The sequence below is a fragment of the Arvicola amphibius genome, chromosome 9, assembly GCF_903992535.2.
Source record: "Arvicola amphibius chromosome 9, mArvAmp1.2, whole genome shotgun sequence".
In the NCBI taxonomy this organism is placed as follows: domain Eukaryota; kingdom Metazoa; phylum Chordata; class Mammalia; order Rodentia; family Cricetidae; genus Arvicola; species Arvicola amphibius.
In genome coordinates, this window is record NC_052055.2 from 115167243 (window position 1) to 115236078 (window position 68836).

Here is a 68836-nt window from a genome sequence, read left to right on the forward strand (position 1 = left end):
ACATACATACATACATACATACATATATACATACATACAAACAAAAATGTCATAGGCCCTACTCTTTATAAAGAATTTCTATTTGAATAAACATAAATTGGTTTCTATTAATTTTCTATAATACACTGACTTCCCAATTCTCTCCCCCTTTAAAATATAGGATTTATTTTAAGAGTGTGTTTGTGACTCATTGTAGTATTGTGTGGAGTAGTTTCACTACTCTGGGAATCCTGTCTCTCCCGTTTATCCTTTCCTCTCCTCTAAAACCCCTGCCTATCGCTGATGTCTTTCTGAATATTTTCTGAAAGACATCTGAAAGACATCTGAATATTTTCCCAACTATCTATCATGGGGTGCACAGTCTGTGCCTTTTCTTTTTTTGGATTGGCTTTCTTGCACTGTACTAAGTATGTAAGGTCCTTCTGTGTCTTACCATAGATGGAGAGCTCATGTCTTTCCAGGACTGAATATACTATACAATACCAGTTTATTCGTTCATTTTACCTCCTAAAGGGCATCTTGATTGCCTTCGAGCTTGGTTTTTTTTTTTTTTTTTTTTTTTTTTTTTTGCAGATGATGTCGCCATAAACACGTATGTACAAATGTCTATGTAAACGTGAGATTTCTTCTCCTCTAGGTCAACGCTAAGGGCCACAACTACTGGAACACCATTCAAGATTAATCTCACAAAAACCCTGCCGAACGCTCTCCCAAGGTGCCTGTACTCTGCTTCTCTAGTGCTACAATGAATGGGAGCTCCTAGTGCCCACCTCCTCACCAGCGTTTCATACTGATGAGGACTCAGTGTGAATCTCATCACTGGATTTCAGCCAGTGTTCTGGATTTTAGCCGGTCCACAAGGTATGTTGTGGTATATAGTTATGTTTAATTTCCAGTTCTCTAATGATACTCAGCGTCAGCCGTTTCCGTGTGCCTACCTGCTGTCTGTCGGCATGCTGTGTGGTGAAGTATGTTTTGATACCGTGCTGGCTTTTCTGATGTTATTTTTGTTGACTTGTTTGACCGTGGGTTTCTCAATATTACTCAGGCTGGTGTGAAACTTGTAGTTTACAATGTTCCTTCTGCCTCGGCCTCTGAGAAGCCGGGACTCCAGCTGCATGCCACCATGGCTGCTTTACTTTGTCTGTTTTTTTGATGTAATATTTTTATTGATCTTTAAGAATTTCATGCAAGGTATTTTGATTATAGTCATCCTTATTCCTCTCCCTCACTCTCCCTTTCTCGCTCTCTCCAAACTTTGTGTCTTCATGTTTTAAAGCAGGACTGTTCCCTACTACTTGTAAAAATGGCCCAGGGATAGAGAGACAGCTTAGCAGTTATGAGTCTCCGCAGGACTGAGCTCACTTACCAGAACCCATTTCACATGGGCCAGGACTACTTGTACCTCCATCTCTAGAGGACCTGGTACCGTCTTCTAGACGGAGTGCACACTCATGTGTGAGTGTGTGTGTACACACACAAACACACACACACACACACACACCAGTTTTTAATAATGAGAAGTTTGGGACTGGAACGGTGGTTCAGCAGGTATGAGCACTGGGTGCTCTTCAGGGGGCCTGGGTTTGACTTCCAGCACCTACATGGCAGCTCACAGATGTATTTTACTCCAGTTCCAGGGATCCTCTCTGGCCTCCTTGGGTCCTGGGCATGCACATGGTGCACAGACATGCACATGCAGGCAAAACACACACACAAGAAATAAAAATATTTTTTTTACAACTGGACTGTTATTTTTTTTTTCAAATAAAGAGGTTCATTTTTTCTTTCAATCCTCTGAAAGCTAAAGAAATTTCAAGTAGTATAAAAACTGTTTTAACCAACTTTTCCTCCATTTATCAAATACCGACTTCCAGCTGTGGTTTCTAATTATTAATCATCTAGCAAGTGTTTCCTGATGTCTTCATGACGCCCACTCCTACTTTCCCTCGGAAGAGATGGCCAGCCAAAGTTTGGTGTGCCCACTCAGCTCCTATGTTTCCATTTCCTGGCCTTACTGTGTGCAGGTTTGTGCTTTCATATCCTGCCTGCTGTCGAGGACAATGTCCCTATTCTTCCTAGGTAGTTTTCCCACGGTGACACTGGCCCCACTAGCGTTCCTTTTCCCTTCCATATCTAGACCAACAAATTATTCATTCTCATTCTCTCTCTCTCTCTCTCTCTCTCTCTCTCTCTCTCTCTCTTTCCCCCGTCTCTCCCTCCCTCCCTCTCTCTCTCTCCTTCTCTCCCTCGCTCCCTCCCTCCCTCTCTTCCTTGTCCCCCCTTCCTCTCTTCCTCTTTTGCCCTCCCTCCTGACCATTCTCTCTCCCTTCTTTGGTCCTTCCTTCCTTTGATTTTCCAGCAGGGTCTCACCCTAGCTTGGAACTCACAATGTAGCCCAGGCTAGCCTCACACTCACAGCAGTCAATCCTCCTACCTCATCCTCCTGAATGCTGGGATTATAGGTGTGAGCCACCACTTCTGGTTTTCCCTTTCTTTTGTGTGGCATTGGAGATGGGTAATGGGCTGGAAACAGCTACATGGGGTGGAAAGATTGTTACTGCAATCAAATAAATCTTAGCTATCCACACTGAGCCCTGAGCCTCAAGTGAAGTACATAAGAGACTATTGGGGATTATAAAGTATGGAATGTGGAAAGGGATAACTCTATAGCCTAGAATGCAATACATACCAGTTTGCCCCTCTTTCATCTCCCCGTACCAATGTTTTCAAATATGGCTCAAGGGCTTCATTTTAAAAAACATAATTCTCATCTTCAGTCAGTGACCCAGGCTTTCTCCTTCCTGCTATTACCAGCTTTTTGAGAAATTATTCTCACCGCAGATCCCTTTAATGAATTTTGCTGACCAGTTATCGCACTCCAACTAGGAAATACGTTGGCCATTTTCAATACCCTCTCAAGTGCTAAATTTAGTAGATAACTGGAAATCAGTCCCACCTAGGCATTAACTAGTGGCTGGCACACAGACCTCAGGCGCCTGCTTGTTTCTGCAGCTAACCTCTCTGAATGTTTGTTTCGGGCATGGAGTCATTAAATAACTGGCTCTGAGTCACATAGCTTCTTACGAGGCCCTGCATTAAGCATCACCGGCATCGATAAAACTGTGTCCGGCTTTTAAAATGCTAAAATTTTAATCAAAGAGACAGATACACAAGCCGTTGTGGGTAGAGTAGGATGGTATGGGAATTGAAGTGCAGGATCTTTCATGGGGCAAGTATTCTGGCACTGGGCTCCATCTCTAGTTTATTCTTGGCATCTTTGTCATAACCAGGTGACTGTAACTGTGTAGGATTATATCTAGGTCCTATGTTCTATCTCACTGGTCATCTGGGTGTTTCCCTGTCAGTGCCATGCTGCTTGTGTTACTGTGATTCTGGTAGAACTTCCAGCATCGTTTATATGGGAATGTACCTTAGTTCAAACACTAAAGACAACCCTGGCTGGGTGGTGGTGGCGCACGCCTTTAATCCCAGCACTCGGGAGGCGGAGGCAGGTGGATCTCTGTGAGTTCGAGACTAGCCTGGTCTACCAGAGCTAGTTCCAGGATAGGCTCCAAAGCTACAGAGAAACCCTGCCTCGAAAAAAAAAAAAAAGACATCTATAGAGAGAGTCTTCAAACAAAACACTGAGTAGGGGCTGGGGAGAAAGCACAGTCAGAAAAGCTTTGTCGCATAAGCATGGGTTAGATCTGTAGCACTCACATAAAAGCCAGTCATGGCGGCATACACTTTGTAATCTCAACATAGGGAGGAAGACAGGAGGCTACCTGGGGCTTTCTGGACAGCTGACCTGATTAATCTGCATGTCCTAGGTCCCAGTGAGCCCCTGCCTAGAAAAAATTAAGAAGAATGATTCCTAATCAATGACACAGGAGGTGTATATCTGGCCTCCACACACACATGCAAATTATACATGTATACCTGACACAGATTTTTCTGTACACACATGAACATACACATGCACACACATGCACACACAGAAACACACACACCCTCCCTCTGCAAAAAATAAATAAATAACTCCTAAAAGTAGAACTACCTTATGACCCAGTTCTACCACTTCCAGGTATCTCCACAAGTGTGATGGCTACTCTTGATTGTCAGCTAGACTGTATCTGGAATGGACTACAATCCAGCACACCTATGAGAAATTTTCTGCTTGGTTTGAAGTGGGTGAATCCACTTTTAGTCCAGACTGTTGAAGTAGGAAGACACACACCTTTGATCCAGATCTTAAGACTGGAAAACACAGGCCTTGAATTCAAATCTTAAAGTACAAAGACACACCTTTAATGTGGACCATACCTTCTGCTGGAAGTCTACATTAAGGAATAGAAGAAGGAAGGTTCACTCCTTGCCTGCTTGCCCCTTATCTTGCTAGCACATCCATTCCTTCCCTGTCCTTGGAGCCTACTTCTGGATTCCACCATATACAGAAGACCAGGTGAGACACCCAGCCTTGTGGGACTGAGCAGCTACTAGATTCATGGATTTTCCACTCACAGCTAGCCATTGTCGAACTGAAGCCTGCAAGCCATTCCAATAAATCCTGTGTGTGTGTGTGGTGTGTGTGTGTGTGTGTGTGTGTGTGTGTGTGTGTGTGTGTGTGTAGAAAGAGAGAGAGAGGGAAAGATTCGTTCCATAAGTTCTGTGACTCTAGAGGATCATGACTAATACACCCGAGTAACCCCAAGTCAAAGTCAATGTATCATAAAGATGTATGTGAGGGGGCAGAGTAAAGACAATGCCAACATGACTGTTCCATTATTAAGAAAGGTTTGTATTGTACGTAAGAAAGAGAGAGAGCAGCCAGAGGCATCTGGGAGAGTTCAGAGCAGAAAGGAAGGAAGGCAGACTGGTCAGGTCAGGGTTATCTTCAAGAGGAAACTAGCAGGAAAGAAGAGAACACGGGAGAGAGGAGGGAGGGAAGAAAGGATGGAGGGAGAGAGGAAGGGAGAGAGAGAGAGAATAGTGGCAGCAGAGGAGTAGCTGTGGGTTAGGAGGTGTGAAAAGAACAGGGGACCTGAGAATGGTCAAGATAGAGTCCTTGAAATATATAACAAGTACTTGTGACTAGGGACTGAGGGAGCCTAGAGGTTACAGGACCACAGATAGGTGTCAATGGAACTATATGTCCCTTCTGTCAGAGGTAAGGGAATGACTCCTTGTGACAGAGGGGAACTGGTTCCACAAGTTCCCGAGGAACTGGCTTTTATCTAGCTGCCAGAAATCCTCCTATAGTCCAGGTTGAGCTAGGCCTAGACTCAGTTTTGGACGAGTCAGTGGACCTGCCCTTTTGTGTGCACAGAGGTTGCAGGGGGTACCCTTTGGACCTTACAAGAGATATTTGGCCATAGATATTTACTGTAGCTTTTCACACAATACATAAGTTAGGGGACTGAACTAGGTGTCCCTTAACTGAGGAATGGATTTTTTTAATGTGTTATAATTACACAATGGAAAGTTTTCAGCCAGAAAGAACGAAATCATGCCATTTGCAGGAAAATGGATGCTACTGGAGATAATCACATTAAACAAATTAAGTCAGTCTGAGAAAGACAAATATTGCAGGTTTTTCTCCTTTGTGAAGCCTGGATTTTTCCCCCTACACTTTGACCAGTTGTGAGTCTCTGGGTTAATCTCCGTCTGTGGCAAAAATAAGCTTCTCCAAGCTTCTCCAGTAACAGCTGAGAGCGACACCAGTCTATGGCTATAAAGATATGTATTTAGGGGGAAGTTTAATAGAGTCCACTTAGCAAAATACAAGCTGTAGGTCTCCCCCTAGGGTAATGACACACCCAGCCTTGAGTTCTTGGCCCAGTTAACAGTGCTGTGCATCAGTTCTGTAGAGCAGGCCATAGGTACTATCAGAATGCAGGTATCACTCCTGGAACTCTTGTGGCATTATTGTACCAATAGGCATAACTTTCCAGGACAATTGTTATTGTAGCTCAGAGGGGTCACAACACAATGGTATTTAGTGTTAGTTGCCCCTCCATGTACCCTCTCCTTTGCCTCGCCCTCTTATTCCCCCACTTCACTTAACCCTTTCTGCTCCATTATTTCCATTCCTCATACCATCTGTGTTTCATATGTGGTTCATACCTAACTTCTTTTGAGGTCCTAAATTTTTAAACAGATATATAAAGTCATGTATGATGTGAAAGTAGTAAGTATGAGATAGCAGAACTGTCCATAGGAACAAACAGGACTTAACAGGAGGGGGGCTGGAAAGGGGGAAGATGGGAGTAAGATAGAGGGGGGGGTACTCAAAGTACATTGCTTACTAGAATGAAAATGTGCATATGTAACCCAGTACCATGTACATTGAACATACCACAACACACACATATAAACTCAGGAGACTGGGTACAATGGAGCACCTCAGTACTCAGGAGTCTGAGGCAGGAGCATAGCTAGCTTTAGGCAAGTCTGTGCTACAAAACAAGGCCCTGTAATCCTTAATATGAATAAGCACGATCATCTTATATTGAAGAAACACAGGGTAGTCATACTGAAGCAGCCTGCAGTCCTGGCTTCTCTGGGAGCAATCTCAGACACGACAAACAAAACTCAAAACCAAGCAGACAGACACACCATAAAGGGATTCCATGAGTTCCATAATTTGCTCAATTAGCAAAGTAAGTTGGAAATGGAAAACTTCATGGCTTTGAGCCAGGCAGAGTGGGGCAGACCTCTCTTTTCAGTGCTGGTGGTGGAGGAAGGAGGATCAAGAGTTCAAGGCCAGTCTTAGTTGAGACCCAACTTGACTACATGAGACCCACATTGCTTCTGCCAAAATAAAAATCTACTTTCAGTGTCTAGAAAAGTGATTAGTTAAGTACCCTTTACTTTATGAATATAACTTGAGCCACTGTGTAGGTGCTGGGAATCAAACCTAGGTCCTCTGGAAGAGCAGCCATAGGCTTAGGTTTGACCTTCCTCTAATAATAGTGTAATTCTCTGCTGGTCAGATTTTGTCAACTCGACTCAAGCTCAAGTCCCCTGGAAAGAGGAAACCTCAATTGAGAAATTGCCTCCATCAGATTGGCCTGTAAGCCTATCTATGGAGCATTTTCTTGCTTAATGACTAATATGGGCAGGCCCAAGTCACAGTGGGTGGTGCCTCCCTGAACTGGTGGTCCTGGATTGTATAAGAAAGCAGGCTGAGGAAGCCATGGGGAGCGAGCCATGAGCAGCATTCCTCCATGGCCTCTGTTTCAGCTCCTGCTTCCAAATTCCTGTCTTGAGTACCTGCCTTAGCGTCCTTCCATGATAGACCATGACCTGGAAGCCAAATAAATGCTTTCCTTTCGAAGTTCTTTTGGTCAGAGTTTTCACACAGTTAAGTGTGGTATAGTTCAGGTCAATAAACCAATAGCGTTTCCTTCCATTCATACCAAGGCTGAGAATGAAGGCTTTTGTGTAGTTGCCACAGGGGACTTTGTTTACTCATTGATTCTTGTACAATAAGTTTTACTTATCCTTCCTTTGAATTCTTCTCACCCACCACTCAAACACTCCACACATTTACATATAACTGACTCTCACACCAAACTAACAGCTTTGGAAGCCTGCAGACTTGAGTTACCAAAAAGAAAGAGCTCAGCTGGCCTACCAAGTGCTTCAATCGATGCACACTTAGGCGACAGGATCATCTTTCATTTTGTAAGATCTCCTCTCTCCAAAGGTCACTGAGCATGGCAATAGTGTCACCTTCCTTTAATGAGACAACTTCAGAGATGGGCCTTATTCTTCTGGTGTTTACAAACTCATGCAGTCCTTTTCCTCTGAGGAATATAGTAGGGTTTCGACGGGTTCCTTGACTCCAGAACAGTGTGGGTCTGCTTGTGATCCAGATGCACTGGCTACTTTCCAGTGGTCATCTTCTGATAACAGCCTTGCCTTTCTTTCCTGGGCTAGCCTTAATATGTTCCACACACATCCTTCTGGCTCACAATTGTTCTCCCACTTGTGGACGTTTGTGGTGATTTGGTAACGCTATTTCATAACACCATGAACACTGATGTCTTTAATAAACACTAACCATATGCTGCATCCATAGTTCTCATCCTCTATGAAGGCTGTCATTTATAGACCTAAGTGACACACCTCTAGTCCTCTGTAAGCCTGCCACTATAGGTCTTTCACACTTGGCATATAGAAGGAACACAAGAAGTAGAGATTACTATTATCATAAAATTGGACCAAACACTAGTTATAGTATTAATATTTGACACGATGCCTGGCTCACCAAGTGAGTGTTTATACAACAAATGCTGAATGATTGATTGTGAGACTCTTGTGATTCAATCTGATCAGCTTGCTACAGGCTGATGAAACCATCGTCACAGGATTTGTAGGGAAAGTGCACAACTACCAGAGATTCGCTGTGTTTCCCAGAGGCCCGGTACATGTATGGTACGGGCTGCAGCTGGAAGAATTTCTTTTTGGTTAGAGACTCTGGAGGCTGAGTTTGGAAGAGGGCACGGCTCTGGATACAGGCCAAAAATCAACAACCCTCTTAAATCAGAGGAACTTAGAATTACCACAGAGACTCCTAGGCTGGTTTCTGCAGATGGTGAAGTACTGAGCATAATTCTGATTCATGATAAAAATCTCATCGCTTGGTCGTTCACATTTCTGGACTTCTGTGTCTTCAGATACCAGCTGTCTGTTATTGTTTTATAATTTGTCTGTGGTTATTTGGATTAAATTTTCCATAAAGGAATTTTGTTTGTTGTTTGCTTGTTTTGTGGTTTATGTTACAACAGTAACATAAATCACGGTCTTTTCTTAGTTCAAGGAACCATCTCCTAGTTGGCTTTCTTCTACAATACCCCCACCAAGTGGCCATCTGGACTGTACCTGAACATAGTGAAGGACCGATAAGTCATCTCCGGCTGACATCCTAACTCAGCTTTTGACACAGTCTATTAGAAATAATTATCCTAGTTTCTATCCATTAACTTCACTCCTATTCTTGGGGTAGACGGAACAAATTAAGGCCTTTTATATATGACCTTCCCTTTAGGAGTCAAGGTCAAGTGGTACTTACTATCCTTTCCTGGCTCATTGCTTGTTTTTCTATACTCATGTTCCCACAGTTTTCAACCCTTGTTGTCAGATAGCCCTGTCAACAGGTTCTTCCTTTCTTTTCCACATAGTTAAGACAATCTATATACAATATGTCTTACCTAGAGATAGATGCGTGCTGTGCAAGCCCAGAACAGAGTGAGACAATCACATCTTTTGTATCCTAGACACTATAACACAATCTAAGACTATATTAGCTCTTTGGACAGTCAAATGTCTTCACTTGTGTTAAGCTTATAGCCAAGTGGATATCCCTAAGTGCCACATATAGTACTTTTAAGCCAGTTATGTATTTATGCAATTATTTGAGAAGGAGGCAGAAAGAATAGCTTGTTTACCATATTGCTATGCCCTGAATTTGAGATCTAAATATTCTAGGGTTTTGGATCCCTGATAATACCTAAGCTTTCATTCTCTAGGTCAAATTATAGGCAAATGAATGATGGGTCATTGGCTGGATTTCAGCATAGGCTAGTCAAGTTTTGCTTTATTTCATGATTTCAGTCTTGTAGCCTTCTTCAAAATTATCCATCTTTCAATTAACTTACTTTATCACCAGAAAAAAAAAGTCATAAAGACTACAAATGAGTCGGTTTAAAGCTATCTATCATCTCTAGGAAAAATAAGTGTAAATATCTACTACATTTAAGATAGATTGTTTATAAGTACCTGTGGACAGATTCCATTCTGATGCTTTTCTGTTAATTAAAATGGCAGCTATGACACTACATAGATTATGAAATACCTCTAGATGTAGTGTTTTTGATTCTTTCGAATCAAAGGAGGTGGAGTAAGTCTTAGTACTCTTATTTTTCCAAGAGAAGAAGTTAAAACAGAGACATCCAGTGACTTCTCTACAGCTGCACAGCAAGAAAGAGATCCACGAGGGCTGGCCCCTCAGATGTTATGTGATCCTTCTACCCAGGTTTTTCCAATAAAACAAGAAGCAGTTCTTGATCCGTGACACTAATAGCCAAAGTTATCCTCCTGGTGGTGGGTAACATGATACAGTTGCTCTTGCTAACCACATTTTTTTTAAAAGGTCCCCACTTCATACTCCCCAATCACAGAATTTACATTATTATGATGCTTTTAACTTAGAATTTATAACATATCAAATAATTTCCCCAAATATAGAAGTTAGATCTAATAGTAAAACTCAGTTTAAAACCTGTCTATGTACCCAGCCCAGTTTTCTTTCTCTTCAACTACTTTTCAAGATACAAACAAGTATTTTAGATTCTCGTTTCTTAAAACACAAGCAGAGAGTTGTGTTACCTGTAATAAGAGGTCAGATGTAACTTCTCTATAACTCAGAAGCAGCATTGGATGAGGAGCCTTCCAAATTCATAATCTAAGGAAATGTGACCCAGGAGGCTAATCAGAGAGAGAGAGAGATGATCTATGTTTACTTCTGAGTAAAGCATCGGTCATATGAAGCAGCATAAGGGTGTGGACCATCTCATCACTCCCAATGCCTACAGTCGCTGGAGCTACTTAAGGACTCAGACCACTTCCGTATCAAATATCAAGTGTACAAAGATGGTGGAGAGCCTTGTTGAAGTGAAACAATTATAAATCCTCCAGAGCTAAACGTAGTCTTTTGTTAAAGTAGAGCAGATCAAAAGCGATTGAGTTAATATGTATAAAGGAGCCTTAAGCCAGTACATGTACTGATAGCGGTGTTCAGTGTGACTCAACAATAATTTCTGGGGTACCAGTTATATACAAAGCACTGTAGATGCAAAGACAAGCTCTATCTCTGGATGTGGGTGGCAGCATTTCATGGATGGGGCCACAGACTGAATGGAAAGAAGAGAATGAGAGAAAGAAGAGAGCGAGGCTCTCAGGGCCATTGAAACTTCATGGATCCATTGTTTCCCTAGTCTGATAATCAAAGGTAGGGAGACAAGGCAGGCGTGTTACAGTCGTGGCTTGTGGGAGCATGAGACCGTGCAGATCTCTTTGCCTCCACAGACAGAGAGGGCTGTGTGCTCACACTCATCTGGCTTCCTGCTTTTCATGTAGCCCACACCCAGGCCTGGGGATGATGCTGTCTTCCTTTTAGGGTGAACCCCCCACGTCAACCTAACCTAGATGATCCCTCGTGGATACGCCCAAAGGCTTCTAGGTGATTCTAAGATCCTATCAAGTTGGCTGTCATTCTTAGTCATCGTCACAGCAGGCCAGAGAAAGGTTCAGCTTCATTGGAGCCATTCTGACTTGGCGATGAAGCCTCTTCTAGCGTACACATTCCAAGATCTCCCTTTCTGGGGTGGGAATCATGGCCTCCGTTTACCAATCAATATGCGGTTACTTTCCTCAGTTCAGGGAAGTACCATTTAAATGAGGCTTTAGTGGGGTTTGTGCTCCGGTGTCAAGGAAATAATAGCACACCCAACAGAGTTCTTGGTCTGGCTAACTCCCTGAAGTGAAGAGGAATGCTTGCATTTGAGGTGCTCACTATTGTCACCCCAGGAATGGGCAGAGCAGGCATCCTGGGATGCAAGCTTCAGAGGGGGCATCAAGTATAAGTGATGGAGGAGGATATCCTGGGATACGCATCCTACAAAATCCTGCTTTTCCTCAAAGACAGAGAAACCCATGCTCTCATTACCCCTATGAGAGGTTTTTGTTTTTCCTCCTTAAACTTAAAAGGTCACAGGCAAAGGTTGTTCTGCTCTGTAGCTATTTGGTGCAGTCAGGAGACTGTTGATATGGTTCCTTGGAATTGTATATATATATACTCACTAAGTGCTATGTGTGGGCCCAGTTCCTCCCTCAAAATTCCATAGAAAAGCAGGAGTCAACCTACGTAGAGAAGGCCTGACCATCCCTCCAATGTATCTGAAGTTGTGAGCTGCTTTGCTTGGTTGCCAGGACCAAGTTACGCCCTACTCTACATCGTTCCAGATTGCATAAAGCAGTGTTGCTTTTGAGAATGTGATTAATTCATTGTTCTAGACAGTGGTTCTCAACCTATAGATCGAGACCCCTTTGGGAAGTCGAACAACTCTTTCAGTGGGGTTGCTTATCTGATATCCTGCATATCAGATATTTGCAGTGCAATTCATAAAAGTAGCAAAATTTCAGTTATGAAGTAGCAACGAAGATGATTTTATGGTTGGGGTCATCACAACGTGAGGAGCTGTATTAAAGGGTCTCAGCGTTAGGAAGGCTGAGAGGAAATTCTTTAGGAAGTTCTATTTTAAAGCAAGTTTTTATTTCACTTTGAGAAGGAAGACTGCAGCCCCTGTATAGAACCAGACACTGAACCATCTGTTAGGCAGCCCCATCCAGCAAAGGCTGATCAATGACCTATTCCTCCGACTAGGAAGGGAGCCACCCTGTAAGCTTATTGGGGAGAGTTAAAATTGTGGGGATACATGAACATATTAAAATCATAGCTGAGAAACCAGACCCAAGAACTTAATGGACACACCAGATTGAAGAAAAGGTCTAAGTTCATTTTCTGGACTCCTTAAAGTGATGGACACTTAACGCTACAATAGCATGGCCCTGTGACAATTTATCACCTGATACCGCGTATTTGAGGCAAGACCCGGGGCTCCTCCCAGACTTGATTCAGCCCCTGCTACTGATACAGCCTACTTGACTGCCTGTGTATCCACCTGTTGGCCCAGCTGGACCTGGGCCTGACCACGGTTTCCTGCTCTTGACTCATTTCCTGCTCCGGACCCAGTGTGGCCTTTCACCTCCCAGCTGAGTTCTGCAGCTTTGTTCTCTCTCCTGACTTGCCCTCCTATCTCCCTCCTGGTGTGGGTCTGGCTTGTTATCTTATCTATACAGAGTCTTTCTGGGCCCCCTTCTGAAACCGCTGGAGTGCTGTCGTGGCCTCTTTGGTCTGTATTTTATTCTGTAACCCGGCTATATGTATAGAGATGTATTTATTGTGTGCTATGCGCTTTGGGAGTTAGTGATGAAGATCGGAATAAAGAACTTGTATTTGCTTCTGCCGAGACACAGAAGTAGATATTTTTGTGACAAATTGCTGTTATTGGAACTGCTGAATTCTGTGAATTTATTGTTCGATAAATTCTGACTCTGTGGAAAGAGACAAACGTGTTGGTCTACGTCTCTGGCAAATTCTTATACACCGATGCGGTGAAGACCTGGGTTCCTTGTCCTGAGAGTTTTCTGATGCAAAGCCTTGGTACACAGAGGAGAAAGAGGTCTTTCTCTTAGTGACACCTCGCTAAAGTGAAGATGAGGCAAGGAAAGGCAGGGGAATGGAACTGACTTCATGAACACAGAAGGAGGAAGACGACCGAGCCGCAAGAGTGGGGACAGGAAGTCTGGTAGCACAAGCTCACTCATCCACCCCTGAAACCTCCTGCTGTGAGGCAAGAAGCCTCCTCTGCCACCAGTTCCTACAGCCATCCCGGTGGGGGTGCGGGGAGATGGGATCATCCTCCTTCCCTTCATTCACCTCCCGCTGTGGCATTCCTGCTTACCTCTTCCTTCCGAGAGACCCTAGTTTAAGCTGCTTTAGAAGTTCACTGACTGCCAGCTGCCTCTGCTCTTTCCTTTCCTGTCACCCGCTGCCAGTCTCTCTCTTCCTTGACCAGCTCTTTCAGATTGCTCTCTGAATACACGTTGTTAGCCAGAATCTGACCCTAGCCTGCTTTGAATCCCATTTGAGTTAGTTTGTCCATTCCTCTGACAAATGCCTGAGCTGGGGGTGGGGTTGTAGAAAACACCTAACCAAATAACAACAAAAACAACTCAAAGTGGGAGAGGCTGTTTCGTTTCGGTTTCAGACGTTTTAAATTGTGATGTCTGGGCGCATTGCTTTAGGTCTCAGGCGAGCGCGGCTGTCTAGTTCCTTCTGGGTTAAATGTAGGTTCCATGCATGCGACAGCTGTTCTTGGTTGTCATCTTGACTCCGTGTGGAATCAACTAACGCTGAGTGGCTAAGCACACCTGTGAGGGACCTTTTCTTATTCAATCATTTGAAGTGGAAGACCCACTTCTAATCCAGATCTTTTTGAGGTGGGAAATCCCACCTTGAATCTGTACCACACCTTCGGTTGACAGCCTATATAAAGGATGTGGAAGAAGGAAGCTTGCTCACTCTCTCTGCCTGTACACTCTCGCTAGGAAATCCATTGCTTCACTGACATTAGTGCCGACTTCTTCAGCATATAATGTAGACCAGCTGAGACATCCAGCCGCCTGGACTGAGCAACAACTGGATTCTTGGACCCACCACTGGGAGACAGCCATTGCTGGAGTAGCTAGACCACATGTAAGCCATTTTAATAAATCACACACACACACACACACACACACACACACACACACACATAAAATCATGCTATCAGTTCTGTTCCTCTAGAGAACCCTGACTAATATAACACATGACGGAAAGCATGCAGTCTATGTCTTACTGAGTCTAACTAACTTCACAGCATAATTTCCATTGCCATCCCTTTTCCAGAGAGCGCTATTTTTCTTTACCACGGTTGAATAAAATCCCACTTTCTTTATCCATGTATCTGCTGATGGACATCTAGGCTGGTTCCACTTCTTAGCTGTGAAGAGAGTAGTAATGAGTGCATTTGCACCCATATCTTTGTGGTATATCGACCCACAGTCCTTTGGTATATATCCAGGAATAGTGTAGTTGGGTCCTATGTCAGTTCTATTTAAGTATTTGGGAGAGCTCGATACTGATTTCTATAGTGGCTGCCCAAGTTTCCAGTCCTATTAGCAATGAGTGAGTGTTCCTTCCCACCCCTTATCTTCACCAGCATTTGCTGCTCTTTGTTTTCTTTCCTTCTTTAACTGAACACAATCTTTTTCACACAACATATTCTGATTACGGTTTCCCTTCCAAGATTCTCCCTACCTCCCCACCCACACAACGCCACATTCTTTCTTTCTCTCTTAAAAACATAAACAAAAAATAAATAACAAAAAATAAACACAAACATATAAGCAAAAGACCAATAAGACTTTTTTAAATGCCCAAACAAAGCAATAGGGGACAAAACATCTACAAAAAACACCACTGGGTTCTCTTTGCTTGGCTAAACTACTCAGAAGCCTGTCCTGGAGTATGGTGGATATACCCAGTCAGACTCCACTGGAGAACACTTGACCCTGCTTTGTATAGTCGCTGACCACCTCTGCTTTCTACAATATTTCCACATGGCTCCCTAAGCCCTTAGAAGAGAAGTCTGATGAAGACATCCCCTTTAAAACTGAGTACTCCAAAGTCTCTCACTCTTTGCATTCTGCCCATTTGTGGGTCTCTGTGACAGCTTCCATATACGGCAAGAAGAAGCTTCTCAGATGATGGTTAAGCAAGGCACTGATCCATGGGTATAGCAGAATGTCATTAGGATTCATTTTATTGCTATGTTCCTTTAGCAGAGCAATAGTATTTGGTTTTCCCTTAGGCCCACAGTCTATGTAATCTCAGAATCTTAGCCACCCTAGCAGTGTCAGGCTTGGGTTCCGTCTCATGGGGTGAGCCTTAAATCTAATCAGAGAGTGGTTGGTGATTTCCACAATCTCTGTGCCACTATTAGACCAGCAGAGACAGGTCACTCTTGTAGATCACAGGGTTTATAGCTGGGTTGGTGGTCACCTTTCCCCTCTGGTAGTGAGCAGAGTACCTTCTCATACCACAAACACTAGTGAGTAGGGATGAAAACTCTAGGTAGGCACCAGCTTGACTTCTCTGTGTTAGATGGGAAATGTAAGTGTTGTCATCAGCAATAGGTCCTTACTGTCAGGTTGTGGAGAGCAATCAATAGCCTGAGGTTTTTCAGGGTTTTCGTGGCGCCCCTTTGGCCAGTGACTCAACCAGATATAATCCATTCCTGGCACAAGAGTCTTCACTTGGTGGTGTGAGAATGTCTAGGTAGAGCATTGTCTCCTCCATTGTTTGGTGACTCCATTTAGATTCCTTTCATATCATATATGATAAATTTTAGTAGACTTCTACAGTAGCAGGTTTCATATGCCTCTTCAAATAGCCTTTAGTATTACCGGATCCTCCCAGACTTAAAAGCTAATATGCACATTTAGGAGAAAACATGATATTTGTCTTCTTGGTCTGAGTTACCTGAGGATGATTTTTTTTCTAGCTCCATCCATTTACAGGCTGCATTAGTCCAGGTTCTTTAGAGAAACAAAAATGATAGGATGAATGAATACATTATACGCGTGCATGCACACGCGCACACACACAGAGGATTTATTCAAGTAGCTTACAGGCTGTGGTCCGACTATTCCAACAATGGTCGTCCCCCATGGAAAATCTAAGAATCCAGTGATTGTTCAGTCCATATAGTTGGATGTCTCAGCTGGTCTTCAGTAGGCTGGAATCCAGAAGAAGTAGACCCAATATCAGTGAAGGGATGCTCTTGCCAGTGAGAGTGAGTGAAAGCAAGTAGGCAAAGAGCAAGAGCTTCTTCTTCCATGTCCTTTATATAGCCTGCCACCAGAAGGTATGGCCCAGATTTTAATGTGGGTCTTCCCGCCTCAAATGATCCACTCAAAAAAAATCTCTCACAGGTGTACCCAATAGCTTGGGGTTTAATTGATTCCAGATGTCATGAGGCTGGCAACCAAGAATAGTCATCACATCTGTGAATTTCATAATTTTATTTTTTAAGAGCTGAGTAGTATTCCATTGTGTAAATGTACTACAGTTTCCTTACCCATTCACCCACAGATAGATATCTAGGCTGTTTCCAGTTTCTGACTAATATGAAAAGAACAGCAATGAACATGCTCGAGAAAGTATCTCCGTAGTGGGATGAAGAGTCCTTTGGGTATATGCCCAAGGGCGATATAGCTGGATCATGAGGTAGATCTACTCCCAGCTTCCCAAGGAGCTACCACACTGATTTCCACAGTGGCTTTAAAAATTTGCAGTTCTACCAGCAATAAATAAGTGTTCTATTTTCCCCGCATCCTTGCCAGCCTGTGCTATCATTTGTTATATTGATCTTGGCCAACCTGACTGGTGTAAGAAGAAATCTCAAAGCAGTTATAATGTTGATTTCCCTTATGGCTAAGGATATTGAATATTTCTTTAAATGTTTCTCAGTCATTTGCGTTCTATCTTTTTAGAGCTCTCTGCTTATTCTATAAACCATTTTTAAATTGGGTTATATGATTTCTTGATGTTCAGTCTCTTCATTCTTTTTAATTTTAGATATTAACCATCTATCTATTGTGTTCGTAAATCTTTCCCTGTTTTCTAGGTTGTCATTTTGCCCAAATGATGGTGTCCTTTGAAATATAGAAAACTTTTTTACCTTCATGAAGTTTTGTTTATTAATTGCTGGTCTTAGTGTTTGTGTAATTGGTGCACTGTTCAGAAAACCCCTTCCTGTGCCAATGAGTTCAAGCCTACTCCCCATTGTATCTTCTATCAGATTCAGGGTATCTTATTTTGAGGTTCTTGGTCCATTGAAGTTGGGTTTTAAATATACAGGGTGATACATATGGATCTATTTGCATTCTTTTACATGCAGCTGCCAAGTTTGACCAGCACTGTTTTTGTTGTTGTTGTTTGGTTGGTTGGTGTTTTGTTTTGTTTTGTTTTGTTTTGTTTGATGCTGTCTTGTTTTCTGTGTGAGTTTTCAGATTCTTTGAAAAAAAATTTATGTCTGGGTCTTCAGTTTAATTGTCTTGATCAATGTTTGTGTCTTCGTACCAGTTCTATGGAGTATAGTTTATTACTATAGAGCTCTGTAGCACAGCTTGAGATCTGGGATGCGACACCTCCAGCATTTCATTTGTTATTCAGGACTGCGGTATATCTATCCTAGGTTTCTGTGTTTCCATACGAAGCTGAAAGTTGTTTCTTTTCTTTTTCGGTTTCCATGAATTGTGTTGGAATATTGATGGTGATTGCATTGGATCTGTGGATTGCTTTTGGCAGGATGGCCATTTCTAAAATATCAATTCTACTAATTCATGAGCATTGGGGATCTTTCCATCTTCTACTGTCTTCAGTTTCTTTCTTCAATGTCTAAAGTTTTTGTCCTACAAGCTTCTCACTTGCTGGGTTAGAACTACCACACAATATTTCTGAGGCTATTGTGAAGAATACTGACTGCCTGATTTCTTTCTCTTGCATTTATATATAGGAAGGCTACTGAATTTTGTGTGTTAATTTTGTATTCTGCTACTTTGTTGAAATTGTTTATGAACTCTGGAAAATTTCTGGTCGAGCTTTTAGGGTCTTCTATGTTTAAAACCGCCTCATCTATAAATAAGGATACTTTGACTTCTTTCTTTCCTATTTGTATCCCTTTGATCTCCTTAAGCTGTCTTATTGCTCTAGTTAAGACTTAAACATTATATTGAACAGGTATGAAGAATGGGACATTCTTGTCTTGTTCCTGATTTTAGTGCAAATGCTTGAGTTTCTTTCTGTTTAGATTGATTGGCTGTGGGCTTGCTGTAGATTGCCTTTATTTGTCGATCTATATCTCTTGTATGACTAGCCTTGCCAGGACTTTTTTTTATCATGACAGGATGTTAGATTTTGTAAAGTATCCTTTCTGCATCTCATGAGATGTGATTTTGTCTTTAGCCTATTTATAGGGTGGATTATATTTATTGATTTAGGTATGTTGAACAATCCTTGTATCTCTGGCATGGACGAGCTTGATAATGGTCTTTTTCATATGTTCTTGGATCCAGATTGCAAGTATTTTATTGAGAATTTTGCATCTCCATTCATAAGGAATATTGGTCTATAATTTTCTTTTTTGTTTTGTCTGTGTAGTTTTGTTGTCAGGGCAAGTGTGGTTTTATATAAGGAATTAGGAAATCTTCCTTCAGTTTCTATTTTGCAGAATTATCTGAAGCTATAACCATTAATTCTTCTTTGAAGGTCTGATAGAGTTCTGGACTGAATCCATCTAGCCCTGCATTTTTGTTTTGGTTTGTTTGTGGTGAATTTTTTTTCTTTCATGAGGGTATAGTGTTCTTCCCTATCTCTTCTGATTAGTTGATAGTCCATTTTGTCAGATATTAAAACAGCTGCACCTGCTTGCTTCTTGGGTCCATTAGCTCGGAATATCTTTTTCTGTCCTTTTACCCAGAGGAAATGTCTATACTTTACGATTAGGTGTGTTTCTTGGATGCAGCAGGGAGATGGATCCTGTTTTCTAATCCAGTGTGTTAGTCTGTGTTTTTTTATTGGAGGAATTGAGACCACTAACACTGAGTTTTCAATGAGCTGTTTTTATGGATTCCTGTTATTTTATTATTATGTTGTGGCATTTTCCTCCCTCTTTCAATGAGCTATTCTGGGATTCTTTATTGCTTGTGTCTTCTTGGGTGTGGTTAACCTCCTCAGACTAAACGTTTCCTTAGAGAGCCTTCTGAAGGGCTGATTGGCAGAGAGATATTGCTTAAATTTGGTTTTATCCTGGAATGCTGTTCGTTCCCCACCAACTGGGATGGATGGCTTTGGGGGTTAGAGTAGTCTAGGCTGGCATCTGTAGTCTCTTAGATTTTGCAGAGCATCTATTCAAACCTTTCTGGCTTTTAGAATCTCCATTGAGAAGTCAGGTGTGAACTGTTTCTGTGTTTGTTTTCCCTGGCAGCTTTTAATATTCCTTCTTCTGGATATTTAGTGTTTGGCTCATGCTGTGTCACGGGGAATTTCTTTTCTAGTCCTATTTGGTTCTACATGCTTCCTGCACTTTGATAGGCCCCTCCTTTTACAGGTTGGTTTATTTATTTCCTATGGTTTTGTTAACAGTATTTTCTAAGCCTTTGACCCGGGTTTCTTCTGTTTCCTCTATGCCCATTATTCACATATTTGTGCTTTTCACAGTGCCCCAGACTTCCGGGATGTTTTGTGTGTGTGTGTGTGTGTGTGTGTGTGTTTGGAGTTTTTTAGATTTGATATTTTCTTTGGCTGAAGTATCCATTTCCTCTACTTTGTCTTCAGCACCTGCAGTCCTCTCTTCTGAGTCTTGTATTTCGTTGGCAGGGCTTACCTCTGAGGTTTGACATCCTAAAATTTTCATTTCCAGTTTTATTTCAGTTTGTGTTTCCTTCAGTGATTCTATTTGTTAACCCCTACTTTCATGTTTGGAATGATTTTCATTATTTTATCGAACCATTTGTGTTTTCGCAGACTTCATTAAGGCATTTATTCCTATCCTCTGTAAGGTCCTTGAACATATTCATAATTGCTGTTTGAAGTCCTTGCCTTGTGCTTAGCTCTAGTGCATTTCTGGGTGCCTTCTGCTATTGCAGAAGGCTTACTGACATCTGGTGGAGGCATATATATTGTCTTGGCTGGTCATGTTTGCAGTTTTGTTTTGGGGTCTAGGTGTCCGTAGTCATGATGTCTTGTGGATGTTCTACTCCTCAGCTGTTGCTGTGTCTGGATTCTAGGCAAGTGTGGTGGCTGCGGTGGCCCTGATTAGAGGGTGCTTCTGTGGGTAGGCGGGTGGCAGAAAGGAGTGGAGATAGTGGAGGGGAAAGGCCTGAGAGGGTCTGTAGGAAAGAAACTAGAGGGACTGAGTTAGCGCCAACAGGGTGTCCCCAGGGAGTGGAAGTGTTGGGAGGAGGGGCTCCTGAAAGCAGTCAGACAAAGAATAAGTCTGGAGAGACAGGGATGTAGGCGGAAGGGGACTCTGGGGCACACCAGGAGATGGAGTTCCCAGTGAATGGAGTTGGGGAAGGGACTCCTCCTACAAGCAAGCTTTTGTTTTCTTGATGGTGGCCATTCTGCCCAGTGTGAGACAGAATCTCAAAGCAGCTTTAATTTGCATTTTCCTAATGACTGAGCATATAGAACACCTTTTCAGTATGAATCACCAGTTGTATTCTTTTGAAAACTGCCTATCATCTTATTTGCCCATTAATTGAAAGAATGATTTGGTTTTGGTGTTTAGTTTCTGCACTTCTTTATATATGCTAGATAGTAGGTTCCTGTGTGATATATGTAATTGGCAACATTTTTCTCCCATTCTGAGGGTTGTTTCATTCTCTGATTATTCTTTTCCTTGGTATGCAGGAGCTTTTAAACTTCATCTAATCCAGTTTGTCAATTCTTGGGATTACTTCCTGTGATGGTGGAGTTTCTTTTCAGAAAGTTCTCGGTTATACTTGTACCTTGAATGTTTTGCCTGTTTTCCTCTAAAACTGTCAAGAAGACTTCTAGCATTACAATAAAGTTTTGATCCATTTTGAGTTGGTTTTTGTGTAGGGTGAGGGGGAATTTTTTCACCCTTGTACATATTGAACGTTCAGTTTTCCCAGCACCATCATTTGAAGAGACCGTCTTTCTCTGATGTATATTTTTGACACGTTGGTAAAATTTTAGGTGGCTATAGCTGTGTGGGTTTATTTCTAGGTTTTCTATTCTACTCCATTGGCCAATGTGCCTGTTTTTGTGTTAGTACAACTCAGTTTTTAATCATTACGGCTCTGTAGCATAATTTAAGGTCAGGTATTTATACTAACAGTAATGCTTTTTCTTCTTGGAATTGCCTTAGTATCCCTTTGTGCTTCCACATGAAATTTTCAACTGTTTTTTTTTTCTCTACTTCTGTGAAAAATGTCATCGGAATTTGTGTGCAACTGTATAATATATGTGTACACATGTGTGGCACCCATGAATGTGCAGAGGCCAGAGAAGGTTTCGGCTTCATCATTCGCCACCTGACCACCACACATTTGCTTGTGGCATGCACGTATGTGCCCATATGTATAAGCACACACAAAACAATAAGAACGAATAATAAATGTATTAATAAACTGTCAGAAGACAATTTGTGGAAGCTGGTTCTCATCTTCCACAGTGTGGGTCATCAGGATTGGTGGCAAGTGTCTTTACCACTAAGCCATCTCTCTGGCTTTGTCATTGGAGTTCTGATGGGGGGAGACTGTGCTGAATCTGTGGATCACTTTCAGTGACATGGCTATTTCAAAAATATTAATTCTTTGCACGGGGGGGGGGTGTTACCTTTTCGAACCTTCTTCAATTTCTTTCTTCAATGCTTTAAAGTTTTCAATTAAATATTTCACCTCCTTGACTAAATTTATTTATAGGTATTTTCTTATTTGGGGAATAGCTTTTTGGTGTTTTTAGCATTACAGTATTTAAGCAAGAAATCCATAAAGGATATGCGTATTTTGTTCACCAAGAAACGCAGCTGCTTGTAGTGGGGTGTATTTGTGACCACCACAGCCAGCAGAATAAAGAACCATGTGAGATAAGAAGGTAGTCTACTTCAACGAGGTGTTGGTTCAAAGAGAGTCTGACGCTGAACAGTTTATTTTAGGTGCATTTAAGCACAGCACAGTTGTTGGGGGGGTGAGGAGTTTCTTGGTATAACCAATGCAATCCCATGTGCACAATAGAACTTAAGACATGACTGCATCAAACCTCTTTGTCAAGTCTATGTGATCGTCCATAAAGATGGGTTTGATAAATTAAGCACATGTGACATCTTCCATAAAGACAGGCTCTATAAACTGACTGAGAAAAATGAGCTCATGATAAGGGTCTGGGGAGGATATGGTGTGGCTGATCACACAGCTAGCACAAAGGTCACCAGGGCTGTTAACTAGCTCTGCTCCCAGCTGTCTGCGCATCTCTCTCTCTGAGGAGACAACCCTGTGTGTTTGACATTCCTGGTTTCCCTAGTGCTTCTCTGTGAGCACAAGGACCTAGTGCCTCCTGCAGCTTTTATTAAACTAATATAATTCCATGGTTAATTCCGGGGACAGACTTAACCATAACGGCACTAATGAGGCTGAGGCAGGAGGATTGCTAGTTTGAAGCTGACCTGGCCTCCATAGGAAGCTCCAAACCAATTCCGGTGAGCATACCTCTGAAAACAAACAAACAAACAAATATGAACAAGTTCTTTCTACTTAATTTTTTCTGAGTCATTTAAACCTTGCAAAGTATTTGGGCTCATGTCTTTTTTTAATTTCTGAAGTCTCACTTATTTCTCAGGTGGCTTTATTCATCACATTAATGACTTTTAAATATGAATGTATTTGTTGACATATAACACATATACATAAAATAAATTTTAGATTTGTTTCTTTGCTTTTTTCAAGACAGGGTTTCTAGCTGTAGCCCTGGCTGTCTTGGAACTTGCTCCATAGACCAGGCTGGCCTCGAACTCACAGAGCTCCACCTGCTTCTGCCTCCCAAATGCTAGGATTAAAGGTGTGCACAACCACTGCCAGGCAAAATTTTCATATTATATCATTTGCTAGTTTTTCAGAAAGTGTTTCTTTCTTTGAATTATCAACCTAATCATTTTCTCCATAACATAAGCAATCTTAAGTCCAACATTTGCATTTCTGAATACTGGTTGCAAGCAAGAAACACCTGTCTCAAAAACACAAAGCTTAGCCCAAAGACTGTAGAAGGGTGTAAAGGCCTAGTGACAGCAAACACGTGGAAGTGACCCTTGTTATAAATTGGGTTCCTGATTTTAAGAAGTACTCAGCAGGAGCAAGAGAGATGGCTCAGTGGCTAAGAGCACTCACTGGCTTAGAGGACCAGAGTTCAGTTTCAAGCACTCCCAAGGCAGCTCACAACTGCCTGTAACTCCAGTTCCAAGGAAATCTGACGCCCTCTTCTGGCCTCTGCAAACACTGCACACACATGATGCCTAGCCATACATGCAGTGTGTACCCAGAAGTACCCAAAGGCATAAAATGAAAACCAATAAAAATAAAGAAATAAGCATCAGATAAAACAAGAACGGGCTACTTGATTACTCTTCCTATCCTGTGTGTGTGTGTGTGTGTGTGTGTGTGTGTGTGTGTGTGTGTGTGTTTATATTTTTGAAACAGCGTATGTCTGTGTAACCCAGGCTAACCCCAAGTATCAGTCATCTCTCCTTAGCCTCCCACTGCTGGGGTTACAAACCTGGGCCACCACCACTTCACCTGACTTTAATCTGTTTTCTATACAGACATAGCCCTTCAACAAGTAGGGTAAGGAGAATTTTCTATGCCTATCCAACTTGGGAAAGCCTCTTTTGACCTTTCTAAGGTTTTCCTGTTGTGTTTTAATTTCTTTCAGGTGTCATTTATTTTAGAAAGAGTTTGGGAAAGCCTCCTTTGACCTTTCTAAGGTTTTCCTTTTATTTTTTTTTTTTTTCGAGACAGGGTTTTCCTGTAGTTTCTAGAGCCTGTCCTGGAACTAGCTCTTGTAGACCAGGCTGGCCTCGAACTCAGAGATCCGCCTGCCTCTGCCTCCCGAGTGCTGGGATTAAAGGCGTGCGCCACCACCGCCCGGCTCTCCTTTTATGTTTTAATTTCTTTCAGGTGTCGTTCATTTTAGAAAGAGTTTGTGCTTAAACCCATCCCAGCTAGCTAGCAGTCAGGGTCCCTAAGGATGCATCCTGTCAGGTCCTGGGAGGTTCCCCATGGAGCAGTGTTCCTCAGCCTGCAGGTCATAGCATTAGGAAGGCTGAGGACGACTGCTCTAGAGATAACAACTAAACATGTCATGAACACACCTGTCACATAGAATGGCCTTGAGTAGCTTGTCTTTCGCGTGGAATTGGATTCCTCAACGAGACAAACAGTAGGGCACTGAAACCATACAGAGTAATTCACAGGTGAATGCGAAACTACTCAGTGCAATCAACAATTGCATCTCCACCGGACAGAAGTGATTTGCATCTGCAAGTCATCTTCTTCACCAGTGTTTCCTACAAGCTACACTTACAAAAAAAATATCTAAAGGCAATGGAAGGTGCAGATGACAAGGTAGCATGCTCTGGATAACACATCTACTAGCCCCTCCTCCCCTTCAAAGTCTTAACTGTCAGAAGACAAACCTGGCTTTGTCATTTCCAACAAGCCCAATGCGTCATGATGCCACTGCTTATCGGACTCTCCGAAACACAAAGACTTCTAACCATTCCCTAGCAAACAGTGAGTAGGGAAATGACAGGCAATTCCAAAATGAGATAAGAACATTTAAGAGTCCTCGGGTGGGAAATAAGGAGCACCTAGTGTTCCGTCATTTTCTGTCATTGCTCTAGACGGTTATTTCTCCTTAACAAGACAGTTTCGCTTTGCAAGTGAGGCTGGAAGAAAACCCATTAAAAACTGGTCCTGAAGATACAGAAGGCTGCTGACCTTGAGGGATGCTATGCCCAATTCCTCGCTGTGAGTGACCACTTACTTTTAAGAGAGTGCCCGCTATGGGTGGTGCTATTTCTGGGCAGGTGGTCCTGGGATCTATAAGAAAACAGGCTGAGGGCTATAGAGATGGCTCAGAGGTTAAGAGCATTGCCTGTTCTTCCAAAGGTCCCGAGTTCAACTCCCAGCAACCACATGGTGGCTCATAACCATCTGCAATGGGGTCTAGTGCCCTCTTCTGGCCTGCAGAAATACACACAGACAGAATATTGTATACATAATAAATAAATATTAAAAAAAAAAAAAACAGGCTGAGCAAGCCATGAGGAGCAGGCCAGTAAGCAGCACTCCTCTCTGGCCTCTGCATCAGCTCCTGCCTCCAGGCTCCTGCCCTGTGTGAGGTCCTGCCTTCACTGCTCATGACATGGACTGGTCTGTGGACCCAGGAGTGAAATAAACCCTTTCCTCCTCAACTTGTTTCTGGTCATGGTGTTTTATCACAGCAATAGGACCCCTGACTAAGACTAACACTAAACCAATGGAAAGGCTATTATTTAGGGAATAGCGTGAAGAAAACCGTCTTTGAAAATGGGCACAACTTGAAGGAATTTTTTTTTGATGAAGGTTGCTTGAATATGCAGCTGTGGGGCCTCTGGGTGAACGGACAGCTGTCTTTATCTCTCTCTCCTTCAAACCACGGTACCTCTCACCTGTCTTTGTCTTACGCTTTGTGAAGTCTTACACACAAGAGCCCCGAGTTTCTGGCAAAGGAAGAGACTGGAAACTGTCAGATAATATCAAAGCAGTGGTAAACCAAGTATTTTAAGCCCCACCCTCTCTCTTCAGGGCCTGTAGCAAGGAGGCAGCGGGTGCTCTCCCACGGAGCTGAACTCCAGCAAGGCTGTGAAGTGGTCACAGCCTTGCAGGTTCACGGATAAAGCAACAGATGACCCCCGTGAAACAGGATAACTGCACAGGCCCCAGAATTAAATTAGCGTCTTGGGACTGCTTCCCTCACTATTCGTTCTGGAGCAAAGCTGGCCGGGCTTTCATAATTCACAGGAGGTTTGTAAGCGTTACAGGGAACAGCAGGAGGGGCCTTCACCACTACCACCTGGGAGAAAAGTCTAATGCAGCGGGCAAAGCGCCCACGAGGGCACGTGTACTGCAGAAGGCAGAGATCCTGAAGCCGCATCGGAGTACAGGAGAGTCCCCTGCTCAGGATCCGGGATTCTGCAGCACTGACTCCAGGGAAGTACCGGATACCAGCCTCACCTTGCCTGACTCCCGGGACCTGTGGCTCAAAGGAAACTGTACTGTTCTGCGGGATAAGACCCAAGTCAAATGACCTCAGCCCAGGTCCCCGTAACCGACTATAAAGATCTCTAGCTATACCTGGGGCAGGAGAGGGTGAGTTCCAGGGATGAGGGAGAGCAAGAGAGAGAACCGAGGGGACAGCAGGGCTAGGGAAAGCCTCCAGCTGTGATCAACACTGGTCCAGAAGGCAAGTCTGGCCAAGTCTGGCACTCGCCCCATGGTGAGCCAATGGGGCGGTTTCACTATGAAGGCCCTGAGCACGGATTGGCTGCTGTCAGCAGAGGCCTGAGAAGAGTGTTGTCTGCTCATGGGCCCTCCTCCCCGCTGAGAATCCAATACACTGCTGTTGAAGAGCTGCCAGAAGTCCACGGTCGTCTCCTCCCAATCCTGGGGCCCATAGGCAGAACATTCCTGTGGACACAGAACCTGCAGCCTCTGGCCATGGCGGGACCTGAGTGGCAGTCCCTGGAGCAGTGCCTGGAAAAGCATCTGCCGCCTGATGATTTGGGCGAGGTGAAGCGAATTCTTTATGGCAAGCAGACTAGGTCAGGGATCCAGAGGCTGAGTTTGGGGGTGGGACGGGGGTGGGATTGTAGCCACTATGTGTGGATTTGGGGAGGGCTTCTGGGCTGAGAATGGCTCTGTGGGGGCTGGGATGAGAATCATGTAGGCTGGCAGAGGCCATAGACCAAACTATGAGGGTGACCCTTATAAACCGCTTTACCGCCCCCCATTGCCGCAGCCACCTGACACACACCTTGTGTGAAACAAAATAGGAAAAAGGGGAATTTGTCTCTTTGAGCTCTCTCTGTAAGTTCCTAGCTCTGACCTGGCTCCCAGCTTCCTCTCTGGGGTTCTGTCCAGTGCCACCCACTAGGGTTCTCTGATCCCTCCTTCCTGCTGTGGCCCAGTATCTTGGAGGAAGAGGACCTGCTCAGCCAAACTAGCTAAGAAACTAATGAACGGTCAAGCCAAGAGAATTGGCAGCACAACTTTTCCCACAATGGGCGAGCTGGCAGTGGATTCCCAGACTTCTATTTTAGAGTAGTGTGCTATTTGGCATCTGGTAAAACAGAGCTGGGCAGAGTACCCCCTCCTGGATGTTCTTTTCAATCCGTTTTGCTGGAGCAACCAGAAAGTTGTCTTTAAATGGACTATGTCCTTGTCCTGGGCTTCAACCCTGTACCCTGTACGGGGTTTTCTTGGCTGTTAGAATGAAACGTAGACTCTGACCTTGCTAAACCTCTTTCCACCCCATTGCTCACAGCGGACTATTCAATCCAGCCTGTTTGCTCCACGACCTCTCCAAGGGTCCATGACCTTGTATTAGGACCTTGATCAGCCAAAGAGAATTAATGAAATCAAGTGGTTCCCAGCAACCTTAGAGTCCCTGCAGGGAGGCCTCATCCACGAAATCTAACATAGCAAGTGGGTGGAAGAACAACTTCTTTGGCATTTTGGAAAAAAAAAACAAAAACAAAAAACCTCCAACCCTCCCCCACAACCAAAGAACAACTCTCCATAAGCTATGAGGGGCTAGGTGACCCCAAAATGCTCTACTTCCTGTGGTATTTGCAAGACCAGTCATCATGTGGTGGATAGCGTAGTTCAGTGGCCTGCCAGGCATGTCAGAGCTGGCTTTCTACAGCCCCATACAACAGCAGCAAATTAGTCACACAAGAAGTGACAGAATCAAGACTTCCAAAGAAGGTTTTTGTTGTTGTTGTTGTTGTTGTTTTTAAACAAAACAAGGAGTATTCCTACCCCAATTCCTAGGGATGGCCCAATTGCTTTGCTTTAAGGGTAAAGTGAGTAACCATGGGATTGGCACTGTTGGCATCGGAGGTAAAATTGAGGGGCACTATGAAGATAGACATGTCTCCCCCAGAAGTGACTGGTATACATCCTGGATAGGGGGAGGCCAGGCCACGGACCACCAGGTGAGAGGGATTGTATCAGTGTCTGGAGAACCACAGAGTGGGGTAAAATAGTAACAAGGCTAAAATGCTAACCAGGGCTAGCCTGTGACTGCCAGGCCCTAACCCTGGGGCCTGACCCCCCAGTAACTGAGCAAGGCCCTTCTCTTGGTTTCCATTCTTCCCTTGGGTTCTGTTTCCCTGACAGCCTTTTCACACTTTATCTCTTAAGGTGTGAATGGGCATGCTTAGTTCTTGTGTTTGGGTGAGGTTTGGCTGTGAGTAGACTCCCCCCCCCCCAGACAGAAAATTTTTCTATCTTTAAAATATGTAAAAACTCTTCCTACTTAAACCCTTGTTGGTTCTTCAGAGGCCGGTTTGTACCCGGCTACTTCCCTGCATCGCTGTATCTCCAGATTTGTTGCTGTACCCGGTACACTGACAAAGCTTATTAAATATTTGCCAAGTGAGAAAGCCTACACCAAACAGATGAGATCCTCAGAGAACAGAGCTGAGGAGCGTTCACTAATCCCTTCAGCATTTGCTGCTCGCTTATTTTTGCCTAGGACGTTGAAGAGACGATTAAGTAACATGCAGTTTCTGCCCTTGATGGGGTGTTCTTTTGTTGTTTGTTTTTGATGGCACCGAGACCCAAACTCAGGATTTCTTGCATGCTAGGAATTCCTGGGAATGTGCTTGTTCAGAAACCCACATTCTTGTCTGTATCAAAGACTTCCCAGGAGACGTGAAACCTGAATGTTCAGAATGTCGCTTTCAGAAATATTAAAGAACGACATGAAGGGTATGCATGAGGTTCCAGGAATATAATATTGAGCAGAATGAAGCCTTGGCAGCCAAAGCAGGACTCTTTGGTCAGCCATGATAGGGACTGCATTAGAAGACTGCCAACAGCCTCGCCTGGTAGAATCCTCTGGGTGCAGTAGCAACTGTGGTAAAGCATCTGTCGTGACTGCTTGGTGAATAGAAACTGTTGGAGAAACCAGACTCACTGTTCCTCAGAAGTCATCAAAACGGGAATCTTACTCAGTGAAAATGGTAGGATGTGCCAGGCGGTGGTGGTGCACACCTTTAATCCCAGCACTCGGGAGGCAGAGGCAGATTGACCTCTGTGAGTTTGAGGTCAACCTGGTCTACAAGAACTAGGTCCAGGACAGGCTCGATAGCTGCAGTGAAACCCTGTCTCAAAACACCAAAAAAAAGAAAAAGTAGGATGCAACATTATTGAGGCTTTACTCAATCGCTTGATCACTTTGACTAGAAAAATACGCAGTTTCTTCATCTGTGACAGGTAATTTTAAAAGCCAAGTATGTGTCCAATAATGCATGCCATAGAAAAACTAGATTTATAAAAACATACAAAGAGATAGGAATGTGTTCAGTCTCCTATAGGCATGCGTGAGGTCTCGGGTGGAAAAGTCAGTGGTCATTTGCTGTACAGCAGTGTGTCTCACAGGGAGCGCTGGGAACTTGGGAACTGTGCTTGGATGGTCATTCCAGGGGAAGAAAGAGCAAGAGCAACATGGCGGGGGGGGGGACCGGAAGAAATATTCAAGACCTACGTGTTTAAGAGGTCAGAGGAAGCAGAGCATTTTGGGAAAGGCTAAGTGGGTGGGAGGACTCCAGGTTGGACAAGGAAGTGGCTTCAGAAGGCAAAGAGATGTCGGTAGATGCAAAAGTTGTGACTCAAATGATGGAAAGGCGGGGTGGTTCCTAAGATGTGGAGTGGGAGCCAGAGAATGGGACTGAAGAGATAAAGGGCCAAGGTGAGAGCACGTGTGGAAGCTCCCTGATGAGGGCAAGCCGTTGCGCAAGCGCTCACACACTCGCCTTTTTCTGTTCCTTAAATGGAAGAGACCAATCGCCATCAATGGTGAAGGTGACGGGTCTGTGCATCTGGGAGGAATGGCCAAGCTTGGATCGTATGTTCTTCAGCAATAGGAGCAAGGTCATCCTTAGGTGATTGTGTGGTTCTGTGAACTTGGCAAAGGGTACTTACACTAACCTAGATGGTGTAAACTAATCCTTTGCCATGGTACTTCTTCCTTCCTCCCTCCATTCCCTTTCTCCCCTCCCCTCCTCTCCCATCCCCTTCCCATCTGTTTCCTCCCCTTAAGATTTTTCTCATGTGATGCTAGGAATGGAATTTAGGAGGCTTGGCACCTGCTAGATGTCTCAGTTTTCTTTCTATTGCTGTGATAAAAATAATGACCAAAAGCAACGGAGGGAGGAAAGGGTTTAATTCAGCTCATGCCGCACAGTCAACCCTGGAAGTCAGGACAGGAGCTAAAGGCAGGAACATGGAGGCAGGAACTGAAGCAGGGGCCATGGAGGGGAGCTGCTTACTGGCTTGCTCATCACAGCCTGCTCAGCCTGCTTTCTTTTAGAACCTATGAGTGGCACCACCCACAGTGAGCTGGGCCCTCCCACATCAATCATCAATTAAGAAATTACCCCCATAGATTTGCCTACAGGCTAATCTGATGGAGGCACTCCATCAATAGAGATTGGAATCTCCTTCCTAGACATGTCTAGATTTTGCATCAAGATAATAAGAAGCAGCCAGCACAGTAAGTAGGGACCACTGACCTAAGCTGTAACCCTTTACCATAGACACTTGATGCCATCAGGAAGGATTATGAATATGAGATATTATGCTGGGGCAATACAGTGTCCTGCTTTATATTAACTGTTATGGTCTATTCTAATTTAAAACAAGCATTTACAGAAGCCAGTAACACAGTTATTGGTTATTATGATCAAGTATGATGTTCTGTGCATAACTGTATATGCTGGACTTTTAAAGACTGGTTCTACTGTGTATACTGATATCAGGATCATGACAAGCCCAGTAATATAATGTACTATAATGTCATGACAACTAGGATGTCACAAGGTGATGGGACTTTTTCAGGTCCACTACAGTCACAGGGAACTGAAGTAATCCATGATAGAAAAATCATTATGCCCGCGTGCTTCTGTGTTACCAAGCGAAACAGGCAAGATGAAGAGCCAATTTTGCCATTACATCTGCTGTTTCTGTACCTCTCTGGAAGGATGCACAAAGATTAAGAGGGCTGGCTGCCGTTGAGGTTTGGAACCAACACTTGGAGAAGACTTATTTTTCCTTTTCTTCCCCCTGGGCTGCGATTTGCCCCCTCCGCAAACATGTTTCCTTTGCGCCAAGGTTCTAGTTGAATAACTGAAAGAACGAACGGCGAAGAGCCAGACCAGGAAGAGAGATGAAGTTCCCAATGCGAGAAAGCAGAAGCCTAGAGCCCTGAAGGCAGGTCTGCCTCGGCCATAGTAAGGAAAGAGGGACCCAGGAGTGTGGGTTGGAGCCAGAATGAGAACTAACAGGCCTTCTTCCTTGAAGTGGGGGTAAGGGGAGGGGAATTGAGGCTCTTCATAGCAAGAAGAGGCAGAGGAACGGAAGTGGTTCTCAACCTGTGGGTCGCGGTCCCTTTGGGGGTCACATATCAGATGTTTACATTGTGATTTATAAGAATAGCAAAATTACAGTTAGGAAGTAGCAACAAAATTATTTTATGGTTGGGGGGGTCACCACAACATGAACTGTATTAAAGGGTCGCCGCATTAGGAAGGTTGAGGACCATTGAACTACAGGGACAGACAGCTGTATGCAGCCTGAGACCCCCGAGTAAACTGGGGGTTTACTCATTTTTTGGGTTCCCTTCCTTTGCGGGCTATGGCTGATCAGAGCCCATCATAGTTTTTCTGAGCTTTGACATCATTGAGCGGGTGGCTCTTTCAGGAAAATATATTGATTATAACACTGGAGACTCATTGGTAGGTTTAGAGTCTGGAGAGGGCCCGTTTCTGGATATGTAAATGGTGACTTCTTGTTCTGTGGATGTGAGGTCAAGAAGCAAGCCACATTATCCTGGACTTTAATAGCAGTGTTAATGCCATTTGTAGGGGATCTACTTTAATTGCCTCGTCATATTCTCGGCCCTCCAAGAGGCTAGGGTTTCAGTATTTCAAATGACGGTGGGGACACGATTTCAGTTGTTCACAGTGTCCACGGAGTGTCCCACAGACTCCTCCAAATCAAGCCCTTGTCCTTGTAGACTCGAAACTCTTGAATGCAAGCGCAGGGTGGGTCGTGGGGATTTCCAGCTTTGAAGAGCAGGATGGAAGAGAGAGCCTCCAGATGGTAACCAGAAAAATAGAAGGGGTCATCAAGATGCAGAACCCACCAAAAGGCAGCTGATCTGCAGGATGGAGCAGCCTGGCCTGCCCTCCCCTCAGGCCCAGGGGGATAAGTGTCTGCTGGGAGGGAGCTGGGAATGATCTAGGGCACAGTCTCAGGAAGGCAGAGGTGGGGACAGCAATGGACTCACAGGGAACTCAGGACAGAAGGGGAGATTAGCACAGCAGGACAGTGGTGCTCAGAAGGCAGACGCTGTGGGGTGCGGTAGAGACAGATGTCCACCCGCAAGCTGGGCTTGCTGCACCTGCCATCTTCCTGGACTGAGACCACAGGACGCTCTGGAAGGGCAGCCTGGCTCCTGAGCCCATAGCCTTTGGGAAAACCACACACACAGCCTCCCCCACTTTCCTCCCTGTGACACGGGTGTCTACATGTCCTCAGCGTGTAGCTCCCGGGAAGCTGTGGGACTGTTTCCACCCTTCCCAGGGACTGAGACCCACAAGAGGGGCCCCTCCACCCGAGGGTGGGAGGACTCTCTGAGGCAGTCACAGTGAGGGGAGGCCAGGTGTGGGCACCGCAGCTATTTCTAACCTGCAGAGGAAAGGGAGCCTTGCCTGTTTGAAAAGCAGGCTGATTGTCAGGGGCGGAGCCCAGCTCACAGCTGTCAGGGAGAGCTCCTGGCAGGGGGTGGAGACAGGGGGCTTGGGCTGACAGGGCTGTGATTTTGAAAGAAATGTCTTTAAGAGAGCGGCTTCAAGTAGGAGAGAAATATCATTATTAGGTAACGCCTGTCAGGTTATTTTTGATATGTTCTTGGTATTTCATAATCGTTTTGCCTTTAGATGGTAAGGCCTTCCTGGCCCTCGGCCATGAACTGTGCCCCTGGGGTTTTACCCCAGGCCTGGGCATGCAGCAGGCCCCAGGAGGTAGCTGCTGCCTGACCTGTGGTCTCTGTGGTAGAAGGGAAATAGTCCTCTAGCGGCTGATGATGAAGCACAAATTTGGGTAAATGTTTACACTTGCACCCATCAAGCCAGTGCCCACCCAGCACCCACCCAGCACCCACCCAGCGCCCACCCAGCACCCACCCAGCGCCCACCCAGCACCTACCCGTACCAGGCATGGAACTAGCTGAAGGAGTGTCAGAGAACAAGGTTCCAGGCTGACTTCCCGAAACTCAGCTTCCCGAGGGGGCCAATGAGTGCAGGGCCTCTTTTTCTTTTAGCCGTTCCTGGCCCCCATCCAGCCTTCCCCCTGAGCCCCATCGCCCCTCTCTGGTAGCACAGATGGCCCAAAACCCTAGGATACACACAGCCCTCTGATCCTGGTTCAAACACTTTTTTTTTTTGGAGCCAATTCCTTCCTATCTGGGTTGGCCGCTGGGGCTGTCGTCTTGGCCCTGATCCTCTGTAGTTCCAAACACCAGCCTGTTGATGGATAGCACTTCCTCCCTTTGCCAGCCCTAGACAGGCCTCCTCCGTGCTAGAGTCCCCCAGTTCACATCAGCATAGTAGTGTTCATTCATACCCCAGCCTGACCATTCTACAGGTCTCTTGGCCCTGTTGAAGGCTTTCCAAAAGAGACACTCCACAGCTCCTCTTTGTCTGAGAAACAACTACAGAGAGGTGGCGGGATGGGCATGGGTTTTTGTCAGTGCTGGATGTGACTCAGGGCTTCATACATGCTAAGCCCACACTCTGATCCCCCAAGGGTCGGGGTGGGGGGGAGGGATGTGTTAATATATCAGACGCTTCAAAATCCTCTCTCTCTTCTCTCTTGCCTTTTCAGAAATCTTGATCTGCCCAGAAAAGCTTTAGAAACTGCCTCAGAGAGAAACTTTGAACTGAAGGGATATGCCTTCGGGGCGGCCAAGGAGCAGCAGAGATGCCCCCAGATCGTGCGTGTGGGGCTCGTTCAGAACAGGATCCCACTCCCCACATCTGCCCCTGTGGCGGAACAGGTGCGGTCTTTGTTTTAACAATGCACATATAACGGGGGCTCTGGCTCTGGCTTGTCCCATGCTGCAGTCACTGGCAGGCTGTCCTGGGGTTCCGTAGCTCGAGCACTGGAAGGGCATCCGAGTCACCTCTCTCTGTCTTTTCTTCTTCTTTCCCGTCTTGCGCCCAGCTCTTCTCTTCTCGTTCTTCCTTCTCTCCTCCTCATCTCCATCACCCTTCCGTCACTTCTACCACCCCTGACCTGAAATTCCTTTCCTTCACCAACTGGGAAAGTGCCCCTCTGGCTGCTCGAGCTCACTCCCCAGGATGCTTGTTTCCCCCCCACCCCACCCCACCCCCGAGGCTGCCTCTGCCAGGATGCACTGACCAGTCATACCTGTATCTTTTCCTGCTTATCATAAAGCCAGGAGCTCACTATGCCGAGATGTCTGTTTACCCAAAGCCCCACAGGTTATGAAAGTATTGTAGACATCCCTTTATGGTTATGGTAATATTTTACAGTTCTCTTAAATATCATGTCACAGATGCAAGTGGTTTATTTATACAGCTTGTCATAGCTGAAATCAAAAGAAAAGGTTTTGCTGGAACTTTGGCTTTGTCTGTCGTGGTAATCTCCAGACACTTTGATAATTCTTAAGTATTCTGCAGGAAACATCAGGTTGCTTGAATTCCAGGATGTGTGTGTGTGTGTGTGTGTGTGTGTGTGTGTGTGTAGGTGTCCTTCTACACAGACACACCCCTGCTCTGCGTACTGGAAGTTACAGCTATACTCATTCACATTGTTCAGGAACACCATGAGAAAGATGCTGTTTCTCCATCACAAGGGGTAGGGTAAGGTGGGATGGGGGATGGTAAGAGAGATGAAGGGCGGAGAGGGGCTGAGTCCATATCTGGGGGAGCCTAGAGGTGCTTTCGTTCCTTCTATCTTGCAGGTTTGGGTTTGATGAAAATAGCAGACACAAACTCCCGCCCCCTTCTTTCTTCTTCTCTGGTGGTCACATGGGGAGTTTTACTGTTCTAGCTGCATCCGGATAAATTCTTTTGCTTCAACAACAGTACTGGCTATATTCTAATCCTTGCTTTTTGACTTGCCAGGTCTCTGCTCTCCACAAACGCATAGAGGCTATTGTGGAGGTGGCTGCCATGTGTGGGGTCAATATCATTTGTTTCCAGGAAGCATGGAGTAAGTCTCTTGTCATTATTCTTTCTCAACCACCTTTAAACCAACGTGCGTTATCTCAAGACTATCTGCTGCCTGGGGTTTTGTTTTGTTTTGTTTTTGTTTTTGATCTCCTTTTTTTTTTCCTTCTGTCTGGTGGTGGTGGTGGTGGTGGTTGTTTTTTGTTTGATTGTTTTGTTTTCTTTTAAAGACAGTTTCTCTGTGTAGCCCTGGCTGCCCTGGAACTCATTCTGTAGACCAGGCTGGCCTCGAACTCAGAGATCTGCTGCCCGCCTCTGCCTCCCGAGTGCTGAGATTTCAAGCATGTGCCAGGATGGCTGCCCTAGACAATGTATTTAACAATACTAGAAACCAAGAAGCCGCTGTCCCTTCCCTTTCTCTCTCATCGTGGATCCAGGTGAAATCACCAGGTGCCAAGTGTCAGACTCTTCCCTTTTAGCCCCAGGGAATCAAAGCTTGGCTCTGCATAGGCTAGGTACACCCTTCCTGAGTGTCATCCACACCCTGCAACTTGGCTTTTGTGAATTCCTTCAGCTAGTCTCGCTCATCTCCTGTGGCAGCTCAGGGCCCTCTTTATGTAAAACAGAGACTTCTGTTGTTCATAGTTTAGTACTATGTACCTTTTCTTCATGTTATTCGTTATGTCTTAATTGTCAGGGAAATAAAATGAGTCCATAATCTGTTATCAAAAATAAAAATAAGTGTTCTCCCAGACAATGCTTTCAACACTCAGTGGGTTTAGGGAGAATTTCCTCTGGTTTCTGTAGCTACTTCTTAATTTTCAGCTTTTCAAACATTTATATGTGATGTGTATATACACGCACACACATGCACACATGAGGATGCATCAGGCAGAGGTCAGAGGACAACCTGCAGGGCTCGCTCTCTCCCTCCCGCATGTGGGACCTGTAGGTTGAACCCAGGCTGTCAGGCAGCTCCTTTGTCCACCGAGGCATCTCTCCAGTCCCCTGATTTTTCAGTTTGCATCATCTGTGTGCCCTTTACCGTGATGAACACAGCCGCCCTCCACACGCGTGCGCACACCTTCCCCGTGCTCTCCCCATTCCGTCTCTGCCAAGCCATTTTGTCCTGATTCACTTTGCTTCTCCTAAAATTTGCCTTGTGTTCTACATCTAAGTTTTGTCTTACACTTTTTCTATCAGTTCCTAAATCCCTTGAACTTTTTTTAGAAACATTAAGCAGTCTATCAATTCCGTATCAGAAAGAATCCACAGGCTTCCGATGGCTTCCGTCTGAATTAGCTGCCCCCTCTGCTGGCCACTCAGAGATAGCGCGCGGCTCTGCCTTAACTGTGAAGGAGTAACCTTTTCCCTTCTGTTTACTTCAACCGACAGCAAGGCTCCCCTAGAAGAAGCACGTTCGAGATAAGCCTCTTGATCCCTGCATGCATGATCTCTGTGTCTTCACAACTTGCCTGGTTTAAATCGATCTCAAATTCTGGGTTAGAAATTCGTTACCAAATAAAAAGAAAAAAACAAAAACAGAAAAAGAAATTCGTTACCTTCACACGTTTGGATCCCTTGCTCCTTTGGCCTCTAGTACCTAGTGCTTGTGGGCGGGCTCAAAGGTGCTTCGATTTAGGACCTATTCGTTGTCTCTGGAAGGTTGTAGGTCTTTTGGTTTTGCTAATACTGCTAGTTTGTGAGGGTTTTCCATCGTGTGTGCCCTTAGCAATCCATTATTCTAAATGCTTGGAGGCGTCTGTCAGTATAGATCCTGGGGTGTTTCTATGTTTTCTTGCATTCTCTTATTCCTTGCCAATAATAATAATAATAATAATAATAATAATAATAATATTCTTAGAGGTTTATTTTTTTTTTGTTTTTTGAGACATGGTCTCTCTATGTAGCCCTGACTATCCTGAAAATCTCTATGTAGGCCAGGTTGACTCCAGACTCACAGAGACCCATTGCCTCTGCCTCCCCAGTGATGGCATTGAAGGCAGGCACTGCCACACCAGCTATTTTAGAGTTTCAAAATTGACTTTATTCTAGAATCAGGGTAGAGAGGAAGTGTTCAGATGAGCTGAGCAGAAAGTTTGACTTCATAAACATAAAATGGAAACAAAGAAGGGAGAAAGGACCGGCCATGTCACGCCAGTTTCCTCAGGGAGACAGTACCTGAGTGAGTAGCACTGGGATCCTTCCAAGTACTTCTTTTGGTGAGGGTGGAAGCAGAGAGGATGATACTGAAACTGGTCTTTGGGGGAAATTGGCTGTCATCTCTTTCCAAAATAAAGAGATAAATAGCTGAGTTGCTGTTTGGTGCCGTGAGCTTTAGTGTACATGATGCTATTTTGAGTTTTAGTCTGAGCTGATGGGCCAAGGCTAAAAGAACATCTTCTTAAAATTTTCACTTAGCGTGTCTCTGCCCCCGCCTTATCCTCGCTACCTGATAAACTCCATCCGCGTCTGTCTCTAGCCTAGTCCCAGAATTTTCTCCTTTTTCTTCTACTTTGTCCCTTTACTTTTCAAACTGGATGTTTTATACTTCTGTTTGCTCCACTTTTTCTTCTCTAATGTAGACTTGCCCTAGGGTACTTACTAACAACCACATGGCGGAGCCAATATGTGCTGTCTTGAGATCTTCTCTACCAAAGAAAGGCATCCATTACTTTTAAATTTATTCCCCCAGGCAAGTTCATAGAAAGGCAGAAAACAGCCACATTCTTTGCTAAAATATCCCAGGTATGCTCCCTAGCCCCGTTGCTAATACTTTTCTCCTCTAAAACCCCTTGAGCTGGACCTTCCAAGTCCATGTTGCTCTCAGCCCCGTCTTCCAAGCTCCTACTGGGAGGGCCCATTAAGCTCTGCTTATAGTTTTCAGTCCGAAGTCCCAAAGCCGTCCACATAAAAACAGCATCTGTAATAGCAATAGCCCACTCCTGACTGCGGTCAGACTTTCTTTTCCACCACCAACCCCAAATAATGACATGGAGACTTATTATTCATTATGAAAGCTTGGCCTTAGCTTAAGCTTTTTTTCCAACAAGCGCTTAAAATTAACCCGTATTTTTAATCTATGTTCTACCACGTGGCTCAGTTTCCTCTCAAAATTCACTTACTGAGATTCCTCCTCCTCTTGCTGCTTTCTCTCTCTCTCTCTCTCTCTCTCTCTCTCTCTCTCTCTCTCTCTCTCTCTCTCTCTCTCTCTGAAGATCCACCTATCCTCTCCTGCCTAGCCATTGGCCATTCAGCTCATTATTAAACCTGCTATAATTTCTGCATGGAAGGGGCCTTGGCAGCAGGTGGGTCCAAACCTCAGCAGTTTGTGAGAGCCAATGGTGAGTGAGAGACAAATACGCCACGCAGACAGAAGTTAGGTGAGGGGTTTATTGAGAGAAGGGGAAAGGTAAGGAAGTGAGGAAGAGAGACAGAGACAAAGACCTCTTCAGAAGAACAGCAGGAAGAGAGCGGGAGTGGGTGAAGCTTCTCTCTCCCTCTCCCCCTCCCTCTCCCTCTCCCTCTCCATCCCCATCCCCATCCCCATCCCTATCCCTACCTCTATCTCTATCTCTGTGGTCCTTACTTTTTCTAAGCTTCCCCCCTTTCATACATCAGCTTATATCTTAAAGACTGAGGGCTAATGAGTTGAAACTCAAATACGAGTTTCTGGGAGAGACTTACCCTCTGAGTGCTGTCTAGGTGATCTCAATGTTTGTGTCTCTGGATTACTTCCTTCTGACCAGTCAAATTCTCTAGAAGAAAACCTACCCTCCTGCCTCAAAGAGAAAAAAGACAAAGGTCATGGCGGTGGTTGTGTTATTTTCCCTGCTCTTGCTCTATTTATTCCTCCACTCTTGTTTGACTCTTGTCTGTAGAGTCCATTAGACTCTCAGCTCCATGGAGCCATTGCTTACATGGGGGGTGGGGGGTGGGGAAAGATCTCTACTTCTGTGTGTGCCCATCTTCAGTGGCTACAGTAATCCTTGATGAACAGAAAGCACTAAAACATCTGTTGGATGGTTTAACTAACTCTGTTTTATTGGTTCTGGAACTCCTGCTCAACCATCAATGCCGAGCAGTGATGCTTCCTCCGTTGGGAGACCCTGGAGGCTCCTTAAGGCAGTTTTGGTACTCTGTCCTAAATAGTATGACCATCGCTGAGCACTTGGTCCCCAGTTATTGGTGCTGTTTGGGGAGGCAATGGAACCTTTAGAAGGTAGGAACAACCTTAATGAAGAAAGTAGGTCACTGGGGGCCAGCTTTTGAGTAATTACAGCCTAGACCCACTTCCTGCTCTCTCTCTCTCTCTCTCTCTCTCTCTCTCTCTCTCTCTCTCTCTCTCTCTCTCTCTCTCTCTCCTTCCTATGTGTGGGTGAAATCAGAAATGTGACCTCCCAGCTTGCTTGCTTACCTGCTGCCGTATCTCCCCCACCATCATGGGCTCTCCCTCTAGAACTGTAAACCAAAATCAACTCTCCTGTAAGTTGCTTTTGGCTCTGATATTTTTATCACAGCAATAACAAAATAACTAGTACACCTTCCAAGACCATAAACTATCTCGTTCCCTTTGCTTTTTTGATACAGGATTTCTCTATGTAGCCCAGGTTGGCCTCAAACTCAGGACAATCCTGCCTTACCCTCTGAGTCCTGGGGTTCTGGGTATGTAGCACTCTGTCTGGTATAATCAATGTGTTTTGCTCTAGGCTAGCAGTTTTTAAGAACAAAGTAATGTCTCAGTCATGAGGCTGATTCAATGTTAGGTCTGAGAATGTGAAACCCTTTCACTCTCTAGTTCAAAAACCTTACTGGGATTTTGTAACCCCTGCTTCCTTTAATTTCCATTCAATATCTTTTCTTTTGGCAATTTTATTTGTATCCGGATATTTATGTATACAGGAAAAGAAGTCATTCAAAGGGAAACAGAAATCTGGAACCCGTAACAACTTGAAATGAAATCAGCATGGGAAATGCTGTTCTCTGGGGATGCTTAAGTCACTTCTTCTGTTCTGGAAGCTGAGAATTAATGGTCATTAGGGAATATTTTTGTTATTAGCAGTTCTTCTTGCTGGCTTCCTTAAAATAGTTCTCTTGTCTGGACTGAAAGGACTTCAGAGACTCTCAATTCTGGAACCAAGGATTCCTGGACACTGTTGATGACATCTTTTGCCTGCTGTGTATCTGGGTGGCTGACAGTACTTTTGGTAGCAAGCTTGCTCAGTGTGCCTTGGGATCAGGCTTACTGAGATGGGGAGACATGTAAAGTTGTGGCGTCTCTTTCTTTGATATGAAGGGGAAAGGATCGCACCAGCTTTGCATGCGAGTTGAGCTGTCTGTTCCCATGGCCACGTTTGGCCAACACTGGCCATTGTTGTGATTCCTAAATAGGCCACAAACTCCACGCCGATGCTAAACACAACCAGGTCATGTCATGAGGTGATGTGTCTCTTGAAAATGGGTCAATTTGGAGCCAGAAGAGCAACAGCAAACATCTAGGGAAACATCCATTCAGTTAGTCAATTTAAAACAAAGAAGATTGTAGAAGGAAGCGGCGGGGCTGTGTCCCGCCACCCGGCTAGCTTTGCCCAAAATAATTACACAGAAACTGTATTCATTTAAATACTGCCTGGCCCGTTATCTGTAGCTTCTTATTGGTTGATTCTCATATCTTGCTTTAACCCATATTTAGTAATCTGTGTAGCACCACGAGGTGTGGCTTACCAGGAGAGATCTTAACCTGTGTCCATCTCGGAGAGGAGAAGCATGGAGACTCACTATGGAGACTGCCTGAATCGTCTCCCTCTCTTTCCCAGAATTCTGTTCTGTCTACTCTGCCTACCTAATTTTCTGTTCTCTTAAAGGGCCAAGGCAGTTTTCTTTATTAATTAACCAATGAAAGTAACATAGACAGATAACTCTCCTCCATCAGAAGATGGGTTTCTGTAAGAGAGGAAGCTAAAGAACCTGAATGGGGCCAGACAAGGGTGGTGCATGCCTTTAATTCCAGCACTCAGGAGGCAGATGCAGGTGGGGCTCTATAAATTCAAGGGTCTGCAGAGTTCCAGGAAAGCTGAGACTACACAGGGAAGCTCTGTCTCAAAAAACATAAACAAACAAACAAACAAACAAACTGAATGGGTCCAGTCAACATACACAGTATTTCAAATCAAGAAAAATCAAACACATAACAACAAACCAAACCACTCAGTAACAACCAACCAGGGCAATGGGCAGAGAATGTGAACAGCGAAGAGAGGATGGATCCAGGATTCCCAGGAAACATGCGGCAGGATGCCCAGCATGACTAGTAATGAAAAACATTTGCATTTCTGTAGTGGAGAGTCTGGACCTAGCTAAGCCTCGAGTATGCTGGATAGGTGCCCTACCACCACATTGCTTCCAGGACAAGAAAGACATAGTTAATCATGGCCATATATCAGGTTGTGTCCACAAAGGGAGATATAAAGATAACTGCATTGTTGCGTGCTTCCGATGTGCCCTGGGTACTATAACAATACCATATACACCTGAAAGCCCCAGGTCTTCTCCTAGTGTGATCCCTCTGACCCACATGCTGGAAATGCTGTTGTGAGCATCATATGCGTGGGGACGACACATGTTCTGTATTGTTGCTGTATGTGTGTGTATCCAGCTTTGGAAAAAAAAAGCAAACACAAACCAGTGGTTTTTGGTTTAGGGATGTGATTCGGTGGTTGAGCATTTGTTCAATGTATGTAAGGCCCTGGGTCTAATCCTTAGCACTGATAAAACAGATTTGTGGAGGTGTAGTCAGTGCTAGAATGATTAGTTTGCCCAAAGGCCCGCCCCTCCCCATACACATAGCAGAACACAACCAAATAAACAAACAAAGCACAGTTTAATAAAATATTTCCACTGAATTAAAGCCCTGGCAGGGTCTAGCTAGAGAGTGTGGAGGTGATGCCTTTATCTTTGAGCATGCACCTCCTGCCCAGTAGTTTTCCAACTCTTATAGTATCATCTCCCTGTCCCCAGGAAAAGAAAAACCCCAGTGGTGACCTGCTCTGGGCTGAGGGGACCATAGGATCCATTGCTAACCTTTCTCTTTCTCCTAGATATGCCCTTCGCTTTTTGTACCCGCGAGAAATTGCCTTGGACAGAATTTGCTGAGTCGGCAGAGGATGGGCTCACCACCAGGTTCTGTCAGAAGGTGACACATGAACTGTGCTCCCCTGGGGGTGGTGGCGGGCAAACCCACACAGGTTGTTAGCACAACCGCAGCTGTCAAATGTGCCCTTTCACTGTGGAAAATGCAGCTGTGCATGTTTGGCCAAATGAGATTAGCTGGGACTTTGACACTTTCCTCGCTGTGGGGTCTCCTTTGCTCAAGTTCCTGGTTTCAGAGCTACAAGACCTCTCCTTGACTTTATTTGCGGGCAGAGCTGCAGCCCAGGGAGGGATGGTTCAAAGTGACTTCATGGAAAATCTGGCAAATGGCAGCGCTAGCACGCAGGGCTAAGTGACATTTATCTTTTCTAGACCTTTGACCGCCCCGCTTGCTGTTTGTGTAACTCAGCGAAAGCGTCAACACACGGTCTGTCTCATGGTGTAGGAATTGGTCTTCAGTTTTCCTGATGAAAACTTTGTGACACGCATGATCTGATCTCAGTTATCCAAACTGCCCGGAATAGTCAGATGTCTGGAGACATGAGGGGGAAAAGCAGTGTACGAGGATGAGGAAAGAAGGGGGGTGACAGATGTAGGGTGCAGGGATTCCATGAGGGGTGATCAGAATGTGCCAAAATCAGCCTGTTGTGACAATTGCACAACTCTGGAAAAATGCTAAACACCAGTGATTTATACACCTTGAAAGAATGATTCTGTGCCATGTGAATTACGTTAGTAAAGCCGTTATCAGAAAAGCCCGTGTAGTCAAGGGATTACTGGGGAGGAGTCCTTGTTCTCAGCTCTAAGAGCAACACTTGTTTCTCTTTTCATTCAGACTTTGCCCTGTGCTTAAGAGAGTCTGGGGCAGAGCCGTAGCCACAGTGATTTTTATCAGGACAAAATGGTGATTCTAAACATCCATTCTCTCAAGCTAGGGGGAAAGCCTCTCATGGAGCTATTGATTCATTGTTGTGGTAAAAGAAAGGGGACCCGGTGAGGACTGTTTCCATCAGTAAGCCTAGATTAGGGCTTGAGGGAGAGTGTGATTAGAGCTGCTGCCAGGAAGACTCGTCAGCATCAAGAGGGACCAACGTCCTTCATTGAGGTCACAGGTAATGGTGGCTTAGGTAGTGTGGAGGACAAGTGACCATCTGAAGCTGCTCAGTCAACAGGTCCTGATGTCCATATTGGAGACAGAAAGAATTTAGTGGCTTGAATGTGTTCCCTGAAGTTGGTGGGGTAGAAATATGTAATATGAGTGTTGTCAGAAGACATATTATAATGGTGGTCAGGTTGTGAGGATTAAGCTCCTGTGAGTGTTTTTCTTTAGCTCCAGAGTGTTTTTCTTTTAACAAAAGCAAGTTCAGCCTCTTCCTCCTCTCTCGCCCCCACCCTTGGATGATTCCACACAGAGGCCCATCAGCTGCTGGCTGCTGCTGTTGGACTGACTTCCTTGGGTCCAGAACGCCAAGGACAAATCTCTGTTCTCTATGAGCCACCTGCTTTCTGCTCTTGGTGTCAGAGCACCAAAGAGACTCAGTGGCAAAGTACTTGGTATAGATGAGAGGAATAATGATGATTCATCTCAAATCTTTTGGAGAGAGGGTCTTTCTCTGGGTTTCGTGGCCTGGAACTCACTATGTCACTCAGCCTAGTCATAAACTCATAATTCTCTTCAACCCAGCCTGCTAAGTGCTAGGATTACAGGTGTTAGCTACCATACCTGACTCCGTTTTATTTATCTTTAAATATCTTCCATTTATTCTTTGACAGTTTAGTACATGTATACAATGTATCTTGATCCAAAGCTTCCCCTCCCATTCCACAGTACACCCCCTGTCTTAATCTGGGTTTCTATTGCTGTCAAGAGACACCATAACCATGGCAACACTTATAAAGGAAAACATGTCATTGGGGCTGGCTTACAGTTTCAGAGGTTTAATCCATTATCAAGGCAAGAAGCCAGGCAGCATGCAGGCAGACACGGTACTGGAGAAGTAGCTGAGAGTTCTAGATCCTGACCCACAGGCAACAGTAGGAGAACTGAGTCCCACACCGGGCATAGTTTGAGCATATAAGACTTCAAAGCCCACCCCCACAGTGACACACTTTCTCCATCAAGGCCACACCTCCTGACAGTGCCAAGCATTCAAACACAAGAGTCTACGGAGGCCATCTATTCAAACTGTCGCATCCCCCAACATGGCCTCTTCCAGCCTTTGTGCCCTTTCCTTGGTTAGGGTAACTCAAGAATCCAACTCATTGTATGAAGAATGTAAAACTTACTACCCCCCCATGCTTTTGCCTATGTGTCCCCACTGCTGTACCATAGACCATCAGACTTCAGTACCAAGCACTGTATCCATTAGAGAGTCTCCTGGTGTCTCTCCCCTCCAGCCCCTGAGAAGCACATTTTACTTTCTATGTCTGTGAATTTCATTACTCTAGGGTTTCTTTATAGGTAAAACTTTATATATTGCATTTTCATAGGATGATGTCATTTAGCATAATGCTCTCAAGGTTCATTGGTCTTCTAGCATATGATAGGAATTCCTTGGATTACATGAGTGGATAAAAATCTCATTGTCTTCAGACACCACATTTTGCTCAGCCCTCCGTCTGATGGCGGAGAGTAAAATTGCTTCTACCTCTTGGCTCTTAATGATAACCGCTAGTGCGTCTCTGAGTATGGGTTCATCAGTTCGTAGACCTGTCTCACCGAGTGCCTGCCTTCTCAGTCTTTTGGGTGTAGATGCATGAATGGTACTGTGTCACGGTTCTCTGTTTAACATTAAGGAACTCCCACTAATTTCCTAGAGTGCCTAAATCACTCTATAGTCTCATCCCAGCTTTGTACAAGGATGATTGTTCAAATTCACACCACACACACACACACACACACACACACACACACACTCACACACAGTCTCACTGTGTAGGCCTGGCTGGCCTAGAACTCACTGTGTAGAGCAGGCTGGCCTCATGAATGCTAGAGTTAAAAGTGTGTGCCACCACATCTGCCTATTGATTATTCTTGATAACCAGCTCTAGGTATCAAGACAACGCTGACATTTAGTACTTTTTAAAAAAAAACACTGCTTTAAGTAGTAGCCAAAAACCAAGTCTAATTATTTAGGAACATCGCTAAATTCCTCTCCAGTTTTAAAAAAAAAAGTAATAATTCACCTGAAAGAGGAACTTCATGGTTTTCAATTCCCCAGCTGGCAAAGAAGCACAATATGGTGGTGGTGTCTCCAATTTTGGAACGAGATCGAGATCACGGGGGAGTTCTGTGGAACACAGCTGTGGTGATCTCCAATTCAGGAGTGGTCATGGGAAAGACCAGGAAGAACCACATCCCCAGAGTGGGTGACTTCAATGAGGTGAGTGCCAATCAGAGTTCCGTGGGCCTTTCTCGGGGGGGAGTCCTGTGCCAGAGGCTGTGGCATGTGATGCTGCAGGGCAGTGCCGTTGTAGGGTCCAGAGAGTCAGGTAGCACTGCCCTGCATCACATGGGCACGAGGTGCTTAGAGTCCCAAAAACTTTCAGCAGCATGGGATTTACACATACATCGTATGCATGTGGAGAACTTAATTTGAGTTTCTGCAATATTCCCTTGAGGTAATTAGTTCATAAGCTAAAATGCAAATAAACAGGGCACAAATATAAGATTATTCCTATGAGCCCTACTAAAGGGGCTCTGAGTTCCTAGGCAACCATGATATAATCCTAGTTTCAGTGGATGCTGTTCTTTGTGACTTACATGGTATCTCAGTTAGCACATGGTCCTTTGGCTCACTGGTGTGAAGAATTCACAGAGAGGGACTGTTTTGATTGGTAAATACCAACTCACAAGTAGTGGGATGGTGGCTGAGGGCATTTGGCAGAAGAAAATGGACTCTATATAATGTCAGAATACTAAATCTGAATTTGAACATGACTGTTCAAGAGAACCAATAGTTTGGGGTGTGCCGCCCCCATCCTTAGCACCCACACTGCATCTTTGGATTGAGGATTTACGCTCCTCTCAGGCTGGTCAGCAGGGTGAGAAACCATCTTCAGGGCTACGGCGAAACAGAAGAGCTGGTGTTTCTAAGAAGCAGCTAGAGGTGGGGTGGGACAGACACACTCCTTGCTTGCTTACCCTGTGGTTAATCATTAGCTCCCTGCAGACACCCCTGACCTAACTAAAGCAGGATCTGCTCAGGGTCCATATCCTGGTTGCTATCTAACCTGGCCAGTTTTGAAATTAATGAGAGAAAGCCAAAAGTTCCAGGAGCAGATCTGTTTGGGACCCAGCCTGCCCTCTAGCATCCCTGAAACTAGATCTCCATCAAGTCCTGGAAGTGGCAGCCTTGGGGCTCAGGCAGGGAAGAGGAGGTGGGAGAATAAGGTTCCCATTCGCTTGTCCTACAGGGAACCCTCGGCAGGATACCAGGCTGCTGTGTGGAGGGCGTGTTTTACTCTCGGGTTTAGTCTTAGTCAGTAGGGAAAGTCCCAAACCAATTCAAGTGACATACAGTTTCCAAACAGGAAGAGTTGCCCTGGCTGGGTCTTTTCACCTCTAGCATTCTGTGTAAGGAGCTGAAGTCAGTCATTCAAGTTAACATTGACCTAACCACAACCTTTTCTTGTATCGTGATTGAAAACTTCCCATAGGTTATCCTGGAAATCATGTGATCTACCACAAAGCAGATATGGGTTAAGTACTAGGCCTTTGTGTTCTCCCTCTTGGGGTTGCTTTGTAATTGTGTCTGGGTTTTGTGTGTGTGTTAACACTGCAATTCTGGAACGTAAAATAGAGTCACACCCCAATGTTAATTTTAGATTGGTGATACTCACTTCTGCCGAGGCTGAGGAAAGCAGAGCTGTTTCCACTCTGGGGCACCAGCTTAGAACTCTTTGTCCTTTTCAGTCCACTTACTACATGGAGGGAAACCTGGGCCACCCCGTGTTCCAGACCCAGTTTGGCAGGATTGCTGTGAATATTTGCTATGGGCGGCACCATCCCCTCAACTGGCTCATGTACAGCATCAATGGAGCAGAGATCATCTTCAACCCCTCAGCCACCATTGGAGATCTCAGGTCACTGGTGGGAGAGATCTGGGGGGGAGGGGACGCTTTCTGGACCTCATTCACCACCTCAGGCCTGGCCAGGGTCAACCTGTAGGGTTCAGACATGGCTTTGCTAAAATACAGCGAAGTGATGAGCAGGTGCAATCACCAGGATGTCTAGATCGCCGCCCTGCGCCGCCCTGTGATTGATTGGCTGTGGCACATTTAACCAGTTTTTCAGTAGGGGGGAAATAGCGCTCAATGTGACCACTGCATAATCTGATCTCCCCAAAGAGCCATTCTACCATTGGCAGCAAGTTTTGCTGGGATTCTGAACATTGGGACAAAGATAATACAACCACCCATGACGGTCTGGAATCTCAAAGCCTGACTCCTGAGTGGAGCACACTGGGTGTCTGGCCAGCATGACCTCCGGACAAGGGTCTTCAGAATTCAGATTCTTCCAGGCCTGGAAGGAAGGGCAGTCCTCCAGAGTAGTGGGCCCAGAGGGAGTAACACTGCCCAAGGGCACAGGATAATCCAGACTTGATTTAACGAGTGGAAAGGTTCCCTTTAGTAGTATGTAACAGGAAGTGTTTGAGCCCCAGCTTCATCTCTAATAGAGGTCAGACTGCTTTGTTGTGACATCACTGAGGGCTGGAGCAGGTGAGTGCATGCGCATGAGCGGGGGTGGGGGGTGCAAAGCAGGGAGTTGGCTGACATCGCCCACGTGGCTGAGATTATGCCATGTCTCCCTTCCACTTAAGCTAAGCGTTGGGAGGTTTACAGGCCCATTCGTCAATTTTCTCATGGCTGTGAATGAACGGCTCACAAGACTCAAAGAGAGGAGGGTTTATTTTGTCTCATGGCTTGAAGGTTTAGGACATTATGACGGGGAAGGGAGGAGGAGTTTGAGGTGGCTGGTTAGTTAGTCATCTCAGTCAGGAAACAAAGAGACATCAGGGTTGGCACTCATCTGGTTTTCTCATTTCGTACTTTTTATTTAGTCTAGGACCCCAGCTCATGGTTTGAGGCTTGCAAGGCTAAGGGTGTAGGGTGGGTTGTTTTTCCTCTCAAATATCTGTGGAGATGCTCACCAGAGACTGTGTTCTGAGGTGATTCGAAATCCTGCCAAGCTGACAATGCAGAGTAGCCATCATAAGTCCGTTTACTGTACTTGACACTCAAATACATGACTTTTAATTCACAACATTATACTGCTGGTCCTCGGGCCTCAGACCTATCTTATACTGCGGTTCCTTCTTGTCTCAACAGTTCCAACATTGCTCAGAAATCCAGAGTCTCTTTTGAGACTCAAAGATATCTGTGAGTCTCTGTGGGGTGGGGGAGAGGATCCCAATTCCAATATACAATGTCACAGAGCAAACATTCCCATTTTAAAAGGGAACCTAACAAGGAAAAGCCAGACCAGGTAAGAATGAGGTCCAGCAAGTCTTAAAGCGCCATGTCTGGCTTCTGAGGCTCTAGATGACATCTCCTGAGCTCCTACAGTCTTGCATAAAATGGCCCTTTTAGTTCGACCACGTAGCCTCTCTCTCTAGCCAGCTCCTTCCCATGCCTGCAGATTTCTTCCATTGATGGCCCACAGCCCCCACATCTCCAGTGTCCTGGGGTCTCCATAGCAACTTAGGTTTCATAGCTTCATTCATTGGCCTTTAAAAGCCCCATTGCAAGGAATCTGACCCAGCTACACACTGCCTGGCTTTCGTGTCTTTCTGGAATCTTGATGTAAGCTATCAAGACCCTGTAACTTTTGCATGTGCATGCCTGAAAATCCAATACCATGTAAACAATGCTGCCAAATTTTGTTGCTAACTTGACCCCCACCCCGCCTTTATACTACAGCCATGATGGCCTCTGTGTGCCTGGTGTCTGAATCTGGAGAAACACTTCCTAAGGTCGTGGTTTTCCAGCATAGAACCCTTTCTGAGGGCATTCTCAATTCAGTATCTTTCTTTTCAAAGAAATTTGATTTTTTTCTAAGCTGGATTCTGCCTCAAGACACCTGTGTCTTCCTCCTTTACTCAAGCATTCTCTTTTTCTCTCATTGTAAATGTGGATAAGAGCAGAGAGGAGTAACCACGCCAAAGCCTGAATGCTATGCTATCTTGAAATTACCTTGGTCAGACAAATGTGTTTTGAATTCGGCTATGTCCAAGATTCCAGCTCAAGTATATTGCCATAAATAGAGCCTCATTCTTTGCCAGAATCCAAAATGAATGGTGTCTTCCCTACTTCCTGATAGACTCTCTATACTCCCATAAGAGGAACTTTATGAACAGAGTCTTAGCCATCTGAATTTATATTAGCATTCAGGCCTTTTAAATTCTGACCGAAATGGCCCATTAACTCTCCTTAGACCATTCTCCAGCATCTCTGGTCCAAACTTCAGCATTCCCTCAAAAGGCCTATGAACCACATAGCCAGGTTTCTCAAAGCAAAGGCCCCACCTTCAATATCAGTGGCCTGAATAGGTACTTTTCTTGTTACTGGGACCTAAAGTCAGACAAGAAGTAAATAAAAGAAAAAAGGGTTTATTCGGAAAGTGTATGGTTCCGTGGTTTAGCCTGTGGCAGGGAAGGCACAACAGTAGGAGGGTGGGCTGTGCATCTACAGGGAGGAGGTAGAGAGCTACTGCTCAGCCACCTTCTTCCTCCCTCCTTTTAATTCTTTCTAGGACTTTTACTGCCCATGGCATGGTACTGCCCAAGTCTGGTTAAGGGTGCAACACTCCTCATTAAGTCTCTCTGGAAATATCCTCATATGTATCCCTAGAAGTGTATCTCCCAGGCGATTCTGAAGTATCATCGCAAGTTAAAAGAGCTCTAGGAATTTATGTACAAACATTCCAACCTGGAACTGCCTTCCTCCAGAGCATGATGGATGGGTACGGCAGGAAGTGCTGGCTTTAATTCTCTGGCTACGATGTCTGTGTTCTGTCCCACTAGGGTTGGGGTCATGGGAAAAGCTCTACATTCTCAATGGATTTGTATTCAATGTCTTCTAAATGTCAGAGGAAAGATTGAATTTACTTTTGCTTTGAAGCATGGTGCTCGTGTTTTGAAGAACATCCCTCCATGTTCAGAATTTTCCCAGCAGGCTCCCAACAGACCTAGAGTTCAGCTATCCAGTTGCTTACGTTAGGTGCAGATGGAGGTGTGGGCTGGGTCTAGAAAGGGTGCTTTGGAGCCAGAGGGCGAAGGGCATACTTTGGGTCTCCCCTCAGGGTTTCCACTTGAGAAATATGTCTCCTGGCACTTTGAATGTAGCTAACTGTCCATTGTCAGTTGAAAGGCAAGGTGGTCATTAGTCATTCGTCCACTAGGTCTTAGTGGAACCTTGGGGCCACCTCGTGGAGTATCTCCTCTCCTACCAGCTGTGTATAAGGCTTTTAGAAAGTGACTGGAAAAATGGCTTAGAGGATAAAGGTATCTGTCACCAAGACCGAGGACCCGAGTTCAGTCCCCAGGCCCACATGGTGGGAGGAGAGGATCGACTGCCACAAGTTGTCCCCTCAGCGCCAAATGTGCACATACAAAATAAGGAAATAAAATGTAACAAAACATTTTAAATACATTTGGAGAACTCCATCTCCTCTCAGGTTTCCCTAGCGGAATCTGAAGTCTACTTCCTGGGCACATGGGTGTGCACAGGCTTCTGGGTAAACCAGAGAGCTACCTCGTGTTATGTATGCAAAGGCCCTCCCCAGTCTGTTATCCCGAACCTTTCTTAGCTCCAGTGAAGCAAACAGAAGTAACCCAGTGTGACGGGCACATAATTCCTTAGGTCCACAGCAGCCTCGTTGAAAAATGACTGGTTTCTCCTTCCTTGGCTGAGATTTGCCCAGCCTTCAGCTTTCGAGGGCGTGGGGAGCTAGAAAAGCCTGTCTCTGGTCCTGGTCTCTGGAAGAGAAGGGTGCTTCGTGGGGTAAACTTCACGGCGTGAGTTCATGCCTTTTCCCAGTTAATTGTTCCTGTAGAATTGTGGTCGGAGGAAGTGATGTCAAAGAGAGAAAAGGGGCGCGTGAGACGTGAGCAATGGTGGCGACGGTGTTCATAACAGAGCAGCGGCAGCCACGGAGAGGTCGGGGTTAAGGAAATTTCAAGCTGTTTCTTCTCTGGGTCAGTGTCACTAAAATGGGCCATGGTGACGATAATGCAACGTGGAGATTTTAAAACACTGAGCCCTGAGAAGATAGATGTGTCTCCCACTATGTGTGTTCAGAATGCTTTGTGTGTGTGTGTGTGTATGCAAGGGTAGTCATGAAGGATGGAAAAAAAATGATAACAACTAGTTTATTAGGCTGATGGGATTCTGGGAAATTTTCTTAAAGTATCATATGATTATTTGTATGAGTGTCTGGTTTTCCTTTTTTTTTTTTTTTTTTTAAGTACAGTGTTAGGCAAACCCTTATGTTGTGTCAGGATTTCCAAGCCCATCCCCCATGGGCCACGCATTAGCTCCCTAAACCCGTAGCTCCTCTCTGATACCTACCAGCCTTCAGTTCGACTTAGAGGATGGCCTCCCTGGGAAGAATAACAAGGGTGGACATGACAGATGCAGAACAACCATGATGTGGAACTTCATCTTCATGACCATTCAAGCTACATCATCAGATGTTTTGGGGGAGACTGAGACTTAGGGTAAAGGCCGTCTGACCCCCAGTGGACTACGGCAGTGTGGGCTCTGCCTTTCGCTGGCTTTCCTTAGGAAGCTGGGATTGGTTAAGCAAGGTGTTGACAAGCTGGTCAGCTTGCAGATCGGTTGTCTTCAGGCTTGTCCCAGCTAGCTCAGGTGGGCGGGGTCCTCCCTGTGTCACCTGGACTAGTGTCGCCATGCCCAGCTCTGCTCCCAGCCAGGCTGCGTCTCAGAGCTGAGCTTGCACGGAGTGGCCGAGGAGTCTCCAATCTGCCTCCTCTCCCCCTCTCACAGCGAGTCCTTGTGGCCAATCGAAGCCAGGAACGCAGCCATTGCGAACCACTGTTTTACTTGTGCCATCAACCGTGTGGGTCAGGTACGCATCTGAGGTCCAGCTGGGGGGGTGGGCACTGACTGATGGCCTTGGGGAACCTCACCTGCCTTCTTGCTCTCTTTCTCTGCACACATGCCACAGACTGTAGGTTCCCAGGAGAAAATGGCTTCATCTGGTAGTTTTCTTCTGGGTTTTGGTCTCTTCTCATCCTGCCTGTCCTCTCCCCTCCCCTCCCCTTTCTCGCCGTTCTTTCCCCTCCCCTCCTCTCATCTTGCCTCTCCTCTCCCCTCTTCTCCTCTGCCCTCCCTTCCTCTCCTCTCCTCTCTTCTCTCTCTTATACAAGGTGGAGTGTTGCTCCGGCAGGCAGGCTGACCTCACATCCAATGTCCAGCTCTGAGACTTGTAGGTACCTAGCCTCTCCCAGCTCCATGGTTATGAACCCAAATACAAAATCAAGTCTTGCTTTGCCTGTCACACTCCTTGCTGGCTTCCTAAGGCGCAGTACTGGCCTGCTGAACATTTACCAAAGCTTGCTGATTGCCCAGTGAATGCAGACCAATGCCTCCCTTTAGCTGGTACCTGCTTGGGCTCCCTTGCCGCTCTTAGGCTGGAAAGACTGTCGTGGTGCTGCCACCTGGAGGTTCATTTTAGCCTTGCACTTAATTCACAGGAACGCTACCCCAATGAGTTCACTTCTGGAGATGGAAAGAAAGGTATGTTCATGGAGCTTCCAGTGGCTGGGCCTCATCTCCCATGCTCCACCTACTTCCTCTGGGCGGGGTCTGCTCCACAGCCTGTGCCTGCTCATTGGGTGCCTAGGAAGGGGCCACTGACTCTCCTCTGCTCCCTAACTGTACTGATGCTGTCCCTTGAGTCAGCATAGGTTGTCATAGGATCTGGGGTCCTCAGGTTGTTATGAACTGAAGGCAATTACCAATGCACGACTGCTAGAATTCCTCCACCCTGAGGTCTGGCCTCTCTACCCAAGAATATGAGCCAGAAGCGCCACTTCACTTACCAAAAGGGTGTTTCACACCGGACTCGGTGGGCCCCTCTCAGAAAGACACAAGAGGATGAACAGAACTGTTTCCATGATCCCTCCATCAGAAGGCCCAGGTGCACTCCAAACTTATAGAGGTTCCGATCCTAGATTCGTCCAAATGATTGACAGGCAGAGATGTTGGAAAGAAAGTCCTGGAATCTGTCTTAGAGGGACCACCTCACTCCGCTATGGTGGCCTTGAACCGTTCTCGGGGCAGGGGAGAGCGATGTGAACGGAACGCTATGCCACCTTCTCTTAGACCGGAAGGCATGAGGAGGGAGACTGGTACGCAGCAGATGCGGGGGGGTGGGGCGGTATGCCGGGTTGCTTTCTCTCTGCTATCCTGCCTCATGCCTGCCCTCCTTCTTAACCCACACTGTGTACAAACTCACACAGTTTGGCTGCTTCCCTTGTCCCCTAAAGCACACCACGACCTCGGCTACTTTTACGGCTCAAGCTATGTGGCAGCTCCTGACGGCAGCCGGACCCCTGGCCTCTCACGTAATCAAGATGGGCTGCTGGTCACTGAGCTCAACCTCAACCTTTGCCAGCAGATTAATGACTTCTGGACTTTCAAGGTGGGTCCTCAAGTCCCCTTCTGCCGCCCTGCAGGAAGCTGGAAGGAGGCTTCAGCTCCCCACTGAGCAGAGGGCCAGGACTCTGCTGGCTGGGGAGGATCCCCGGGTGGGATGATGCCCGAGCAGGGGCTATCAATAAATTCCCCTTTCATTTGATTTAGACTCTAGGCGCCCTCACACAGATTAATCTCAATTTCATCTGTCTAGAGAAAACAGTGGGTTGGCTTCTGTGATCCTTTTTCCTTTCCAGGCATTTGCACTTGTCACGAGATAAATGTGCCTGTCTGGTTCTGCCTGTGACCAGGCTCCAGTCTAGGCATTGAGACAATAGTGGGAACCAGGTCATAGGGATCTCTGCCTGGCTCTGACTCCTCCTTTCTCGGTTCCCTTGGACAAACCTCTCTGTCCCTAGGCCTTAGGACAGCCTCCAACGCTGCCTATGGTCAGCAGTCTGAGAGTGCAGTGCCTGCCCCTGAGACAGTGGTGGCCAAGGCCAGGACCCCAGGAAGGGCTCCTGACTGAAGGTTTGTTACACTGGCCTCCAGCAGTTCACAGAGAAAATTCATGTCCCCCTCTGTGTGACTGAATGGCTTTGCCATGTGTGACTGGAGGAGCCCAGATGTGGACTCTGGACTCTGTTCCCCATCTTGACCTGAGAGCGAGTCATTGGTTGTATTCCAGAGACTCGGATTCTCATTGGACAGACAAGGTGCTGCCCATGAGAAGGTCTGACCTCCCTGTCCTCTTCTTGGGCAGCTAGGGTGAAGGCAGGATTCCATTTCAGTCAGAAGTTGGAGCCATGAACGTGGCCAGCTCTTTTACCAAGTATCTCTGGGAGCAGCAAGCCGAGGGGTTTCTCTTTAGACCCTTCCTGGAGACACAAGCCTTCCCAGGGGTGCCCGTGTGAGCTCATCCTGCCTCAGGCCTGACCACACCTCCAGTCAGCTGGGCTGGGCTGTGTGAGTCATCTCGCATCCTTGAATTTCACTGGCATCCATGCTGAGGTCATGAGGCAATTACTTGTCTTTATTACTGTCTGAACTAACCCCGTTGATCCCCAGAATGGATATAGTTTCTGCCCCAGGGCTGCCCTCTAGTGGCCAGAGATGGTGGCAAAAAAAAGGAATAGATTTTTAAATCCTCCCCAGTCTGTATCTTTTGTTTTCAGATGACAGGGCGACTTGAGATGTATGCCCAGGAACTTGCTGAAGCGGTTAAACCCAACTACCGACCCAACATTGTGAAGGAAGACCTGGTTCCACCCCCTAGCTCGGGTTAAGTGGCTAAATTTTAAAATGTGTGCGGGGGTGGGGTTCAATACCCAGGCAGGAGGAGGATAGAATGGGCAAGCACATGGGGAATAACTGCTAATAATGAACACGTGATTTTTCTTCTGGGGACTTGGAAATGTTTGGGGATTCAAAAGATGATTCAACAACAATGAAAATCTATTAAATGTAACTGGATTGCACACTCTGAAAGAGTTTCGTTTTGCGTGTGCGAATTCTACCTCAAGCTAAGAAATTCCCAGGTGCTGGGGGCGCATATTCAGCGCTTTGAAAGGAGCAGGCTCAGAGGAGGATGGGAGGGGGGCATGCTTGGGAGTGAGCGGCTTTGACAGACTCCCCAGCTTCCCGCCTCTACTTGCCATCTGCGTCTATAATGAGACGCCACACGGACCAGGCAGACCTCAGGTTGAGTTCCAATTCCAAGTCGTCTCTGCTCCTACCCATTCTTCTCTCCTCTATCCTGGTACAGTCTCAAGGTTCCATCAGCTGCTTGAGGGTCAGTTTGGGAAAATGTGTGCTAGTGGGAAGAGGGTAAAGGCAAATGAGAGTCAGGGAGCGCACAGCATGACTGAACAGGTGCGTGGGCGCCGCCCTTAGGAAGAGCTGAGTTAACTAGCTACAGACAGCTTTTCAGGCAGGCACAACCTGCCTGAAGCGTGGTCCCATTGTGTTTCCCTGCATGGTCTTGAACTCTGAGGTTCAAACCACCATCCTGTCATAGCCTTCTGAGTAGCTAGGACTACGGGGATGTGCCACCATGTCCGGCAGTGTGTCAAGGTATCTTCCAAATGCAATTAAAGTTTATAGTCTGTTGACTGAGTGAGATCATGCCATAAAACCAAGGTGGACCTCACTCGGTCTGTTTACAGTGGTAAAGAGCATCCTTGAGCCTTCTGTCGGGAGGAAGGAGTTGTATATAGACAGCAGTTCCAGCCCTCGGAGAGAGGTTCAACCTGCCTCCCTGACAGCCCTCTGTGGCGCTATTAGACTTACCCAGCCAGCCCCACCATTGCTCCCTTCATGTCCTCAAAACGTCTCCTAATATCTACTCAGCCTCTGGCTGGGTCTAACTGCTACAGACTTTGATGCCGAAAGCAATCTCAAAGAACAGAATCTTAAGGATGAGCTTTCCTCTTTGGTTCTGGGCTTCTAGAATTCTTTTTTTTTAATTTTATTAATTTTTATTGAACTCTACATTTTTCTCTTCTCCCCTCCCTGCCTCTCCTCTCACCTTCAACCCTCTCCCATGGTCCCCATGCTCCCAATTTACTCAGGAGATCTTGTCTTTTTTTCTACTTCTCATGTAGATTAGATCTATGTATGCCTCTCTTAGGGTCCTCATTGTTGTCTAGGTTCTCTGCAATAGTGATTTGTGGGCTGGTTTTCTTTGCCTTATGTTTAGGTTTCTAGAATTGTATTCATTTGATTTGGTTTAAGGACATTAATGACTCTCTTTCCTATGGCAAACACAGAAGACATTGCTCATAGCATGATGGCAGCTACCACAAACAGATATATGTGGGGCAGGTCACCAGCCAGTGCCCGAGAGTCCCAGCCTGCCCTTCCCTGATGGCCTTCCCTGTGGGTCTCAGGCTCGCCTAACTCATCGTCACGACAGAAAATTCCTTCTGCTAAGTCTCTTGCTGTCTTTTATTTCTGTCCATTTTCTTGTGGGTCCCACTTCAGTTTCGACCCTGACTTACGATTAGGTCTCTCAGTTCCCTGCCTAGGTATTTGTATAATGGAGCCACGTGACCGTCCTGCTTTATGCTTTAGCATGGTGGTGAGAGAGACCAGATGGTTCGCGAAGGCCCCTGGCCACCGCCAGTGCAGTGCCTGTGTGGGCTGCGCCCCTTACACCAACCTCAGGTGCAGAAGGTGCAGCTCAGGGGTCGAGGGCTGAACCTGTAGTTGACCAGTGATCAGGGGTGGGAGGCAGTGTTTTGTAGTTCCATCCTTCCTGTTCCTTATCAGAGAAGGCAGTCTCATTGCCCAGTAGTTAACTTGTGTGAACAACCCCATGCTGGGGATAGGCGTCCCTAGGCAGCACCTTGGATGACAATGTCCAGTGGAACGGCCTGACCACGTTTGCAATGTCCTTAACCCTTCTGCGCTGCAGGGACAGCCGCCCTCGGACCTCAGTGTGTGTTCAATTGTCCCTGGAGATGTGGTGAACGCTCTGGTATGGCCCTTCAGCACCCAGCATGCATGTGGTTTCTGGAAGAGGTGTCTAAGCAGTCTCATACAGAAATGCGGAATTGAGACACACAGTGTTTTTTGATTACATCCACTCCTGTCATTGTCTGGGAAAGAACAGTCAGGCCTGTCTTCAGGGACGCTGACCCTGCAGAGGTGGGGGCTTCGGGGCTGGACCTGTGCTTGGAACATGGAGATGCTCAGTAAATGTTTGTTGAATGAGCCTGGGGATGGAGGGGTTTTTTTTATTTTACTTATTTATTTATTATGTATATAGTGTTGCATCAGATCTCATTATAGGTGGTTGTGAGCCACCATGTAGTTGCTGGGAATTGAACTTGGAACCTTGGAAAAGCAGCCAGTGCTCTTAACCTCTGAGCCATCTCTCCAATCCCGGGGACAGAGATTTTATGTCACCATTGCTGATGTCACCAGAGACTCAGGCAAGAACTGCATTGGTCCAGTGTCCACCACCTCTAGCCCTGCAGGTGCCTGCACCATCTTGGATGAAGCCTTTTGGCCCTGTTTCCCACCTCACATCACAGGTACTGAGGCTTTGTCTGGCAAGCACCTTTTCTCTCAGACTATAGATTCCTTTGTTTCGATGCTGGGGAATCAGACCCACGGTCCCATTTCTGTTAAACACGCTGTGCCACTGAGGTAACGTTCTGGCGTTTAATTGTGGGTATCTGTGGTGGAGTTAGGTTGGCCAAGTTATACTGTACAAACAACGAAACAGCATCCCCCAAAGTAGACGGTATGCCACAAGAAATCTTTGTGAATTAGGGGCTTTCTACATTCCGGGTAAGCTACATCTTCACCTAAAACAAGTCGTAAGAAACAAAACAAAAGAAGCCGTCAGCAAAAGTGAAAGCAGACTAGTAGATGAGAGACAAGGGCCCTGCTCCTGAGCTACCCTGAGCTACCCCACAGCAGCGGCTCACACTCCAGAAACCAAAAGATGCTAGTCCTGTTTTTACAAAGCGCTGCTGTGCACTGTTCAAAATCAATTAGGGAGGAGTCCTTTAAGCGTGCCTCCTGGAATTGATTTGTTCTTTAAATGAGCAAAGATATTGGGGGGGGGGGTCAGTTGGATTCCCCATTTGACAACTGTATTTCTCTGGTGTCCTGGCTGCCTTGTGCAAGGTCCAATCAGCCAACCAGATGTTGTTTCCGTATGCCAACATAAAAGATCTGATGAAACTATAAAGTGGTTGCCACTGCTTACTGCTAGAGCATAACTCTGCCCCTGAAGGTAAAGCCCCGGCCTCCACTGCTTCCATCCTTACTGTACCTTTTGCCATCTCAAGTCCCAGAGAACTCTAGAGACATCTTCCAAGCCTTTTCCACCTGGACTAGAAGACACTCATGTCTCCTGGACTGTTGTGACTGGTGCCAAAGGGACAAATAACTGTGATAGGCATACACACAGTCCATTTTTGCATAAAAGCCTACTTTGACTGGCGTGGACACTCCTATTCTGGCTGCCAGGAAGCAGTGAGCTAACTGGGGCACATCCTTTGTCTGCCTCTTATTTTGAGTGTTGCTGGTTGTTGCTGATGTGGAAGCTGCCACTCCCTCCATTTCTAGGTCCTGTGAGTGTTTTTCCTGAGGCTTTACTTCTGCCACTGTCAGGGCTGCCTACAACTCCCACAGTTCTGCAGCTTCCTCTTCTGTGGCTCTGGACTACTTCCTGTTAGTATCTCCTCCATCCAAGGCACCGTCCTATAGAGCACTTGATGAGGCATGTCACACCTGTGGTAAGAAAGCAGAAAGCACAGCCATGATGTCAAGAGGTCTAGGGGTTCTTTCCACAGCCATTAGCTGGTCATGTGACTCTGGTCTTGAGAGAAATGGTCCTTCCCTTGCACCGCAAAACCGATGGATGGATGTGTGTGTCCCTTATTGACTGCGGATTGACTCAGCTTTAGAACTGGCTAAGGAAATAGTAAGAGAGGCTAGAGAAGCCCTAGGAAAGGGAGAGGGAAATTGGGGAGCTAACAGCTCAGAGGAAGGAAGGGCATGCTGGGCTAATGGGATAATTGGATGATCCTCTGAGCTGGGGGCTGCCAGGCTGGGGCCAGCTGGTAGAAGCAGACACAGATAGCACAAGCAAAACAGGGTGCTGGTACAGGAAACAGCTTGCTGTGAGTGGTGGAGGAAGAGCGGCAGGAGGCAGAGGGTTGGTGGAGGCAGGCCCTTGTCCGGTCAGGTCAGGTGCTTGGCACAGCTGTGGCCTCAACAGGACAGCTGAATCACATGAGGCCCTGGGCCCCTAAGGCAATGATTTGGAGCTCAGAATTTACCCAAAGCCCATCTTAGCCCGGCAGAGAGCAGGTGCGAGGGAGAAGGGTGTTTTCCCAACATGTAGCCCTGGGCCAGTGGGGAAAACAGCCACCTCGGTGGAACCTCCAGATGAAAAGTTTTTGCAGCCCAATAAACCTCTCTGCCAATACAATAATCCAAATCAGACCAAATCAAACCAAATTAGAAAAGGCCCAAGTTTAATGGATGCCAGGACTCCCGGGTGGCCTTCCAGTCCTCAGAGAGGAAATGGGGAAGGAAGATTGGAAAACCAGTCTTGTTTGTTCTCCAGGGTACAATTTAAATACCCTGTGGGAGTGGTGTTGAGCATCTCTGAGGAGGGAGTCATCTTTGCAGGTCTTTCTCGGAGGTGGAGTCTGGACTGAGGCAACTCCCAGAGGAGGGGGCTTGGGTGCAACTTTCCACCTGAACATTCCATACTTTTTGGATATATGGATGCCAGGGGCTAAGGTGACACTTCTAACCAAACATCCCAGACTCTTTGGGTATATGGATGTCAGGGGCTAAGGTGAAGCCTTAACCCAAACAGAACCCTAGCTGGTTGACCTAACGTGGCTGTCCTCGTCAGTTTCTGCTGGAAGCTGGAAGCCTGGGTCTGACGATGCGGCTTTTGTTTGCTGTTGAAATCAGGCCGCCCCAGCATTGTCTGTTGAATGTTACCAGTGAATGAGAAATGAGGACATGACCATTCCTAGGTATGGTTGAGGAGAATGGTTTTGTTGTAGATAGGAGGGAGAGCCTAGCCAGGGCATCTGCAAAAGTCCAGACTGAACTGGGCCAGGAGAGGAGAGAAAAGGGAGGGAGGGCGAGAGAAGAAGAGAGAGGAGGAGGCCAAGAGAGGAACCAGGAACCAAGAGAAGGGCCAAGAACCAAGAAGACACATAGTTATAATGACTGGGTTCTATAGGAATCAGAGAAGCTGGGGGACATGACCATTGACAGCTGACCATCCACATGGCCATTGACAGCTGACCATCCACATGACCATTGACAGCTGACCATCCACATGGCCATTGACATAGTCAGATACTTGTAGCTTTGATAATCAAATGTAAGAACCTGAAAGGTTTGTTAAGTTTTGATAGCGTAGAGCAAGAAGTGGCCTTTTAGAATCAAAGGAGGACAGGGTGCTGGGATGGATCTCAACAAGCCAAGGGCAGATCAGAGCATAAAATCCCAGTAGTCAGAAGTTTAGAGGACCTGGGAACCTGCCTGATTTACTGCCCAATCAATAGAGGAGAGTTGGCAAACCTACCTCTGCTCTTGAAGGCCATGGAAAAGTTCTACAATGTCATGATATGAAGAATTTTGTTCTCTCTCTCTCTCTTCCCCCCCCCCCCGTGTGTGTGTGTGTGTGTGTGTGTGTGTTTAATAAGCCAAGCCCTACACACAGCAGGAGATGCTGCCCCCCCAAGGAAGAAAGTACACCAACTGGTTGTCTAGTGTCAGTCTGTCCTGAAAAGACATACAAGTAACATTACATGGACTCAACAGGTTACATTTGGGAATATTTATGTATATACAAATACTGTAGCATGAATAATAAAAACCCAGAGACAGATATTGGGGTTCAACTTGAAGGTCAGAAAAGCAAAACAGCCAACCACTGGCTCTTAGCTCTACCTCAGTCCAAAATGGCCATCCTGACCCCAGGGATCTCAGAATGAGATCTGTGCTTCTGAGAGCTGTGTCTTTCCCCATCTTATATTCCTTTCTAGGGCTGGGATTAAAGGTGTGCACTGCCCAGTTTCTATGGCAAAATAGTATGGCTACTGGGATTAAAGATGTGTGTCACCACTGCCTGGACTGTAAGGCTGACTAGTGAGGCTGTGTTACTCTCTGATCTGCAGGCAAGCTTTATTGATTAAAATACAGATGTAATCACTACAAAAACACATGTATACATACAATAGCAATTGATGAAAAAAGAGGCCATGACTTTGAAGGAGAGCAGGGAGGGGCATAAGGGAGGGCTTAGATGGAGAGAAGGAATATGAGAAATGATGTAATTAAAATACAATCTCAAAAATAAGCAAAAAAAGGAAAACAAAATAGAATGCCATTAATGAAAAAAAAAAAAAAAACACCAGAAGCAGCAGCAATGACCCCATCTGCAGAAATGGGGAATAATCATACCCTTGTAGGATAATGAGTGAGGGATGCTCACTTAGAGACTGCTGTCAAGGCCCAATTGCTATCTACTGGAAAAACTCATATCTTTAAGCACTGAGCCTCAGTGTGATGATATTTCAAGATAGTGCCTTTAAGACGGTAAATAAATAAAATAAGCTTATAAGGTTGAGGCCCTAACCTAACAACACATGCCCTTAGAAGAAGGTAGAGACACGGGGGACATTTGTGCACAGAGAAGAGGCCTTGTGGGTACACAGTGAGAGGAAAGTCATGGCACACCACAAGAGAAACCTGAGTTGCCTCATTACAAAAGAACATCCCATTCCAATCTTTCTGTCATCTGTGTGTATATTTAAATCTAAGTCACTCAGCAAGATGTGGTACAGTCTCTAAGACAGACCCCAGCAATCGCTGCCTCTCGGTATTCACCTTCCCATCCAGGGATTGTCCTCGTGACTTTCTTTGAATCAAAAGCACAGATAGTTCCTTGGTTAACAATGAAAATCTCGTTGCAAGTTGGGAACTGCCTGAATGTATAAAGCATTGAAAATGCCCATTCTATTGAATGCCACAGCTCAGAACAATTATATTAGCCTACAGATAGGGGGAATAAACCAACACAAAGTGTATTCTAGAGTAAAATGTTTAAAATCTCGTGAAACAACAGTTGTGTGTGTGTGTGTGTGTGTGTGTGTGCGCGCGCGCTCTCTCAACTCCACCACGAAGGTGAATATTCTAACTCCTGGAAGTTGGGGAGTATCTGGAGAGCAATAGTGGGGGGCAGTTGTCCTGAGATGAGGTATCCTGGTCATTCAACTGTTCCTCTCACCCTAATGACATTTTAGAACTGTCCTATATGGAGTCCTGTATCAGGGGACCAAGGTCTACAAAGGGCCATGTTGGTGAACCTGACATCAGAGTCCCTTCAACTACAATTAGCTTTAGGCTGAGAACTCAGCTACAACCCGATTAAATGCTCTCAATCAGAGGCAGCCAGTCCTTGTAGCTGATCCTTGACCAAAGAAAGAGCTGGATAATACATGTTTGTTGTCTGAAGCCGCAAATATTAAAGTGATTTGTTATGCGGTAATAGACAGTGACACCCAACGGAGGTAGCATGTGACACAGCAATAAACATCAAATACATAAGACCTGGCTCACATTGTTAATGAATTCCCTTGACCTCCCCTTGCCCAGAGCAAACTTTGCCTCATTTGAATGTGACAGAGCCGTTCGTTGGTCGTTTTGCACACTGGTGTCACCTCTTTCTTCCTCTCTTGGTGTTTGTCATTTTCAGTAATTGCAGGCCAGGACCAGCTTAAATTCCTTTTGGCCCTGTGTTTGAACAGAACAAATGTTGGGACAAATAGAGAAAGAAGTTGGTTTTGAGACGTGAGAATTGAGCCAGAACTGGGCTCTTCATTCGTGTTTGGAAGCTCACTGATGAAGACTTGAGCAGTAAAATTGAAGCAGATGTTCATGTTGGGAAGAATTGGGTTTCGTCTGTATCAAAATGAGGCCTCCGAGGCAACCACCAGCGGCCAATCCTCCCCGCAACTTGTTTCTGGTGATTTCACCTCCTTGTGGGCATCTTAGCCTTGTTGGCACTTGTGACCAGCGACAGAGAGAGCAGCTCTTGGTCACTTGAGAGGAAAGGAAGCCCATTATTTTCTCAGGCCTCCTTGTCTCATTCTTATTCTTTCTGGGGCCTCTGCAGCGGGACTGGCTGAAGGCTGCTTCCTACACGTAGCCCCACTTATTAAAACACAAATCACATCCACAACAAACCAAGTGCAAAGGGAAGAGGAAGAAAGGGCTGGAGAGCAGAGTCACTGGGAGTTCAGGCTAAGAATAGAGAGGAACTCTGAGAGCTTCTTGGCTGTGTGACCTCCTGCAGGGACTTGGCAAGAGGCCGGTGCGGCTTTGTTTTTCTAGGCTTTTTACAGAGAAAGCTGGGCTAGGAGGCAGGAGACTAAGTATCAGGCTGGGCTCTGATGGGCCGCTCTCCGTGTGACCTTGGATATGTCATTCTTTGTCGATCTCACTTTCTTGTTTATAAATTTAAGAGGTTGGACCAGGCCCCGAGATCTTTTTAAACGATTTATTTATTTATTTTTATTTTATGGGTTGGGTGTTCAGCCTGCATGTTTATATTCACCATCTGCATGCAGTACCTGTAGAGGCCAGAAGAGGGCATCAGATCCCCGGAACTTGGGCTACAGAAAATCATAACCAGCCAAGTGAGTGCTGGGAACCCAATCTGTGTCCTCTGGAAGAGCAGCCAGTGCTTTTAACTGATGAGTCATCATCTTCAGCCCCTAGACAAGACTTTTAACCAATCAGAAAAGAAACAGGAACACAGAATGAATGCTGTTTGGGCCAGGGTGGAGCAGCCTGCCTTCTCACCTAGTTATTTCTCTTTAAAAAAAAAAAAAAAGATTTCTTTGACTTATACTTCCTTGTGTATAAAACAAGCTGTTGTTTTTGCTTCTTTAATTCTTCATAAACCATGAGTCTGGCTTGGTGCTAGAGACACAACGGTAAGTCAGGAAGCTATGTTCATGAAGTTCCCAATTTACCAGATGTGGAAGAAAGAAAAAAAAGATGAGCTATAGTTAGTTATGTAAATGAAGATGTAATTGATGCCAGGCTAGGTACAATGGGAGAGAATTATATGTCCTCAGTAAATGAGGGATAGCTACAATCTCCATCAATTTCAAAGCCTGTGGTCAATCTAGGAGGCAGAGAGAAACACATCTAAATCCAGTTCTTCTCATCCACCTCCCCCAAATGGCACATCTAAATCCAAGCAAGCCCCAGCCCATTGGAGATGTACTACATGGATCAAGCCCTAGAGACCATCTCCCCTAGACCTTACAGTAGTGTGCAGAGGGACTCATAATTTGTCATGGCAATAAAACATTTTATACTGGGTGGGATAAGATGTGTACGCATTTAATTCCAGCACTCAGGAGGCAGAGGCAGATGGATCTCTATAAATTCAAGGCCAGCATGGTCTACTTAGAGAGTTCCAAGACAGCCAGGGCTACGTATATGTTTCATACCATTCTGTGATTGCAACTTTTGTGTTCCAAATACCCATGTTTATAAATTAAGAACTATATGAGTGTTGGGAACCCAACCTGGGTCCATTCAATTATGGTAACATTTGACATAGCTTCAGTTTGTAACATGTAACTATGAATTCATCCTATACCTGAAAGGTTCACGTGTGTGCATAAGATCATAAATAGAAGTGTGGGTTTAGAGAGGCAACCAAAGAGATTTTCTTAGAAATGGACCCTGTGAACGTCCCTGAATGTTTACTGCGTGGTTTTAGATAGACAAGAGCAAGGACCAGGATGCCAAGTTCCGTTCTCTACTACTACACCCAACAGGTTCTTGGGACTTCTAAAAGATACCCCAGACCAGAGGCGGCTAAGTCCATGCTGCAGGAGCAATGCAAGCCCTCCCCCCCCCCAGACAGGGTTTCTTTGTAGAGCCTGACCTGGAATTCTCTCTATAGACCAAGCTAGCCTAGAACTCACAGAGATCCACCTGCCTCTGCCCCAGTGCTGGGATTAAAGGCATGTGCCACCACCCCCTGCTGTGGGACCTCCTTCCGCTCCTTCAGCCAATAGCCTTTAAGATACCAGCCCACTTGGGTGTGGTCTTTTTTGCTTTTAAAAAGCAGTGGTAGCCCTGTTCTCTCTCCATACTCTCTCTCTCTCTCTCTCTCTCTCTCTCTCTCTCTCTCTCTCTCTCTCTCACTCACTTTTGGCTCTCGCTTCTGGCTCTCGCTTCTGGCTCTCGCTCTCACTTCTGGCTCCGCTTCCGGCTACTAGACTCCAATCCTGGTTGTGCAGAGTCAGGCTCTGCTTCCGACTCCGGCTACTAGACTCCTTTCCTGGTTGCACAGAGGGCTGTTGTCTAGGACGGTGATCTGTAAGTTTTCCCTTTAAATAAGTAACCCTTTTATTTAATCATAATTCCAAACTGGTGTGGGACTGTTTTGTGACTTACTCCTTCAACCCCCCTGCTGTAAGCCCCACTTTCTGTCAGGTAACAAAACATCTCTTGATGACTGGCTCTGAATCCCTTAGGTTGGGAGACCTACTAATGATAAGCTTCCTTAACACGGGCATCCACCTTACCCCTAAGAGCTGGTTTTGTAACTTATAAAATGGGGACCTTAGATGATACCAGACATCGCACTGAGTGCTAGAAGTTGAGTCTCTGTAAGAACTTGCTTTATAATAAACTCGATGTTTACTACGCTGACGTATGAGCTATGTAACCTCAGGCATGCGACCACATACTCAAAACCTGCTATACTCTTTTAGAATAACTTTTACAAAAATGAAAATGATGTCAGTTGATAATTTTTGGAAGTAAAACACTTCATAATACCCCATAATAATTGCTGACAAAGGGTATGAAAAAGTTCTGACTACTGAAGACATGTTTGCACAATATCATGACTTTAATTAACACCTCTCAAGCTTACATTTTGAAAAACAGATAATTTTGTTATATGTAAACTTTTTGCCATAATGCTGAAAACATATTACTATACTAAGAAGCATTGGAGTTTACACTTTAGATGCTTCAGTCACTTGGTTCATGGATGTATCTTTTGTTGCATTGTTCTGGATTTTTTTTAATTTGGTTTAGTTTGATTTTTTTTGACATGACATCTTGTCATACAGCCCCCCCCACCCTACCCACAGAACTCAGGTTATTCCTGTCTTTGCTCAAGATTTATGATCGAAGTTTTGTGCCACCCTACCCAGCTGTAAAGTATATATCTTGGTTTGTTTGTACTTGTTTACTGAGACAGGTTTTCTCTGTATAACAGTCCTAGCTGTCCTGAAACTAGCTCTTGTAGACCAGGCTGGCCTTGAACTCACAGAGATCTTCCTGCCTCTGTTTCCCAAGTGCTGAGATTAAAGGCATGCACCACCACCACCTGGTCCATGAAATATATCTTACTATTAATATATTCCCACCCTAACCTAGAACTTCATGCCTCCTCTAAAGACAACTATCTCTTCTTGTCTTCTAGAAATAGTCTGGATATAGCAAAGACTTCTTAAAATCTATCATATATTTTTATTTTAATATTTGAATACCAACAGAAAGAAGTGCTATGCTGTTCTTTGCTCTTTTTCCTTACTTAGTGGTATGCCTCTTGGTGTGTACCAGCGTGTGTACATCCATGCCTTTCCTTGCACCCTCTCTAGAACCCACCTAAGATCCTAGGGGTTTGTTTAGTGAGTCCCCATATTGCTGAACAAGCTGACTGCTTCTAGTCTTCCAGAAAACAATACTGCAGTAAACATCCATTCACTTACGATCTTGTGCACACACACAAACCTTTCATGTATGGGATGAGTTCATAGCTACACGGTGCCAGGGCCAAAGACAGGTGATGTCAAATATTACCGTTGTTGAATGGACTTCCATAGAATCTACACCAGTTTACATTCATACCAAGAATGTATCCAACCATTGTTTTAATTCAACCAATATTTGAGTCATACATAATTCTAGGCCTTGGGGAACGCAATGATTAAACAATAAAAACAACACCAAAGACCTTACCCACTGGAGCCTCCTGTCTCGTGGGAGAGAGGGCAGAGGGGAAAGGTAATACATGTAGCATATTAAGGGACACTAAATTCTAGGACCAAAATAAAGTGGAGAAAGCAAACAATAAATGCTTAGCACGAAGCCTGACAACGTTGTCAGAGATGGATCTCCAAGACCTGCATGGTAAAAGGTGAGAACAGCTCCAGTCAAATACCCTGGGGCCTCCACAAGAGCCGTGGAACAAGCACTCTGCCCTCCACCAATAAGGAAGTAAAGGGCACACGCCTTTAATCCCAGCACTCGGGAGGCAGAGGCAGGTGGATCTCTGTGAGTTTGAGGCCAGCCTGGTGTACAACAGCGAGTTCTGGGACAGGCTCCAAAACTACAGAGAAACCCTGTCTCGAAAAACTTAAACAAACAAGCAATGAAGAAACAAAATGAGACACGGTCCTGCTAGGTTCCCCAAGTTGGTCCTGAACTCAAGGCTCATGTGGTCCTCTGCCTAAGCCTCTGAACAGCTGGGATTCCGGATGTACCTCACCTTGCCAGACAGATAAGACAAAAGATCTAAGTTCCTACCTTCTTATCTGTGAAGTCAGATAATAATAGCACACACACCAGAGACTGTTGAAGAATCCAGTAATATTACATAATTTATTATAAACAGCCCTTATAGTGGACAGTACTGTGGCCCAGGGAAGGACAGT

At 45.5% G+C, this 68836-nt stretch overlaps 1 protein-coding gene across 1 annotated transcript; it reads left to right on the forward strand.

Annotated features, from left to right (window-relative positions):
* The first annotated feature begins 26925 nt into the window (after nucleotides 1–26925).
* Nucleotides 26926–56075, forward strand: Upb1 (beta-ureidopropionase 1). Its single transcript, XM_038341161.1, has 10 exons — nucleotides 26926–27116; nucleotides 34468–34639; nucleotides 35733–35820; nucleotides 42875–42969; nucleotides 46148–46309; nucleotides 47842–48011; nucleotides 52935–53016; nucleotides 53645–53687; nucleotides 54440–54594; nucleotides 55763–56075. Exons 1-10 carry the CDS (start codon nucleotides 27013–27015, stop codon nucleotides 55871–55873), a joined length of 1182 nt encoding a protein of 393 aa, XP_038197089.1. The 5' UTR covers nucleotides 26926–27012; the 3' UTR covers nucleotides 55874–56075.
* Nucleotides 56076–68836: the final 12761 nt, after the last annotated feature.

Excerpts from the sequence above, each read along its gene's own strand:
- Upb1 (XM_038341161.1), top strand. The coding sequence starts at position 27,013 with ATGGCGGGACCTGAGTGGCAGTCCCTGGAGCAGTGCCTGGAAAAGCAT. Across the intron at positions 34,640-35,732 it reads CTGCCCCTGTGGCGGAACAG|GTCTCTGCTCTCCACAAACG; the intron begins GTGCGGTCTTTG and ends TTGACTTGCCAG. Across the intron at positions 48,012-52,934 it reads GCCACCATTGGAGATCTCAG|CGAGTCCTTGTGGCCAATCG; the intron begins GTCACTGGTGGG and ends CCCCTCTCACAG.